The 70,533-nt window shown below is 52.9% G+C and overlaps 2 protein-coding genes across 8 annotated transcripts in view; both read right to left on the bottom strand.

Moving 5' to 3' along the window:
• Nucleotides 1-15,202: 15,202 nt before the first annotated feature.
• Nucleotides 15,203-53,978, bottom strand: RFTN2 (raftlin family member 2). Of its 2 annotated transcripts, none has more exons than XM_029069287.2 (9): nt 53,822-53,978; nt 49,078-49,261; nt 44,909-45,020; nt 37,650-37,950; nt 36,385-36,588; nt 31,615-31,736; nt 29,263-29,372; nt 17,229-17,307; nt 15,203-16,303 (listed from the first exon to the last, which is right to left on the bottom strand). In XM_029069287.2, the coding sequence occupies exons 1-9, from the start codon at nt 53,958-53,960 to the stop codon at nt 16,073-16,075; spliced, it is 1,482 nt and encodes a 493-aa protein (XP_028925120.1). In that variant the 5' UTR covers nt 53,961-53,978; the 3' UTR covers nt 15,203-16,072. The 2 variants fall into 2 exon arrangements, with proteins under 2 accessions (XP_028925120.1, XP_028925121.1); XM_029069288.2 differs by having other exon boundaries at nt 29,263-29,366.
• Nucleotides 53,979-61,953: 7,975 nt separating this feature from the next.
• BOLL (boule homolog, RNA binding protein) overlaps nt 61,954-70,533 on the bottom strand; it is a 60,821-nt gene continuing 52,241 nt past the window's right edge. For 2 of the 6 annotated variants that reach the window (XM_029069292.1, XM_029069291.1), the window contains 2 exons: nt 66,075-66,122; nt 61,954-63,294 (listed from right to left, as the gene is read on the bottom strand). In XM_029069292.1, coding sequence (XP_028925125.1) covers nt 63,260-63,294; nt 66,075-66,122 — 83 coding nt within the window. In that variant the 3' untranslated portion in view covers nt 61,954-63,259. Of the gene's footprint in view, nt 63,295-65,432; nt 66,123-70,533 lie in introns of those variants that run through there. The other 4 variants (XM_029069289.1, XM_029069290.1, XM_029069293.2 and 1 more) reach the window with 3 other exon arrangements.

The raw sequence follows: 70,533 nt of genomic DNA, 5'->3' as shown, positions 1-70,533 counted from the left end.
GTGAATGCAAGGTGATCGGGTTATCCCACGTGGGGCTCACGGTCTTCGTCGCCATTTTACGGACGACGTCGCTGAGGGTCAGAGAAGTGAAGTGACCGGCCCAGGGTCACACGGCTGATAGTGGAGGATTAGAACCCACGGCCTCCGACTCCCAAGCCCAGGCTCTTTCCATCAGGCCGCACCGCCTTCTCCTCTGAAAAGCCCCTCTGCGGATTTGGCTTTTTTGGCACGTTGCTCTTCCCGACCGGACTGAGGCCCGGCCCAGTAGCGTTGGTTTTGCACTGGTTCCGCGCTGGTTCCGAGCAACACTTCCAGCAGCTTTCCAGTGCGTTGCTGAAGAGTCTCCCGTGCGAAAAGAGCAGCGGGGTGGTGGTGGGTTTTTTTTTAAATGGTATTTGTTAAACACTTACTGTGTGCCAAGCACTGTGATAATGATGGCATTTCTTAAGTGCTTACTGTGTGCCAAGCACTGTTCTAAGCACTGGGGGGGCGGTACAAGGTAATGAGGTGGTCCCACGTGGGGCTCACAGTCTTCATCCCCATTTTCCAGATGAGGGAACTGAGGCACAGAGTAGCGAAGTGACCCGCCCGAAGTCACCCAGCCGATGAGTGGCAGAGCCGGGATTACTAAGTGAAAGGGTTTTTGGGTTTTTTTTGGTATTGTTAAGCGGTGATTATGTGCAGAGCACCGATCTAAGCGCTGGGGGAGATACAGGGTCATCAGGTGGTCCCACGTGAGGCTCACGGTCTTCATCCCCATTTGACAGGTGAGGGAACGGAGGCCCAGGGAAGTGAAGTGACTCGCCCACAGTCACACAGCCGACAAGGGGCGGAGCCGGGATTCGAACGCGTGACCTCCGACTCCCAAACCTGGGCTCGTTCCACTGAGCCTTAGCAGCGCCACGGACGCCCCCTCTTCTTGAAGGCCCCATCTTCCGTCACCGGCCCGTTCCGGTGTGCGAATGGGTAGCGCTTTCTGGGGGTCTCGGGCGGACGTTTTGATCGCTCGATCATCCGCCTCTGACTCCCCCGCCGCCGCCCGGCCTAGACGTTTTCATTCACTCGTTCAGTCGTGCTTACCGGGTGCAGAGCACTGTACTGAGCGCCGGATCCCGGGTCGCCCCGCGCGGCGGAGCTCGGAGCTTCGTCGGCGGACTCGAACTCTCCTGCCCCCGTAAGGCGTCTATTCGAAGAAGAGACGCGCTGGGGTAGGTTTGGATACGGTCCCTCGCCCACGTGGGGCTCCCGGTCTCCGTCCCCATTTTACAGAGGAGGGGGCCGAGGCCCAGAGAAGTGAAGCGACTCGTCCAGGGTCACCCGGCAGACAGGCGCAGGAGCCGGGATTAGAACCCAGGCCCTTCTGACTCCCGGAGCGGTTCTCTGCCACGCCTTCGGGGTCACGATGGCCTTCGTCTCCGCGCTCTACTAGGTGGGAACCCGAGGCGTTCATTGGGTCGTTCGATCCTATTTACTGAGCACTGACTGCGGGCAGTGCGCTTACCGAGCGCCCGGGAGAGGACGCCAGGACACGTTCCCTGCCCGCGACGCGCTCGCGGTCTAGAGCAGGGGAGCCGGGCGTTATTGGAAATCGATGAATGAGGGATGCGGACGTAAGTGGGGAGGGGGGATGAGGAAAGGGAGCGAGTCGGGGCGACGCAGGAGGGAGCGGGAGGAGAGGAACAGCGGGGCTCAATCCGGGAAGGCCTCCCGGAGGAGGCGGGCCTTCAGTAAGGCTTCGGAGGGAGGGAGAGTCATCGTCACTTGGCTAGGAAGAGGGAGGGTGTTCGGGCCAGAGGCGGGATGTTAACCTATCGGGAGTTTATCGGAATGGTCTCCCCTACTGGATTGTAATCATCATTAATGATGTCGGTATCTGTTAAGCGCTCACTCTGTGCAGAGCACCGTTCTAAGCGCCGGGGGAGATACGGGGTCATCGGGTCGGCCCACGCGAGGCTCCCGGTCTTCATCCCCATTTGACACATGAGGGAACTGAGGCCCAGAGAAGTGAAGTGACCCGCCCCCGCTCACACAGCTGACGAGTGGCGGAGCTGGGATTTGGTATGGGTTAAGCGCTTACTCTATTCCAGGCACCGTACTAAGCGCTGGGATGGACACCAGCAGATCGGGTTGGACGCGGTCCCCGTCCCCCGTGGGGCTCCCGGTCTCCATCCCCATTTCCCAGAGGAGGGAACTGAGGCACGGAGTAGTGAAGTGACTTGCCCAAGGTCACACAGCAGACATGTGGCGGAGCCGGGATTAGAACCCGCGACCTTCTGACTCCCAGGCCCGGGCTCTATCAATTAAGCCACACTGGTACTCCTATTTTATTTCCAGTCCGGTACGGAGCCTTCAGTTGGCAGAAAGGGCCAGGTCTTTTGGGTGAGTACGGGTTTTACCGCCTTGAGAGTGACTGTTTTCAACAATCCATCAGTGGCATTTAATAATAATGATAATTATAATAATAACTGTGGCATTTACTAAGCGCTCACCCTGTGCCAGGCCCCGTACTAAGCTCTGGGGCGAATACGAGCAAATCGGGTTGGACGCGGTCCCTGTCCCACGTGGGGCTCAGTCTCCACCCCCATTTTAGAGCTGAGGTCACCGAGGCCCAGAGAAGTGAAGTGACTTCCCCAAGGTCACACAGCAGACATGAGGCGGAGCTGGAATTCGAACCCACGACCTCTGACCCGGGCTCTTTCCACTAGACCGTGCATTTAATGTGTGCAGAGCACCGTACTGAGCGCTCGGGAGAGGACAACAGAACAATAAACGGACCCGTTGCCTGCCTGCAACGAGCTTCCAGGCTAGAGCAGGGGAGACGGACGTTCGCATAAAGAAATGAATTACGGGTATCATCTTCAATGGTATTTACTGAACGCTTACGGTGTGCGGGGCACTGTAGTAAGCATCTGGGAGAGGGCAGTGCAGCGGAGTCGGTAGACACGTTCCCTGCCAACATTTCTTTCCAGCAGCGGGACTTAATGGCAAGAACCCGGGCTTAGGAGTCAGAGGATGTGGGTTCTAATCCTGGCTCCGCCACTTGTCTGCTGAGGGACCCTGGACGAGCCACATAATAATAATAATGATAATTATGGTATTTGTTAAGCGCTTACTATGTACCAAGCACTGTTCTAAGCGCCGGGGGGTTACAAGGTAATCAAGTTGACCCATACGGAGCTCCCAGTCAGTTCTTGGCCCTCTTCTGTTCTCCATTTACACTCACTCCCTCGGTGAACTCATCCGCTCTCACGGCTTCGACTACCATCTCTACGCAGATGACACGCAGATCTACATCTCCGCCCCTGTCCTCTCCCCCTCCCTTCGGGCTCGCATCTCCTCCCGCCTCCGGGACGTCTCCACCTGGATGTCGGCCCGCCACCTAAAACTCAACATGAGCGAGACTGAGCTCCTCATCTTCCCTCCCGAGCCCGGTCCGCTCCCAGACTTCTCCGTCACCGTGGATGGCACGACCATCCTTCCCGTCCCGCAGGCCCGCAATCTCGGTGTCATCCTTGACTCGTCCCTCTCGTTCACCCCACACGTCCTATCCGTTACCTAGACCTGCCGGTTTCACCTCTACGATATCGCCAAGATCCGCCCTCTCCTCTCCACCCAAACGGCTACCTTACTATTACGGGCTCTCGTTATATCCCGGCTAGACTACCGTGTCGGCCTTCTCTCCGACCTCCCTTCCTCCTCTCTCGCCCCGCTCCGGTCTATTCTTCACTCCGCCGCCCGGCTCATCTTCCCGCAGAGACGATCTGGGCATGTCACTCCCCTTCTTAAACAACTCCAGTGGTTGCCTATCGACCTCCGCTCCAAACAAAAACTCCTCACTCTAGGCTTCAAGGCTCTCCATCACCTCGCCCCTTCCTACCTCTCCTCCCTTCTCTCTACCGCCCACCCCGCACGCTCCGCTCCTCCGCCGCCCACCTCCTCGCCGTCCCTCGGTCTCGCCTATCCCGCCGTCGACCCCCGGGTCACGTCCTCCCGCGGTCCCGGAACGCCCTCCCTCCTCACCTCCGCCAAACCGATTCTCTTTCCCTCTTCAAAACCTTACTTAAAAATCACCTCCTCCAAGAGGCGTTCCCAGACCGAGCTCCTCTTCCCCCTCTACTCCCTCTGCCATCCCCCCTTTACCTCTCCGCAGCTAAAGCCTCATTTTCCCCTTTTCCCTCTGCTCCTCCACCTCTCCCTTCCCATCCCCACGGCACCGTACCCGTCCGCTCAACTGTATATATTTTCGTTACCCTATTTATTTTGTTAATGAATTGTACATCGCCTCGATTCTATTTAGTTGCCATCGGTTTTTATGAGATGTTCTTCCCCTTGACGCTGTTTAGTGCCATCGTTCTCGTCTGTCCGTCTCCCCCGTTTAGACCGTGAGCCCGGCACTGGGCAGAGATTGTCTCTACCTGTTGCCCAACTGTCCATTCCAAGCGCTTAGTACAGTGCTCTGCACATAGTAAGCGCTCAATAAATACTATTGAATGAATGAATGAATGAATGAATCCCCATTTTCCAGTTGAGGCCACTGAGGCCCAGAGAAGCAAAGCGACTCGCCCGGGGCCACCCAGCAGTCAAGTGGCAGAGGCGGGATTAGACTCCCAGGCCCGGGCTCCAGCCACTATGTGTCTCGATGCCAGAATTTTTTTTTTTTTTACAGTATTTGTTAGGCACTTACTATGTGGCAGGCACTGTAAAATAAAATGAATGTTGGCATTTAAGCGCTTACTATGTGCAGAGCACCGTTCTAAGCGCTGGGGGAGATACAGGGTCATCGGGTTGTCCCACTTGAGGCTCACAGTCTTCATCCCCATTTGACAGATGAGGGAACGGAGGCCCGGAGAAGTGAAGTGACTCGCCCCCGGTCACGCAGCTGCCAAGTGGCGGAGCCGGGATTCGAACCCACGACCTCTGACTCCCAAGTCCGGGCTCTTGCCACTGAGCCACGCTGCTTCTCGAGCACTGTACTAAGCGCTGGGGTGGATGCGAGCAGATGGGGTCGGCCCCAGGCCCCGTCCCCCACGCGGGGCTCCCAGCCTCCGTCCCCCTTTTACGGGGATTGAAAAAGCAAACGGAGCAGCCTCGGAGGCAGCGGCAGAATGGGCGTCCACCACAGGGGGCCCATCCTCACCAGAGGTTTGATTCTATTATTATTATTAATAATAATAATCACAATGTATTAAGCACTTACTATGTGCCCGGCTCTGTACTAAGCGCTGGGTTGGATCCAAAGCATATGGGGTTGGAACAGTCCCTTGTCCCATGTGGGGCTCACAGTCTCTCTCCCCATTTGACAGATTCATTCAATCGTATTTATTGAGCGCTTACCGTGCGCAGAGCACTGTACTGAGCGCTTTCAGATGAGGTACCAGGCCCAGAGAAGTGAGGTGACTTGCCTAAGATCCCACAGCGGACGAGTGGAAAAGGCGGGATTAGAACCCAGCACCTTCTGATTCCCAGGTTTGAGCTCTAGCCGCTGTGCCAGGCTTATTCTGGAATCCAACCCCCCTCCCCCAGTCCCCCATTCCCCCTTGCTGGTCACCAATCAATCCATCAATCAATCATATTTACTGAGCCCTCACTATGTGCTAAGCGCTCGGGAGAGTGCACGGTAACAGAGTCGGTAGACGTGTTCCCAGCCCACAAGGAGCTTCCAGTCTAGAGGGAGAGACGGACATGAATAGAACTAATTCATCAATCAGATATATTTATTGAGGTCATACTATAGTAATAATAACGTCGGTATCTGTCAAGCGCTTACTATGTGCCGAGCACCGTTCTAAGCGCTGAGGGGGTTACAAGGCTCACAGTCTTCATCCCCATTTTCCAGATGAGGGAACTGAGGCCCAGAGAAGTGAAGCCACTTGACCCAAGTCACACAGCTGGCAGGCGGCGGAGCCGGGATTCGAACCCATGACCTCTGACTCCCAAGCCCGGGCTCTTTCCGCTGAGCCCCGCTGCTCCTCTATGTGCAGAGCGCCGAACTAAGCAGTTAGGAGAGTACGCTATAACAAATTTACGAGCGTAGTATTCCTTAGGTGCTTACTATGTGCCCGGCATTGTACTGAGCGCCGGGTTGGATACAAGAAAATCGGGTCGCTGTCATTCATTCATTCATTCAACAGTATTTATCGAGCGCTTACTACGTGCGGAGCACTGTACTGAGCGCTTGAAATGGACAATTCGGCAACAGATAGAGACCATCCCTGCCCGACGACGGGCTCACGCTCTCCATCCTCATTTTACAGATGAGGAAACTGAGGCCCGGGGAAGTCAAGTGACTTGTCCGAGGTCGTATGGCAGACCAGCGGAGACAGGATTAGAACCCATGACCTTCTGACTCCCAGGACAGTGCTCTTAGACGTCTTCCCCGCCTAGAAGGAACTTCCAGTCTAGAGGGGAGACCGACGTTAATAGAAATAATCCACCAATCGCTCGTATTTATCGAGCCCTCACTGTGTGCGGAGCGCTGTACTAAACACTTGGGAGAATGCATTAAAACAGATTTGGTGGCCTTGTTCCCTGCCCACAGACATTAATAGAAATCTTCTACCAATCAATCATATGTATTGAGCCCTTTTTGTAATAATAATAATAATAATGTGGGTATTTGTTAAGCGCTTACTATGTGCAGAGCACTGTTCTAAGCGCTGGGGTAGGTACAGGGTCATCAGGTCGTCCCACGTGAGGCTCACAGTTCATCCCCGTTTGACAGATGAGGGAACTGAGGCCCAGAGAAGTGAAGTGACTCGCCCACGGTCACACGGCTGACAAGTGGCAGAGCCGGGAGTCGAACCCATGACCCCTGACTCCGAAGCCCAGGCCCTTTCCACTGAGCCACGCTGCTTTTATGTGTAGAGCGCTGTACTAAGCGCTCGGGAGTGTACACTTGGACCGATTTGGAAGACATATTCTCCGCCCACAAGGGGCTTCCAGTCGCGACGGGGAGACGGACATTCATCTTAATGATTCATCAAGCAATCAGTCCTATTTATTGAGCGCTTACCGTGTGCAGAGCTCTAGTACTGAGCGCTCGGGAGAGTACACTGCAACAGATTTGGTAGACGTGTCCCCGGCCCACGGGAGCTTCCAGTCTAGAGAAGCTAGAAGCAGAGAAGCAGCGTGGCTCAGTAGCCCGGGCTTGGGAGGCAGAGGTCATGGGTTCGAATTCTGACTCCGCTGCTTGTCGGCTGTGCGACTTCGGGCAGATCACTTCTCTGTTCCTCAGTGACCTCATCTGCAAAATGGGGATGAAGACCGTGAGCCCCACGGGGGACGACGTGATCACCTTGGGCTTAGAACGGTGCTTGGCACATAGTAAGCGCTTAACAGATGCCATCATTATTATTATTATTATTATTATTATTATTAGAGGGGGGAGACCAGCCACCCCATCAGCATGGCTCACTTCTAGCAGAACATCCGGGTGTTTTCCACATGATGAAAAGGAAACTTTTTTTTTTTCCATTTCTGAGTCTGAGACCGTGAGCCCGTCACCGGGCAGGGATCGTCTCTACCCGTTGCCGAGTTGTCCATGCCAAGCGCTTAGTACAGCGCTCTGCACACAGTAAGCGCTCGATAAATACGATCGAATGAAAAACGCAAGATCGGCGCGGTGAGCTGTGGCTCCAGTGGAAGCACTTTTATGAGGGGCTAAATTTCAAGATGCGGAATAAAAACGTCACTACGGTAAACCCCCTTTCTGGCTTCGGGAGCCCACTCTCGAACATCCGATTGAAAAAGCAGCGTGGCCTTGTGGAAAAAGTCCGGGTCCGGGAGTCAGAAAGACCTGGGTTCTATTCCCGGCTCCGCCACTCGTCTGCTGGGTGACCTCGGGTCAGTCGCTTCACTTCTCCGGGCCTCAGTTTCCTCAATCTAGAAAATGGGAGTGGAGACCGTAAGCCCCACGTGGGACAGGGACTGCGGCCATTCATTTCCCTCCCCCCGCCCCCGAGACCGAAAACCGGACGCGGGCAGGGATCGTCTCTCTTTATTGCTGAATTATACTTTCCAAGCGCTAAGGTGCTTACTGTGTACCGGGCACTGTACTGAGCGCTGGGTTGGATCCAAGTAAATTGGGTTGGACCGGGTCCCTGTCCCACGTGGGGCTCACGGTCTCCATCCCCGTTGAATACAGGTGAGGTCACTGAGGCCCAGAGAAGGGAAGTGACTTGTTCAAGGTCATACAGCAGACAGGGGCCGTTGTCGGGCAGGGACGGTCTCTATCCGTTGCCGAATTGTCCATTCCAAGCGCTTAGGACAGCGCTCTGCACACAGTAAGCGCTCGATAAATACGATCGAATGAAAAGTGGAGCCAGGATTAATAATGTTGGTATCTGTTAAGCGCTTACTACGTGCAGAGCACTGTTCTAAGCGCTGGGGTAGACACAGGGGAATCAGATTGTCCCACGTGGGGCTCACGGTCTTCATCCCCATTTGACAGGTGAGGTCACCGAGGCCCAGAGAAGAGAAGTGACTCGCCCACAGTCACACAGCAGACAAGTGGCCGAGTCGGAATTCGAACCCATGACCTCCGACTCCAAAGCCCGGGCTCCTTCCACCGAGCCACGCTGCGTCTCAGGATTAGATTCTCGGGATTCTCAGGATTAGGATTAGTGTGCAGGATTAGAACCTGCACACAGTAAACTCTTAATAAAAGCGATCGAATGAAGGAATGAATTCAATTAAATCGTATTTATCGAGTGCTTGTGTGTGCAGAGCCCTGTACTAAGCGCTGGGGAGAGGACAGTAGAACAATAGACACATTCCCTGCCCACAACGAGCTGACAGTCTAGAGGAGGAGACAGACATGAAAAGAAAGAAAGAAATGAGGGATGCGGACGTACGCGGTGCGGGGCCGGGAAGGGGGATGAAGAGAGGGAGCCGGTCGGGGCGACGCGGAAGGGAGCGGGAGGAGAGGAGAGGAGGGCGCAGGCAGGGAAGGCCTGATTACCTTGCATCTATCCCAGCGCTCAGTACAGAGCCTGGCACACAGTCAGCACTTAACACATGCTATTTGATAAAAAGAAAAGAATCCTCCTTGACCTTTCTGCCGCTTTCAACAGGACGGAGCCGGAAAGTCTCCCTGGCCTCGGTTTCCCCGCCTCCAGCTCCTTCCCGGTTCCCTTTCCTCCCCTCTTCACGGCCGTATTCCACAAGCCCCCGGCCTGGAAGCTCCACTCTTCTCACTCCAAATGATAAAACCCCCGCTCTAATCGTCGGCTCGTCGCGGGCAGGGAACCCACTCTGTCGCGTTGTTCTTTCCCAAGCGCTTAGTCCAGTGCTCCGCACAGAGTTAGCGCTCAGTAAATGCCACTGATCGACCAGTCGATCTTCTCCGGGATGTCAGCGGCTCCCTCGGTTACACCGCCACCTCTGAGTGAATAACCCTCAGAGCTACATCTCCTGGCCAGTCGTCGCGATAGTAATAATAATAATGATATTTGTTAGGCATTTTCTACGTGCCAGGCACTGTACTAAGCACTGGGGTGGATACGAGGAAATCAGGTCGGTCACCGTCCCTGTCCCACGTGGGGCTCACGGTCTCAACCCCCATTCTACACATGAGGAAACTGAGGCACCGAGGAGCAAAGTGGCTTGTCCGAGGTCACGCAGCAGACGAGCGGCGGAGCCGGGGTTAGAACCCACATCCTCTGACTCCCAAGCCCGACCTCTATCCATTGAGCCGGTCTGCTCTTCTCAGCGTGGTAATAATGAAGGCATCTGTTAAGTGCTTACTATGTGCCAAGCGCCGTTCTAAGCGCTGGGGAGGATACAGGGTGATCGTATTGTCCCACGTGGGGCTCCCAGTCTGCATCCCCATTTTCCAGATGAGGGAACTGAGGCCCCGAGAAGTGAAGTGACTTGCCCCAAGTCACCCAGCTGATGTGCAGCGGAGTCGGGATTAGAACTCCCCACCTGTGACGCCCAAGCCCGGCCTCTACCCGTTGAGCCCCACTGCTCTTCTCAGCCTGATAATAATAATGATGATGACATTTGTTAAGCGCTTACTATGTGCCAAGCACTGTTCTAAGCGCTGGGGGGGATACAAGGTTGATGAGGTTGTCCCCCGTGGGGCTCCCGGTCTTCATCCCCGTTTGACAGATGAGGTCACGAGGCCCAGAGAAGTGAAGTCCAAAGTCACACAGCCAACGAGTGGTGGATGGTAAATAAATAAATAAATAAATAAATTGTGGTATTTGTTAAGCGCTTCCTAAGTGCAAAGCACCGTTCTAAGCGCTGGGGGATACAGGGTGATCAGGTGGTCCCACGTGGGGCTCACAGTTTTTTAATCCCCGTTTGACAGATGAGGGAACTGAGGCGCAGAGAAGTGAAGTGACTTGCCCAAGGTCACACAGCTGACTAGCGGCGGAGCCGGGATTAGAACCCGTGACCTCTGACTCCCAAGCCCGCGCTCTTTCTACTGAGCCGCGCTGGTACTTCCTGAGCGTCCAGCACAGTGCCTCTCATCGTGCCGTGCTCGATAAAGCCCACTCCCCCAGCTCACGCTCCTCCCCCCCGCCAATCTCACCTCGCCCCCGACTCTCCGGCTTGGGTCAGAAGGCTTTCCCTCGGGCTGGGTCTCCCCCGGACCCCCAGACCTCAAGCCCCCAAATCTTAATCCGCTTCTAAACCACCTAAAACGCCGCCTCCTCCTGGAGCCTTTCCCCGATTGACTCTCCACCTTCCGCCTCCTTGGGCCTCCGCCATCTACCTTAGCGCCTCTGGGCCGGGAGCCCGTCGGAGGGCGGGGATCGTCTCTGTCTGTTGCCGAATTGACAATTCCAAGCGCTTAGCACAGTGCTGTGCACATAGTAATAATAATAATGTTGGTATTTGTTGAGCGCTCACTATGTGCAGAGCACCGTTCTAAGCGCTGGGGTAAACACAGGGGAATCGGGTTGTCCCACGTGGGGCTCACAGTCCTCATCCCCATTTTCCAGATGAGGGAACCGAGGCCCAGAGAAGTGAAGTGACTCGCCCACGGTCACCCAGCTGACAAGTGGCAGAGCCGGGATTCGAACTCATGAGCCCTGACTCCAAGCGCTCAATACATACCATTGAATGAACGAATGGGCGCGTGGTCATTGGTTTAGTCTGCGTTTGAGCAGAGGTACTCAGTCAATCGCATTGATTGAGCGCTTACTGTGGGCAAAGCATTGTGCCCCCTATGTAATATCTCCGCTCTTTTCTCTTTCCCCTAGTAATAGTAATGATAGTGATGGCATTTGTTAATAACAATGTTGGTATCTGTTAAGCGCTTACTCTGTGCAGAGCACCGTTCTAAGCGCTGGGGGAGACCCAGGGGAATCAGGTCGTCCCACGTGGGGCTCACGGTCTTCATCCCCATTTTACAGATGAGATCACTGAGGGACAGAGAAGTGAAGTGACCTGTCCAAAGCCACACAGCTGACAATTGGCAGAGCTGGGATTCGAACCCATGATCTCTGACTCCGAAGCCCAGGCTCTTCCCACTGGGCCACGCTGCTTCTCTAAGCGCTGACTGTGTGCGAGGCACCGTCGTACTATTAAGGGCGATAATGATGGTTTCCGTGGTATTCGTTAAGCGCCTCTTCTGTGCCAAGCACCGTCCGAAGCCCTGGATACTCAGGTCGGACACAGGGCCGCTCATTCATTCGTTCTATGGTGTTTATTGAGCGCTTACTGGGCTCGGAGCACTGTACCAAACGCCTGGGGGGGGTCCGATATAACAGGAAGACAGCCGCGTGTCCTGCCCTGGAGTTCACAGCCCAGAGAGTTTTTGCTGGTCGCATCTCTCTCATCCAACCCACGTATTCCATCCATCGCTAAATCCTGTCGATTCTACGTTCGCCACGTGGCTGATAATAACGTCGGTATTTGTTAAGCTCTCACTATGTGCCGAGAGCTGTTCTAAGCGCTGGGAGAGATACCGAGTCATCAGGTCGTCCCCCGTGGGGCTCCCAGGCTTCATCCCCCTTTGACCGATGGGGTCACCGAGGCCCAGAGAAGCGAAGAGACTTGCCGCACGTCACCCAGCTGACAGGCGGTGGAGCCGGGACCCGAACCCACGGCCTCGGACCCCCAAGCCCGGGCTCTTGCCGCTAAGCCTCGCAGCTTCTCTAGGGAGGAGCAGATCGACTGATAGGTGCCGCCCCTCTATTCCGCCCTTCCCTCTCCATCCACTCGGCCGCCGCGTTAATCCAAGCGCTCGTCCCCCCCCCCCCGCCTGGATGACGGCATCGGCCTCCTCGCCGACCTCCCCGCCTCCCGTCTCTCCCCGCTCCGGACTTCACTCCCCTGCCCGCGTCATCTTTCTACAGGAAGGCTGTGGGCCTGTCGCCCCTCTCCTCAAAAACCTCCCGCGGTGGCCCATCCACCTCCGTATCAAACGCAAACCGGTCACCGGTGGCTTCCGAGCCGTCCGCCAACTTGCCCCGTCCGACCTCCTTTCTGTCCTCCTCCCTCCCGGCCCGCGCGCTCCGCTCCTCTGCCGCCGCTCGCCTCCTCCCTGGGCCTCCGTCTCGCCCGTCCCGCCGCCGCCCCCTTTCCCTCTTCCTCTTTCTGTCCCGGATCTCCGTCCCCGTCCGTAGACACCACGCCACCGCTCTCCTCACTTCCGAAGCCTTACTGTTAAGTCCACGCCTCCTCCAAGAGGCCTTCCTTGATTAAGCCCTCAGTTCCCCTTCTCTCTCTCCCTTCTGCATCGCCCTTGCGCTTTCGTGCGCGGCTCAGTGGCAAGAGCCCGGGCCTGGGAGTCCGAGGTCGCGGGTTCTACTCCTGGCCCCTCCACTTATCAGCCGTGTGACCTTGGGCAAGGTACTTCACTTCTCTGAGCCTCAGTTCCCTCATCTGTCAAATGGGGATTAAGTCTGCGAGTCCCACGGGGGACAACCTGATGACCTCGTATCTCCCCCGGCGCTTAGAACGGTGCACGGCGCACAGGAAGCGCTTCGCCAATACCGACATCATTGTTATTATTTGCACCTTTTTATCATAAATCATAATGACGGTACTTGTCAAGCCCTTACTATGGGCCAAGCCCTGAGGTAGATACAGGGCAATCACGTTGCCCTACGGGGGGCTCCCAGTCTTCATCCCCATTTGACAGATGAGGGAACCGAGGCCCAGAGAAGCGAAGCGGCTTGCCCAAGGTCACCCAGCAGACGGGGGGGCGGAGCCGGGATTAGAACCCACGACCTCTGACTCCCAAGCCCGGGCTCTTTCCGCTAAGCCCCGCCGCTTCTCTTTTATTCCCCGCCCCCCCTCAGGCCCATAGCACTAATGTCCAGATCCCTGATTTATTTTAACGCCCGTCTCCCCCTCTAGACCGGAAGCTCCCTGTGGCCGGGGAACGTGTCTATCAACTCTTGTTATTTAGTACTCTCCCCGGCGCTTAGTACAGCGTTCTGCCGAAAGTAAGCGCTCGGTAAATATGATCGACTGAAAACGATCCTTTCGATCCTCACTTTACAGGCAGACTGAAACACGGAGAAGGGAAGCGACTCGGCCGAGCTCACCCAGCAGGCGAGCGTCAGAGCGGAATTAGAACCCAGGTCCTTCTGACTCCCGGGCCCGGGCTCTACCCGCTGGGTGTTGCTGCTCGAGAGCAGGGACCCCAGTCGAACCCCAGATCCTGCTCTTATTAAATCTTTAATATTGACGTAGAGAAGCAGCGGGGGCCTAGCGGAAAGAGCCGGACCTCGGAGTCAGATGATCTGGGTTCTAATCCTGGCTCTTCCAGTGCTGAGTGACCTGGGGCAGGTCACTTGCTTCCTCTGGGCCTCAGTTCCCTCATCCGCGAAAATGGGCACTCACCATCCCTTCTCCTTCCCACTTGGACTCCGAGCATCATGTGAGACCTGATGATCTCGTATCCGCCCCAGTGCTTAGTACAGGGCTTGGTACCCAGCGAGCAGTTAACAGATACCAAAATTATTATTATAATCTCCCCCTTCCGGCTAAGAGAACGGGTAGAATTCCCTGAGGCTGCAGCCGGACAGAAGTTTCTGTAGCCTCCCAATATAAATATTGGGAACCGAGGCCCAGGCCTAGTGGCTGCGGCCCGGGTCTGGGAGTCAGAAGGTCACGGGTTCTAATCTTGCCTCCGCCACTCGTCTGCTCTGCGGCCTTGGGCGAGCCACTTGGCTTCTCTGGCTCAGTTACCTCACCTGGAAAATGGGGATGGAGCCCGTGTGCCCCAGGAGGGACAAGGGACTGTGTCCGACCCGATTTCTTGAAGCCCTTAACAGATACCGCAAATATCGTTATTATTAACTTCTCTGGGACTCAGTGTCCTCATCTGGAAAATGGGGATGAAGCCTGTTGAGCCCCACGTGGGACCGCCTGATGACCTTGTATCTCCCCCAGCGCTTAGAACAGTGCTCGGCACATAGTAGGCACTTACCAAATATCGTCATTATTAGTAGCATTATTATCTACTATTATTATTACTGTTACTATTCCTCCCCCTATTACTATTACGGTAAACAACTACTGCTTACTTCTCCTACTCCTATTCCTAGTCCTCCCGAGAATTCAGTCCCTCCCCCGGCTGGAGGCGGATTCCCCGGAACCCCCCGGGGGACCCGGGAATAATAATAATAATAATAATGTTGGTATTTGTTAAGCGCTTACTATGTGCAGAGCACTGTTCAGGCAGGGGGAAGGAGAGGACTGGGGGAGCCGTTGTACCCTGCTCCACCCTCCAGACCGGAAGGTCGTCCTCGACACTGGAAGCTCATGATGGGCAGGGAACGGCGGGTCCGCCAAGTCCTGTCATATTGTTAATAATAATAATAATAATAATAATAATAATGTTGGTATTTGTTAAGCGCTTACTATGTGCCGAGCACTGTTCTAAGCGCTGGGGTAGACACAGGGGAATCAGGTTGTCCCACGTGGGGCTCATAGTTTTAATCCCCATTTTCCAGATGAGGTAACTGAGGCCCAGAGAAGGGAAGTGACTTGCCCACAGTCACACAGCCGACAAGTAGCAGAGCAGGGATTCGAACCCATGACCTCTGACTCCAAAGCCCGGGCCTTTTCCACCGAGCCGCGCTGCTTCTCCTATTCTCCCTTTGTTCCGTCCCGGGCGCTTAGTACGGTGCTCTGTACATAGTAAGCGCTCGATGAACGCCGTGCGTCCGTCATTCCGGGCGAGGATGAGGTCTACGTTTAGACTGCGGGAATAAAGAGCGTATCTTAGTCACACCGACACGGCTAACGGTAAGAGACTTTATTTCTCGTCTTGACGTTTAGTTTTTCACTCTCCACTGTCTGCTAATTTTTGGCCAGTTTTATTTTTTTATTTCGAAAAATAAGATTCGCCCCTCTCTCAGCTCGCTCTCTTACTTCGGGCCCTCCGAAGATGGGCTAAATCCCACTCTCCCAGTCTCCGAGGATAAGGATCTCGTCTACCCGCTCTGTCGTATCGTCCTGTCCCGAGCGCTTAATCCAGCGCTCTGCACACAGTAAGAGCTCAACGAATACCGCCGATGGACTGATCCATCGGCTCGGTAGTCCGTAAGTTCTCTGTGGGCAGGGAATGCGTCTCTCACGTTGTTGCGCTGTCCTCTCCCAAGCGCTCAGGCCAACGCTCTGCACGCCGTCGGCGCTCGGCGAATACCACCGATCGCCGGATCGATCGGATCCGTAGACTGTAAGTTCTCTGGGGGCGGGAAGCGTGTCGGCCCGCTCCGTCGGATCGTCCTCTCCCGCGCGCTCAGTCCAGTGCTCTGCACGGAGTCCGCCCTCGATAAATACCGGGGATCGATCGATTGGATCGTTAGGAGCGTAAGCCAGTTAGGGGTTTCGGGGCCTCCTCTTTTCCAAACCAAGACGCGACCCCCCCCAGATGGACGTCGGCAAGACGATGGTTACGACGAGTCCGGTTTGCGGGGAGCGAATGTGTACAGATTCCGGGGGGTGGGGGGGTGTTGGGGACGGGGGGTGCCGAGGCTGGGCTAGCCCCCCCCACCCCGTCTCCCATCCGGGCCGCCCCGGCCGGGAAGACCCAGGCGACGTCCAGTGACTCCTCCCCGCCCCGTCTCCTTCCGGGCCGCGCTCTCTCCCACGAGTTGGGCCGTTACATACACGTGACCTGCACGGCCCCGTCCTCCTGCTCGAGGGTCCCGTCGTCCAGGTCCCTTAAGACACCGTCGCTGCCGCCGAACCCCGGAAACATCCGGCCCCCGTCCCGGGCCCAGGGCCGGTCGGCGGGGGCCGGGGGGCCGGAGGGGGCGGGGGTGGACTCGCCGCTCCGGCTCGGGGCCCCGCTCCTCGGATCGCCGCCTCGGGCCGGCCTCGCCCACGGTTTCTGCCGGGGGAAGAGACGGGGTGGGGGGGGGGGGTTAGCTTTTGTGCTGTCTCGTCTCGTGCCGTCGAGTCGGATCCGACCCGGAGCGACGCCACGGACGCATCTCTCCGTGTGCGGGCCGGGAGGGACAAGGAGAGAAGGGAGGCGAGGTAGGAGGGGGTACGCAGGTGACGGCTTTAAAGCCAACGGTGAGGAGTTTCCGTTTTATGCGGAAGTGGATGGCAACCCTTGGAGTTTTTCGAGGAGGAGGGTGACGTGTCCTGAACGTTTCTGTAGAGAAATCATCCGGACAACAGGGGGGGAGAGACGGGAGGCCGGGAGGTCAGCGAGGAGGCTGAGACGGTCATCCGGGTGTGAGAGGATCAGTGATTCTATTAATGCGGGAGCAGATTGGATGGAGAGGGAAGGGCGGATTTTAGCCGTGTTGTGAAGGTGGGACCAACGGGATTTAGTGATGGATTAAGATGCATCTCCTTTCGCTGTACTTCCCAAGAGCTTAGCGCAACACTCTGCACGCAGTGAGCGCTCAATAAATGCGACTGAATGCATGAATTCACCTATGAATTCATGCTACGGCAACCAAGATCATCACCTCCCTCACCAACGATGACCATGACCATCACCACCATAACCACCGCTATGACCAACGCCTCCACCACCATCACACAACCACCGTCATCACCACCCTCCCCGTCACCACCCCATCCCATCCCTAGAGCTCCGGAGTGAGAACAGCCCATGGATCCCCAGGCTCTGGATCTGCCCACGACGCCCTGCTCCGGGCTAGATCCCTCCCGGTTTTAGCCAGTGACGTGGGAGACTCCTCCCCCGGAAAGGCCGGGCCACCTTTCGGAAGGCTCGGGCGGCATCGGGTCAGTCGCCCCTCGGAGTCCCGCGGGGTCAGCGGAGACCCCGAGCTGTTTACCTCGGGCCCCCGGGCAGTTGAATTCGGCATGGCCGACCTCTGAAGGAAGACAATCTGCTTGGTGGCCAGGTTTCCTTCGCTGTAAAGGAAAAAGATGGCGTTAGCGCGTTGGGGACGACGAGCCGCCGACATGGCACTCGGTCGAGACGAATCAGCTCCGTGAACCCGACCGAAGCCTTCCCCAGGACTGAAGCCCTGCTGCTCCTGGCGTCCCTTCGGCCATAAGCGAGAAGCAGCGTGGCCTAGTGGATGGAACCCGGGCCTGGGAGTCAGGCGCCCTGGATTCTCATCCCGGCTCCGCCACTTCCCTGCCGTGTGACCTCGGGCCGGTCACTTCACTTCTCTGGGCTTCAGTTCCCTCATCTGCAAAATGGGGATTCAATCCCCATTCTCCCTTAGACTTCTCAGAGTGGGAGTTCCGGGTCAGTCGGTCAGTCAGTCAATGGTATTTGTTGAGTGCTTCCTGTGGGCAGAGCACTGTACTAAGCCCTTGGGAGAGTGCATTACAACAATAAACAGACACATTGCCTGCCCATAACAAGCTTACAGTCTAGAGGGGGAGGCAGACATGAATGCTCCAACCCAGCCTGCACACTCCTCCTTCTCCTCCTCCTCTTTCTTCTTCTTCTTCTTTTTCTTCTCCTTCTTCTTCTTCTTCTTCTCCTCCTCCTCCTCCTCCTCTATTTTCTTCTTATCCTCCTCCTCCTTATCCTCCTCCTCCTTCCCCTGCTCCTCCTCCTTTTTCTCCTCCTCCTCCTTCTTCTTCTTCCTCTTCTTCTCCTCCTCCTTCTTCTCTTCCTCCTCCTCCTCTTCCTCCTCCTCCTCCTCCTTTTTCTTCTTCTCCTCCTCCTTCCCCTGCTCCTCCTCCTTTTTCTCCTCCTCCTCCTCCTCCTTCATCTTCTTGTTCTCCTCTTTCTCCTCCTTCTTCCTCTTTCTCTTCTTCTTGGTATTTAAATGCTTATTATGTGCCAAACACTGTTCCAAGGGCCAGGATATAAACAAGTTAATCAGGTTGGACACAGTCCCTGTCCCCCATGGGGCTCACACTCTGAAAATAATAATAATAATAATAATAATAATTATGGTACTTGTTAAGCACTTACTATATGCCAAGCACTGTTTTAAGCACTGGGGTAGATACAAGTTAATCAGTTGGACATAGTTCCTGTCCCACATGGGGCTCACAGTCTTAATCCCCATTGAGAAGCAGCCTGGCATAGTGGATAGAGCACAGGGCTGCGAGTCAGAGGGTCCTGGGTTCTAATTCCGGCTCCACCACTCGTCTGCTGTGTGACCTTGGGCAAGTCACTTCACTTCTCCGGGCCTCAGTCCCCTCATCTGTAAAATGGGGATTGAGACCGTGAGCTCCACATGGGACCGTGTCCAACCCGATTTGCTTGTATTCACTCCAGCGCTTAGTACCGTGCCTGGCACATAGTAAGCGCTTAACAAATACCACAGTTGTTATTATTATTTTACATTTCACAGAGGAGGAAACTGAGGCCCCAGAGAAGTGAAGTGAGCTGACCGAAGTCACACAGCAAGCAAGTGGTGGAGCTGGGATTATAACTCGGATCTAGAACTCAGAGAGAAGCAGCGCGACTCAGTGGAAAGAGCACGGGCTTGGGAGTCAGAGGTCATGGGTTCGAATCCCGGCTCTGCCACTCGTCGGCTGTGTGACTGTGGGCAAGTCACTTCGCTTCTCTGTGCCTCAGTTTCCTCATCTGTAAAATGGGGATTAACTGTGATCCTCACGTGGGACGACCCGATTCCCCTGTATCTGCTCCAGCGCTTAGAAACGGTGCTCCGCACAGAGTAAGCGCTTAGCAAATACCGACATTATTATCTCCTGACTCTGCTAACCGGCCGCTACTCGGTTGGGCTGCTCCTCTTCGGTAGCCCGGGCAGACGGTGGACGTGCAGGGAGGGCAGGCTACAGCTAACGGGTCTCTTAGCGGCAGCGCTGTGGAAACCCGAGGTCCAGCCCTCCGGGCCCAGCCCCCGAAGCCCAGCCCTCCCCCTCAGCCCTCCAGCCTTTCCTCGCTCGCCTCGACGACCGCATCGGCCTCCTCACCGATCTCCCCGTCTCCTGTCTCTCCCCATTCCAGGCCCTACTTCAATCTGTTGCCCGGATCTTTTTTCTACAGACACCATCAGGCCGTGATTCCCCCCTCCTCAAGACCCTCCAGGGGTTGACCATCCACCTCCGCATCAAACAAAAACTCCTCGCCTTCAGCTTTAAAGCCGTCCATCCCCCGGCCCCCTCCTCCCTCACCTCCCTCCTCTCCTTCTCCATCCCAGCCCGCACGCTCCGCTCCTCTGCCGCCTCTTCACATCCAATAGACAATGACTCTCCCTCCCTCAAAGCCTTATTGAAGGCCCATCTCCTCCCAGAGGCCTTCCCTGATTAAGTCCTCCTTTTCTCTTTTCCCACTCCCTTCTGCGTCACCCCGACTGGCTCCCTTTCTTCATTCCCCCCCTCCCAGCCCCTCACCACTTATGTCCATATCCATCGTTTATTTATTTATACGACCATCTGCCTCCCCCTCTAGACTGTCAGCTCGCTGTGGGCGGGGAATGTGTCTATTGTTCTACTGTCCTCTCCCCAGCGCTTAGTCCGGTGCTCTGCACACAGTAAGTGCTTAATAAATATGATTGGCCGACTGACTGATTGACTCCAGTCCAGCCCTCTGGGCCAGTCCTGTCCCTCGGCCCCTTGGGATGCCTCCGGCCCCGAGGGGTGAATACCCACCGCCGTACCCCCATTCAGTCCCCACCGGGGCTGGCTTGGTTATTAATAATAATGATGATGATGATGATGGTCTTTGTTAAAAGCTTACTATGTGCTAAGCTCCGTTCTAAGCGCTGGGGTAGCCGCAAGCAAATCGGGTTGGACCCAGTCCCTGTCTCACATAGTAATAAATAATAATAATTATGATATTTGTTAAGCGCTTTCGATGTGCCAGGCACTGGTACTAAGCACTAGGGTGGTTATAAGTTAATCAGGTTGGACACGGTCCCTGACCCACATGGGGCTCACAGTCTCAATCTCCACTCTACAGATGAGGACGCTGAGGCAAAGAGAAGTTTACTGACTTGCCCAAGGCTATACAGCAGACTAGTGGTGGAGTCAGGATTAGAACCCACAACCTTCTTACTCCCAGGCCCGTGCTCTATTCACTACACCAGGGCTCACAGTCCTAATCCCCATTTTCCAGATGAGGTAATTGAGGCATAGATAAGTGACATAATAATAATGACGGTATTTATTAAGCACTTACTATGTGCCGAGCACTGTTCTGAGTGCTGAGGTAGATGCGAGATTGCCCCACGTGGGGCTCACTGTCTCGATCCCCACTTTACAGAGGAGGTCACTGAGGCCCAGAGAAGTGAAGTGGCTTGCCCAAGGTCACGCAGCAGACAAGTGGCGGAGCCGGGATTAGAACCCATGACCTGTGGCTCCCGGGCCCGGGCTCTACCCACGCGACCGCTCTGCTTCTCATGGTTTCTGGAGGCTGGGCCGTTCTCCGGCTGACCCGGGCGGTCCGGGTCGGCAGAAGTGGAGATGCTCTCTGCAGCCCCTCCCTCCTGCCCCCCACCCCAAATTGGGCCCCCAGTCACCGTGCCCACCCCTCCCTAGAAAGGGCTCCCCAAAGTCCCTGCGGGTCAGGGGGCTCCGCCGTTAAATCCTAATCCAGCTCCGGCTGCTCCAGGGCCAACCGCGACCTCTGACCTCGGACTTCCAACCCGCCCATCGGGACGGAGACCTCCTCGGTGCCACCCCGGTCCCCGCTTGCCCAGCGGGGCCTTCGCGCCCACCCGCTCCCCAGCTCGGCCGCGGCGCCCCCGAGTACGATCGGTTGGTCGATCGATGGATCGATGGATCGATCGATGGCTGGATGGGCGGGTGGGTGGGTCGTGGGGCTGGAGGGGCTGAAGAGGTGAGGGGGGGGGCGGCGGGGAGGAAGCGCATGAGGTGGGAAGAGGTCGCCGCTGCCGGGAAGCGGGGGACGACGGCCGGTTTTCCCGGTCTTCCCGTCGGACGGGGCAGCTGGGCGGCAGCTGGGCGGGTGGATTCTGGTTTCCGAGGGGCCGGGGGTGGGAGGCCGGGGAGGCCGGGCCGGGGGGCAGAGGAGAGGCTGCAGATCCTTCTCTGTGCCTCACTTACCTCATCTGTAAAATGGGGATTAACTGTGAGCCTCACGTGGGACAATCTGTTGACCCTGTATCTAACCCAGCGCTCAGAACAGTGCTCTGCACATAGTAAGCGCTTAACAGATACCAACATTATTATTATTATCCCCGAGCACGGGTGCTTCCCGTCCCCCCAGTTAAAACCCTGGGACCCGAAGGCCCCGTTTCCCCGAGCTCCAAGTGGGACAGGGAGCGGGGACACAGAAGCAGGAAAAGAACTCACGTATACACATACACACACGCACACGCAGAGCCAGGCAGTCCCACAGACAGGGACACACACACATCACACACACACACAGAGCCTTTTTACGAGATGTTCTTCCCCTTGACTCTATTTATTGCCATCATTCTCGTCCGTCCGTCTCCCCCGATTAGACCGTGAGCCCGTCAATGGGCAGGGACCGTCTCTATCTGTTGCCGACTTGTTCATTCCAAGCGCTTAGTCCAGTGCTCTGCACATAGTAAGCGCTCAATAAATACTATTGAATGAATGAATGAATGAAAGACCCACAGATGGGGGACACATGCACGTCCACACACACACACGGAGCTGGACAGACCGCCCCGCCCAGGAACACACACAAAGCCAGACCCACGGAGAGCTACCCACGGTCTCACACACACAGCCCGGCGGACCCACGGGCAGGAAAACACCTCCAAGCTCACACCCGGACACAATCACACCCAAGCAGAGTCAGCCACAGACAGTGACACAGACACACCCACACCCACACAGAGCCAGCCACAGACAGTGACACAGATACACATATACACACACACATAGAGAGCCAACCAGACCCCAGACAGGGACACCCCCCCCACACCCACGACCAGACCCCTACGTCCCCCCCTCCAACAAAGCCAGATAGTCTCTCACACACATACACACACACTCACACACCCCCCCAAAGAGGCAGGACGGCTCCCCCAGACCTGGTCCGCCCCCTCCCCGCTTCACAGCTGCACTGGGGAACGAAGCCACGGGGCCACTTGCCCTCGCCCGTCACCCAGTCCCCACCCCCACTCATGTCCACACCTGGGCCTTCCACTCCGCCGCTTCCCCTGTCAGTCATTTATTTCGGTGTCCGTCCTCTCCCCCCGTCCCGACCAATCCTCCTCCTCCTTCTCGTATCGATAGTATTTTTAAGCACTTACTAAGCGCTGAGGTAGATACAAGTCAATCGGGTTGGATCCAGTCCCTCTCCCACCTGGGGCTCACAGTCACCACCCCCATTTTCCAGATGAGGGAACTGAGGCCCAGAGAAGTCAAGTGACTTGCCCAAGGTCACCCAGCGGACAAGCGGCGCCGCCGGGATTAGAACCCATGACCCTCTGGCTCCCAGGCCCGGGGTCTTTCTACCCGCCGCTTCTCGGTGGGCGCTATTCATCCCCCCACGGGGCTAAAGGAAAGGGCATTTTCCAACCCGGATTCCAAGTCTTCCTTTGAAGTCTCCCGGACCCCTTCCACCCCGCAGCCTTCGAGCGGGCCACAGGCGGACCCGGTGGGGAATTTTTCCCGGAAGGGGCCGAAGGGCACGGCCGTTCTCGGAAGCTTTTCCCAAGCCTGTTTCATTCAAAGCCCGAGTTTCGGTGCCACCGGATTTCTTTGCCCCCTCGCGGCCTTGGAGACGTTTGTTTAAGGCCCGGCGTTTGTGCCGTCCTTGGGATTTCCCGGATTTCATTCTGGGCACGTGAGAGAAAGAAACAGAAGAGGGTTTCTCTGAGGAAGGTGGGGGATGGGAGTAGTTGGTCTACCCGGCCAGATGGCCTGGAGCCCCTCTTCACAATGAAATGGCACAAGGGTGGTTTTCTCTAGCATCTCAATTAGAAAGGAAGAAAGAAAACAGCGGAAAGATCAAGGGCCTGCTCTTTCACCCAGTCTTCCCCCGTCCTCTCTTCCCAGAATCTTCCTCAGAAGCTGCTCCCTGAGAATAAATTCGATTTCTTTTTAAAATGGTTCTTCTTAAGCACCTACTATGTGCCAGGCACTGCTCTAAACGGTTCTAAGAGAAGCAGCGGGGCTCAGCGGCGAGAGGCCGGGCCTGGGAGTCGGAGGTCGTGGGTTCTCATCCCGGCTCCGCCGCCTGTCAGCTGGGTGACCTCGGGCAAGTCACTGCACTCCTCTGGGCCTCAGCGACCTCATCTGGAAAATGGGGACGAAGACCGTGAGCCCACCTGGGACAACTCGATGACGTATCTAGAACAGTGCTTGGCACAAAGTAAGTGCTTAACAAATACCATCATCATCATCGTCATTATTAAATGCCGGGGTGGATTCAAGGAGAGCAGGTTGGACCCAATCCCTGTCCCACATGGGGCTCCCGGTCTCAACCCCCCTTTTCCAGATGAGGACACCGAAGCCCACAGAAGCGAAGCGACTTGCCCAAGGTCACGCAGCAGACGTGGGGTGGAGTCGGGATTAGAATCCTTGACCTTCTGACTCCCAGACCCGGGCTCTACCCCCTAGGCCACAGTGCTAGTAGTAGAAGCCATAGTAATAGCCTAGTAGAAGCAGCAGGAACAGTATTGGTCGTTGTCTTATTCGTAATAATAATAATAACGGTGGTATTTGTTAAGTGCTTACTATGTGCCAAGCACTGTTCTAAGCGCTGGGGGGGATACAAGGAAAGCAGGTTGTCCCCCATGGGGCTCACCGTCTTCCTCCCCATTTTCCAGATGAGGTCCCTGAGGCCCAGAGAAGTGAAGTGACTTGTCCAAAGTCACACAGTGGGCAAGCGGCAGAGCCGGGATTAGAATCCGTGACCTCTGACTGCCAAGCCCGGCCTCTTTCCACTGAGCCCCGCTGCTTCTCTCGGTAGCAGTAGAAATACGACTAGAAGTAGTCTTCGCTTCTTCAAAGCCCTACTGAGAGCTCCCCTCCTCCAGGATGCCTTCCCAGACTCAGCCCTCCCTTCCCCTCCGCCCCTCCTCCCCTCCCCGTCTCCCCGACTCCCTCCCTCTGCTCTCCCCCATTCCCCTCCCCGCACCACTTGTCTATATTTGTACATATTCATCGCCCCATTTATTTTATTAATGATGTGCATTTCTCTATGGTTCTATTTATCTATTTTGATGGTAGTGATGCCCGCCTACTTGTTTTGTTTTCTTTTGTTGTCTGTCTCCCCCCTCCAGACCGTGACCCCGTCGTTGGGGAGGGATGGTCTATCTGTGGCCCAGTTGGACTTTCCAAGCGCTTAGTACAGTGCTCTGCACGCAGGAAGCGCACAATAAATATGATTGAATGAATAGTAGCAATTCTCAAATCCCACAGACAATGACTCCCCCCGCCTTCAAAGCCTTACCGAAGGCCCGTCTCCTCCAAGAAGCCTTCCCTGACTAAGCCCCACTTTTCCCCTCCTCCCGCTCCCTTCCGCGTCGCCCCGACTGGCTCCCTTTCTTCATCCCCCCCTCCCGGCCCGCACCGCTTCCGTCCACATCCCTCATTTATTGATCTCTATTCCTGTCCGTCTCCCCCTCTAGACTGTCAGCTCGCTGTGGGCGGGGAATGTGTCCGCTTATTGCCCTATCGTCCTCTCCCAAGCGCTTAGCCCAGTGCTCTGCACAAAGTAAGCGCTCAGTACTGATGATTGACTGACTGGCATCAGCACAGTGTTGTTTCACCAAGGCCGGCTGCCAGGGCCGGACGGGGGTGGGGAGGGGGATTCCCAGATGGGTCTCAGGCGGCGGGCCGGCCCGCTGAGGGACAGCAGCTGTCGGCCTTCAGGAGTTTCCAGGCCCTCCCTGGCCGAGGGGGCCTCGACACCCCCCCAGTCATTCATTTATTCATTCATTCATTCGATCGTATTTATTAAGCGCTTACCGTGCGCAGAGCACTGGACTAGGCGCTTGGGAGAGGACGTTGCAACAACAAAGAGTGACCTTCCCTGCCCACAACGAGCTCGCAGTTGAGAGCGGGGAGGCAGACGTCAATAGGAATAAATACAACGACAGACCGGGACCTAAGCCGTGCGGGGCCGTGAGGGGGGATGAAGAAAGGGAACGAGTCAGGGCGACGCAGAACGGGGTGGGAGATGAGGAGAAATGGGGGTTAGTCGGGGAAGGGCTTCAGTAAGGTTTTGAAGGAAGGGAGAGCCCTGCCCGGGGGACATCGTCGTTGTCGTCCTCGCTACTGGGCGGCCCCATGTTTCCTGAGCCTGGGGAAGAGCCCAGGATCCCCGCTTGGCTCCGGGAATCCGCCCCCGCCCCTCTCTGTGGGGCACGGCCACAGGCCTCGGGGTCTGGTGCCCATCCACCTCCGCATCAAACGGAAACTGCTCACCGCTGGCTTTAGAGCCCTCGGTCCCCTGGCCCCCTCCTACCTCCCCTCGCTACTCTCCTACTCCAACCCGGCCCACTCACTTTGCTCTTTTAATGTCAACCTTCTCACTCTACCCTGCTCTCGTCTATCTCTCCGCCGACCCCTGGTCCACGTCCCGCCTCTGTCCCGGAAGGCTCTCCCTCCTCAAATCCCACAGACGATGACCCTCCCCGCCCTTCAGAACCTTCTCGAAGGCCCATCGCCTCCAAGAGGCCTTCCCAGACTAAGCCCCTACTTTCCTCTCTTCTCACACCCTTCCGCTTCGCCCTGACTTACTCCCTTTCTTCATCTCCCCTCCCAGCCCCCCACCGCTTAGGTCTCTATCTCTCATTTCTTTCTTTCTTTCAGAGAAGCAGCGTGGCTCAGTGGAAAGAGCACGGGCTTCGGAGTCAGGGCTCATGAGTTCAAATCCCAGCTCTGCCACTTGTCGGCTGTGTGACCGTGGGCGAGTCGCTTCACTTCTCTGTGCCTCAGTTCCCTCATCTGTAAAAGGGGGATTAAGACTGTGAGCCCCACGTGGGACAACCTGATTCCCCTATGTCTACCCCAGCGCTTAGAACAGTGCTCGGCACATAGTAAGCGCTTAACAAATACCAACATTATTATTATTATTATTTCTTTCTATTAATGTCTCTCTCCCTACCTCTAGACTGTCAGCTTATTATGAGTAGGAAATGTGTCTGTTTATTGTTCTATTGTCCTCTCCCAGTGCTTAGTCTAGTGCTCTGCACACATTAATAATAATAATAATGTTGGTATCTGTTAAGCACTTACTACGTGCAGAGCACTGTTCTAAGCGCTGGGGGAGATACAGGGTCATCAGGTTATCCCACGTGAGGCTCAGAGTCTTAATCCCCATTTTCCAGATGAGGTCACTGAGGCCCAGAGAAGTGAAGCGACTTGCCCCCAGTCACCCGGCTGACAAGTGGCAGAGCCGGGATTCGAACCCATGACCTCGGACTCCCAAGCCCGGGCTTTTTCCACTAAGCACGAAGTGCTCAGTTAATACAATTGAATGAATGAATGAACGAATCTTCTAGAGAGACTCCGGCCCAGCCCCCTGGCCCAGCCCCCAGGCCTAGCCCCTGGCCCGCTCCGCTCCATCCCCCCCAGGACCCGCCGGGACCAGCTGTTCCCCAGGATTTCCAAAAGATGCGGACAATGCAGGTCCCTTAGGCTTCTGGTCAGCTCCCCGGGGGGTGGGGGGTGGGATCTGCCCCCTGCAGCTGCCCTCCCCGCAGTCTCCACACTAGAAAGGAGACTCGACAGACCCCCAACTCTCCCCTTACTGAAGGCCCATCTCCTCCCAGAGGCCTTTCCCGACTCAGTCCTCCTTTCTTCTTCTCCCAATCCCTTCTGCATCGCCCCGACTCGCTCCCTTTCTTCATCCCCTGCCCCACACCACTTAATGACCCTATCTGTCATTCATTTATTTCTATTAGTTCATTCATTCATTCATTCATCATGATACCTGCCCACAGGGATCTTACAGTCTACTGTAAGTTCTTAATAAATATCGTCATCATACTGATTTAAATACTCTACTAATTAAGCCTGTACTCACCTATGTATCCATTTTTCCGTTCTCTTTATCCTCCTGCCTGTAAATCATTGCCGTGTCCATCCCCCACCCCCGGTTAGATTATAATAATAATGATTATGGTATTTATTAAGCGCTTACTATGCGGAGGGCACTGTACTAAAACTGGGATGGGTACAAGCAAATCGGGTTGGACCCAGTCCCCGTCGCATGTGGGGCTCACAGTCTTAATCCCCATTTTACAGATGAGGTCACCGAGGCCCAGGGAAGTGACGTGACTTGCCCGAGGTGACGCAGCAGACAATTGGCAGAGCCGGGATTAGAGCCCACGACCTTCTGACTCCCAGGCCGAAGGTCTGGCCACTCTACCAACGCTGCTTCTCAAGCAGCATGGCTCGGTGGAAAGAGCACGGGCTTTGGAGTCAGAGGTCATGGGTTCGAATCCCGGCCCTGCCACTTGTCGGCTGTGTGACCGTGGGCGAGTCGCTTCACTTCTCTGGGCCTCGGTGACCTCATCTGGAAAATGGGGATGAAGACCGTGAGCCCCACGTGGGACGACCCGATTCCCCTGTGTCTACCCCGGCGCTTAGAACAGTGCTCTGCACATAGTAAGTGCTTAACAAATACCAACATTATTATTATAAGCACCTTGAAGGCAGGGATCATTTCTAGTAACTCTATTTTACTCTCTCAAGTGGCTAACAAAAGCTACAGTAATAATGATAATGCTATTAATGATAATAATAATCGTGGTATTTGTTATGTGCTATGTGTCAAACTCTGTACTGGGCCCTACGGTAGGTATTCATTCATTTGATCGAATTTATTGAGCACTTACTGTATGCAGAGCACCGTACTAAGCGCTTGGGAAAGTACAATCTCTCCCTATTAGACTGTAAGCCAGTGAAAGGGCAGGGACTGTCTCTATCTGTTACCGATTTGTACATTCCGAGCGCTTAGTACAGTGCTCTGCACATAATAAGCGCTCAATAAATACTATTGAGTGAATGAATGAATGCACTATAGCAATAAAGAGAGACAAGCCCTGCCCACAACGGGCTCACAGCCTGGAGGATATAATAATAATGTTGGTATTTGTTAAGCGCTTACTATGTGCAGAGCACTGTTCTAAGCACTGGGGGAGATACAGGGTCATCAGGTTGTCCCACGTGAGGCTCACAGTCTTAATCCCCATTTTACAGATGAGAGATATGATACAGATACAGATATGATACAGATATGATAAAATCCATGTGGACACATTCCCTGTCCTAAATGGGGCTTAAAGTTTAAGTAGGAGAGAGGACGGGTAATAATAATAATAATAATGTTGGTATTTGTTAAGCGCTTACTATGTGCAGAGCACTGTTCTAAGCGCTGGGGTATACAGGGTAATCAGGTTGTGCCACATGAGGCTCACAGTCTTAATCTCCATTTTACAGATGAGATAACTGAGGCACAGAAAAGTTAATTATTATTACGTTGGTATTTGTTAAGCGCTTACCATGTGCAGAGCACCGTTCTAAGCACTGGGGTAGATACAGGGTAATCAGGCTGTCCCACGTGAGGCTCACAGTCTTAATTCCCATTTTACAGATGAGGGAACTGAGGCACAGAGAAGTGAAGTGACTCTCCCACAGTCACACAGCTGCCAAGTGGCAGAGCCGGGATTCGAACCTATGACTTCTGACTCCCAAGCCCGGGCTCTTTCCACTGAGCCACGCTGTACTGAATCCCCATTTTGCAGAGGAGGGACCTGAGGCCCAGAGAAGGGAAGTGACTTTCCCAAGGTCACCAGCGGATCAGTGGCGGAGCCGGGATGGGATCCCAGATCCTCTGACTCCTCGGCCGGAGCCCAATCCTCCTTTCGGCTCTGCGGTCCCAGCCGTCCCCCAGGAGGCTGGGGGCGAAGGGTGGGGTGACCAGCCGGGGTCCGGGCCTCCTTCCCCTCGCTCCCTCGCTCCCTCGCCGCCCGTTACCTGTCGTGCCGTAGGATCGGCGTGGGCAGGACGCAGGTCAGCAGCCACCCAAACTCGGCTAGCGTGTGCAGCAGGGGCCCGTAGTCCGTCTTGACCTCACAACCCTGCAGCTCGGGAGAGAGAGCGAGCCAGACTCACACGCGGAACGCTTTCAACCCTTTCCTCGCCCCCGCGATCTTCAGCCCATCCTCACGATGCATCCTCTAGACTCGAATAATAATGTTGGTATTGGTTAAGCGCTTATTCTGTGCCGAGCACCGTTCTAAGCGCTGGGGGAGATACAGGGCCATCAGGTGGTCCCACGTGGGGCTCCCAGGCTTCACCTCCGTTTTACAGATGAGGTCACTGAGGCCCAGAAAAGTGAAGTGACTTGCCCACGGAGCTGACAAGCGGCAGAGCCGGGATTCGAACCCATGACCTCCGACTCCCAAGCCCGGGCTCTTTTCCAATGAGCCCCGCTACTTCTCTAAGCTCCTGGGGGACGGAATGTGTCCGTCGTTCTAGCGTCCTCTCCCCAGCGCTCAGTACAGTGCTTTGCACAGGGCAAGCGCTCGGTAAAACCGATCGAGTGAGTGAGTGTTCTCCGCCAACAGGCCCGTTTATTCATGATTCATTCATTCATACCATCGGATTCATTGAGCGCTTACTAAGTGCAGAGCACTATACTAAGCGCTTGGAAGAGGACACTAATAACAATAATAATTTTGGTATCTGTTAAGCGCTTACTATAGGCCAGGCACTGTACTATGTGGCTCAGTGAAAAGAGCACGGGCTTTGGAGTCAGAGGTCATGAGTTCGAATCCCACCTCTGCCACTTGTCAGCTGTGTGACTGTGGGCCAGTCACTTCACTTCTCTGGGCCTCAGTTACCTCATCTGTAAAATGGGGATTAAGACTGTGAGTCCCACGTGGGACAACCTGATTCCCCTCTGTGTACCCCAGCGCTTAGAACAGTGCTCTGCACATAGTAAGCGCTTAACAAATACCAACATTATTATTATTATTATTACTAAGCGCTGGGGTGGATACCAGCAGATCGGGTTGGACACAGTCCCTGTCTCCGAAGGGGCTCACGGTCCCCATCCCCATCTGACCCCGGCTCCGCCACCTGTCTGCTTGTGTGACCTTGGGCAAGTCACTTTACTTCTCTGTGCCTCAGTTCCCTCATCTGTAAAATGGGGATGGAGACTGGGAACCCCCCGTGGAACAGGAACTGCGTCCAACCCCATTTGCTTTTCCACCCCGGTGCTTAGTACAGTGTCTGGCACATCTGGCCCTTAACAGATACTGTAATTATTATTATTATTTTGCAGATAGGGAACTGAGGCCCCAGAGAAGTGAAGTGACTTGCCCGAGGTCACACAGCAGACGAGTGACGGAGCCGGGATTAGAACCCATGACCTTCTGACTCCCAGGCCTGGGCTCTACCCCCTACGCCACGCACTGTACCAGTAGACGGACACATTCCCTTTCCACAGCGAGCTTACAGTTTAGAGGGAGAGACAGACATTAATAGAAATAAATAAATAAATTACAGGTGTGGACATAAGTGCTATTTGTTAAGCGCTTATTGTGTGTCAGGCTCTGTACTAAGCGCTAGGGTAGATAGGAGCGAATCAGGTTGGACTCAGTCCATTTCCACCTGGGGCTCACGGTCTTCATCCCCACTTAGATGACAGATTGAAGCAGCGAGGCTTAGTGGAAAGAGCCCAGGTTTGCGAATCAGGGGTCGTGGGTTCTAATCCCGGCTCTGCCACTGTATCAGCTGTCCGACTTTGGGCAAGTCACTTCACTTCTCTGTGCCTCAGTGACCTCATGTGTCAAATGGGGATGAAGACCATGAGTCCCACGTGGGACAACCCGATTACCTTCTATCTACCCCAGCGCTTAGAACAGTGCTCTGCACATAGTAAGCGCTTAACAAATTCCAACATTATTATTATTATTATTATAGTAAGCACTTAAATACCATCATCATTATTATTATTATTATTATGAGGGAACAGGAAACAGCATTCATTCATTCATTCAATCGTATTTATTGAGCGCTTATCATGCGCAGAGCACCAGGCTAAGCGCTTGGGAGAGTCCAGCACAACAACCAACGGGCCCATTCCCCGCCCACAAGGAGCTCACAGTGCAGAAGGCAGGAAAGGAAAGACCGTGAGCCTGTGTTTCGATTGTGAGCCCGTGTTTAGGCTGTGAGCCCATCACTGGGCAGGGATTGTCTCTATCTGTCGCCGAGTTGTCCATTCCAAGCGCTTAGTCCAGTGCTCCGTACATAGTAAGCACTCAATAAATACTATTGAATGAAAGAAGGAAGGGATTTTTTCCGAGCCACGGGGCTACTTACCTCAATGACGGTCCACTGCTCGACTACGATCACGTCGGATCCTTTCCTGTTGGAGCCGGGGACTCCGGCCCCCTCTTCCTCGTAGATGAATAACCCTTCCAAAGATTTGGGCATGTGGTCTCCTGGGAGAGAGGAACAAAATCACAACCGGGAAGGGAGTTTAGAAGATCAAATTTCACACATCCTCTAGACGGTACGCTCGCTGTCGGCAGGGAATGTGTCCACCCGCTCTGTGTTGTGCCTTTTGTTTTTTAACGGTATTTGTTATGCGCTTACTATGTCCCGGGCACTGTACGAAGTGTCAGTCGGTTGCCTCTCTAGAGTGCTCGTGGCTCACTGGAAAGAGCACGGGCTTTGCAGTCAGAGGTCATGGGTTCGAATCCAGGCTCTGCCACCTGTCAGCTGTGCGACTGTGGGCAAGTCACTTCACTTCTCTGCGCCTCAGTGACCTCATCTGTAAAATGGGGATGAAGCCTGTGAGCCCCACGTGGGACAACCTGAATCCCCTGTGTCGACCCCAGCGCTTAGAACAGTGCTCTGCACATAGTAAGTGCTTAACAAATACCAACATTATTATTATTATTACATCTCCCCCCTCCTCTTTAAAGCCCCACTGAAGGCCCATCTCCTCCAAGAGGTCTTCCCTGAATAAGCCCCACTTTTCCGCGGCCCCCACACTTGCTCCCTTCGCTCTTCCCCGCCCTTCCCAGCTCCACGCCACTTATAGCCCGGGCTTGGGAGTCAGAGTTCGCGGGTTCTAATTCCAGCTCTGCCACTTATCAGCTGTGTGACTTTGGGCAAGTCACTTCACTTCTCTGGACCTCAGTGACCTCATCTGGAAAATGGGGATTAAGACTGTGAGTCCCACGTGAGACATCCTAATTACCTTGTATCTACCCAGCGCTTAGAACAGTGCTTGGCACGTAGTAAGCGCTTAACAAACACCCAAATTATTATTATCTACATTCTTCATTTATTTTACTTTAATGTCTGTCCTCCCCTCTAGACTGTCAGCCCGTGGAGAAGGAATGGGTCTGTTTGACCACAGACCAGGACAAAAGAGCTAGACTGTAAGCTCGCTGTGGGCAGGGAATGTGTCCGTGTATTGTTCTTGTGTCCTCTCCCAAGCGCTCAGCACAGTGCTCTGCATTGAGTAAAGCGCTCAGTAAAGACCACTGACCAATGGACTGACTGACCGCAGAGGGGGACAGAAGAATGGCTGGATTGTAAGTGCGTCCCTCTAGACTATAAGCTCGTTGTAGGCAGGGGATGTGTCCGCGCATTGTCGTATTGTTCTCCCCCCAGCGCTCAGCGGAGTGCTCTGTGCACATTAAACGCTGATAAATAAGACTGGATGAACGAAAGGCTCAAATGTGCGTTTCTATACCTTGGCCTCGCTTCCCTCCCCCTCCACCGCCTTCCACGGCCCGGGGCCTAGTGAGAAGCCGAAGCCCCCTACGTGGATTCTGCGGGGCGTCCACGACCCCCACAGACGGGACTCCGGCCTAGGACCCACCGGCACCCACTGCCCGGCCGCGCTCGCCGGCGTTTCCCCCTCAAAAAGGTCAAAATAGCTCCAGGAAAGGGCCCGAGAAGAAGTCATTGTCCGGAGGGTTCCTGTGAGGAAGGAAGCTTCCGGTAACGTCCGCGGTCGCGTCTCTGGAAGCGGCTGATTGTGCGAGGCGGGAGGCTCGGGCCGCGCTCCCGCTTCCTCCGGGGGCTCGGCCCTCCGGCGTCGCCGGAAAGAGGGGGTCGAGAGGGCGGGAGAAGAGACGGGAACGGTCGGGATCAGATGTCACTTGGAACTCGTCCTTGTCGAGGAGCGGACGGCTCCCATCTTGGCTGGGCCTCAGCGGCCCGCCTGGTCCGCTCTGGACTTCTCCCAGATGGACCCCGGCTCTCTGAAGGACGGGCCATCTCTATCGCTTAGAACGGCGCTTTCAACTGTGTTTGACGCATAGCAAGCGCAAACTAACTCTCTTCCCCTCTTCGAAGCCCTACTGAGAGCTCACCTCCTCCAAGGGGCCTTCCCAGACCGACCTTCCGCTTTTCCCTCTGCTCCCTCTGCTCCCCCTTCACCTCTCCTCAGCTAATCCCCCTTTCCCCACTTTCCCTCTGCTCCTCCCCATCTCCCTTCTCCTCCCCTCAGCACTGTGCTCATTTGGATAGATTTTTATTACTCTATTTATTTTGTGAATGAGGCGTCCATCCCTTTGATTCTATTTATCGTGATTAAGCTGTCTTGTTTTTTGTCCGTCCGTCTCCCCCGATTAGACTGCGAGCCCGTCAATGGGCAGGGATGGTCTCTATCTGTTGCCGAATTGTCCATTCCGAGCGCTCAGTACAGTGCTCTGCACCTAGTAAGCGCTCAATAAATACTACTGAATGAATGAATAAATACCATCGTCATTACCGCTGGGCCGGGCGGCCTCTACCGCTTAGAGCGGCGTTTAGAACGGTGCTCGACACAGTAAGCGCCGAACCGATATCATCCTTCGCACTGCCGGGCCTGGCCGATTCTACGGCTTGTCGCGGGCAGGGAATGGGTCTGTGATTTTGTGTTGTGCCGTCCCAAGCGCTTAGTACAGTGCTCTGCACACAGTAAGTGCTCAATTAATACGATTGATAGTGACTTTGGGCAAGTCACTTCACTTCTCTGGGCCTCAGTGACCTCATCTGTAAAATAGGGATGGAGACTGTGAGTCTCACGTGGGACAGACACTGTGTCCAAATCAATCTGCTTGTATCCACCCCAGTGCTTAGTAATAATAATGTTGGTATTGGTTAAGCGCTTACTATGTGCAGAGCACTGTTCTAAGCGCTGGGGGAGATACAGGGTCATCAGGTTGTCCCACATGGGGCTCACAGTCTTAATCCCCATATTACAGATGAGGGAACTGAGACACAGAGAAGTTAAGTGACTTGCCCACAATAGTACAGTACCTGGCACATAGTAAACACTTAACAATTACCATTATTATTATTATTATTATTACTGCTTACAACAGAACTTTCCGAAGTGCCTGACACAAAGTAAGCGCTGAACGAGTACCATCCTTATTTCCGCCCGGCCGGGCGGCCTCTACCGCTTTGAACGGTGTTTAGAGCAGTGCTCGACATATAGTAAGCGCCAAATCAATATCATCCTTCTCACTGCTGGGCCTGGCGGATTCTACGGCTCGCTGTGGGCAGGGAATGTGTCTGTGATTTTGTCGGGCTGTACGCTCTCGAGCGCTCAGTACAGTGCTCAAAAAATCTAACTGATAGTTAGATTACTTAGAACGGTGCTTACAACAGTGTTTGCCACATAGTCAGCACTGAACATGGGCCCTCTCATGTAGAACAACAGATAGATACGTTCCCGCCCACGGCGAGCTCTCAGTCTGGAGGGGGAGACAGGTATTAATCGAAATAAATAAATAGCTAAATAAATAAATGACAGATATATGCATATGTGCTGTGGGGATGGGAGGGAGGATGAACGAAGGGAGCAAGTCAGGGTGAAGCAGAAGGGAGTGGGAGAAGAGGAGAGGAGGGCGCAGTCAGGGAAGGCTCCTTGGAGGAGACGGGCCTTCGATAAGGTTTTGAAGTGGGGGAGAGTCACCGTCTGTGGGATTTGAGGAGGGAGGGCGTCCGGGCCAGAGGCGGGACGCGGGCCGGGGGTCGACTGCGAGATAGACGAGACGGAGGTCCAGGGAGAAGGTTGGCATTAGAGGAGCGGAGTGTGTGGGCCGGGTTGGAGTAGGAGGGTAAATGCCTATTCATTCATTCATTCATTCAATCGTATTTACTGAGCGCTTACTATGTGCAGAGCACTGGACTAAGCGATTGGAATGTACAACTCGGTAACAGATAGAGACCATCCCTGCTCATTGACGGGCTCACGGTCTAATCGGGGGAGACAGACAAGAACAATGGCAATAAATAGAATCAAGGGGATGGACATCTCATTAACAAAATAAATAGGGTGATAAAAATATATACAAACGAGTGGACGAGCACAGTGCTGAGGGGAGGGGAAGGGAAGGCCTCTCCTCTCTCCCATTAGACTGTGAGCCCCCCTGTGTGGGACAGGGCCCGGACCCGACCTGATCAATCGATCCATCGATCAGTGGTATTTACCGAGCGCTCACTCTGCGCAGGGCACCCTCCCGAGCGTTTGGGAGGGTCCGATGCAACCAGATCGGCGAGAAGCAGCGCGGCTAGAGCACAGGCCTGGGAGTCAGAAGGTCATGGGTTCTGATCCCTGCTCCATCTTTCTGCCGTGTGACCTTGGGCAAGGCACTTCACTTCTCTGGGCCTCAGTTCCCTCATCTGTGAAATGGGGATTGAGACTGCGAGCCCCTCGTAGGACGGTATCCGACTCGATGGGCTTCTACCCACCCCGGCGCTTAGTACGGGGCCTGGCACATAATGAGCGCTTAACTAAAACAGCAGCGTGCTGCTGTTAGAGAAGCAGCGTGGCTTAGTGGCAAGAGCCCGGGCTTGGGACTCAGAGGTCGTGGGTTCTAATCCCGGCTCCGCCATTGTCTGCTGGTGACCTTGGGCGAGTCACTTCACTTCTCTGGGCCTCAGTGACCTCATCTGTAAAAATGGGGATTAAAAAGTGTGAGCCCCGCGTGGGACAATCTGATTACCCCGTATCTCCCCCAACGCTTAGTAACGGTGCTCAGCACAGAGTAGGCGCTTAACAGATGCCGACATTATTATTATTAAAACCGTCATTACCAGTCTTATCAGCGGACAGCGGCGGAGGGATCTGTCACTCACCTTTGGTGGCTTCCCAGGGCACGAAGGAGTCGATCAGGGCCAGTCCCTGTTTGTAATAAAACGTGGTTAGCTCCAGCCAGTCGGCGTCGAGCGTGGTGACCACGGGCCCCTTCCTGGTGACCTTGACGGTCAGCGGGCCTTCGTGGTAGGACCAGCTGTTCGATTCGTCGTCGGAAACGTTGAAGACCGTGAAGAGCTGGTGATCTAAGATGGAAAAGCGGGTCAGCGAGAACGGTCGGCCTGACTCCTGTCTGGTCTCCGACCCAGAGCGACGCCAAGGACGCATCTCTCCCAGAAGACCCTCCACCTGCCATCGTTCCCGTAGTGGATCCACAGAGTTTTCTCGGGAAAAATCCGCAAGCGGTTGACCGTCGCCTCCTTCCGCTCGGTAAACTCGGGTCTCCGCCCTCGACTCTCTCCCGGGCCGCCGCTGCCCGGCACGGGGGAGTTTCGCCTCGTAGCCGACGGCCTGCCCCTCGTAGCCGGCCGCCGCCCAAGCTGGGAATGGAACGGACGGGCCCCCGCTTCCCTCTCCCTCCCGTAGCCGACACTGGTAGAGGACTGGAAACTCTCCGGGTGCCACTCTCAGAGGGAGTCACCTCACTCGATCCGTGGTTATAATAACAATGACGGTATTTCTTAAGCGCTTACTATGTGCCAGGCACTGTACTGAGCGCTAAGGTGGATATAAGCAAATCGAGTTGGACACAGTCCCTGCCCCACGTCACGGTCTCAATCCCCCCATTCCAGAGGAGGGAACCGAGGCCCAGAGAGGTGAAGTGACTTGCCCGAGGTCACACGGCAGACAAGTGGTGGAGCTGAGATTAGAACCCACGACCTTCTGACTCCCGGGCCCGGGCTCTGCCACTCTGCTTCTCATTTGAGATTGCGATTCTGAGCCTCACATGGGACAGGGACTGTGTCCAACCTATCTTGCATCTCCCCCAGCGCTGAGTACAGTGCCCGGCACATAGTGAAGACTTTCATAAACAAGAGAGAGAGGGATCAGCAAGCAACACCGACCTCGCAGTTCCGCTTCCGTGAGCCTCGGTTCCCTCATCTGTCAAAAGCGGATCGAGTCCGTCAGCCCCATGTGGGACAGGGACTGTGTCCAACCTGATCAGGTCGTGTCTCCCCGAGCGGTTAGTACGGTGGCCGGCACGTAGCGAGCGCTTAAGAGATACCGTCCAAGCAAAGCTAGCGTTGAGGGGCAGGGGTCGAAAGGAGAGCGTTTTAGGGGGGGGCCTCCCGGCCGCATCCGTTACCTGGCCCCGTCCTCGGCTTTGGGGGTCCGGGGCCTCCCGGACCGTCCGGGCTGGCATCGGGATGGAGTCGCCGAGCGGCCCGCTCCTGCTCCCGCTCCATCCCTGCGTCCTCCGGCCGGGTGGCCGGCGGCCCCCGGGTCCAGCTTCCGCAGTTTCTGTCCGGGCTGGGGGTCCTGCCGCCCGGGGGAGGGGCGGGGGTGGTCTCCCGAGGGGCGTCCGCACCGTTGCAGAAGTTGGGGGGCGGGCCCGGCTGAGGCAGAAACCCCACGAACCTCATTCCTCTTTTAGCCGCCTCGTTGACCTGCAGCATCGGGAGAGAATCGATCCATCACTCGGAAGAATCTCTTGAGCGCTCGGTGCGTGCGGGGCCCCGTACTGAGCGCTTGGGAGAGTCCAATATCACGTAGTTGGAGAAGTAGCGTGGCCTAGTGGAGGGCCACTTGAGCTCGGGAGTCAGAAGGACCTGGGTTCTAATCCTGACTTCGCCACTTGTCTGCTGTGGGAAACTTAGGCAAGTCACTTCACTTCTCTGGGCCTCAGTGACTTCATCTGTAAAATGGGGATGAAGACTGAGAGCCCCACGTGGGACAGGAAATTTGTCCCACCCCACTAGCTTGTATCCACGCCAGTGCTTAGAACAGTGTCCGGCACATAATAATAATACTAATAATGATGGTATTTGTTAAGCGCTTACTATGTGCCAAGCACCGTTCTAAGCGCTGGCGTAGATACCGGGTCATTAGGTTTGTCCCATGTGGGGCTCACGGTCTTCACCCCCATTTTACAGATAAGGGAACTGAGGTCCAGAGAAGTGAAGGGACTTGCCCAAAGTCACACAGCTGACAAGCGGCAGCGACAGGATTAGAACCCACGACCTCTGACTCCCAAGCTCGTGCTCTTTCCACTAAGCCTCGCTGCTTCTCCATAGTAAGTGCTAAATAAATACCACAGTTATGATGATTATTATTAGAGGAGCCCGGGCCTGGGAGTCAGAAGGACCAGGGTTCTAATCCAGACTCTGCCAATTACTTGCTGTGTGACCTTGGGCAACTCGCTTAGCTTCTCTGAGCCTCCTCAGTTTCCTCAACAGTAAAATGGGGATTCCAAACCTGTTCCTACTTAGACAGGGACTGTGTCCCACCTAATTCATTTCTACTTACCCTAATGCTTAGAATAGTGTTTTAAAAAAAATGGTGCTATTTGTTAAGCGCTTACTATGTGCAAAGCACTGTTCTAAGCGCTGGGGGGGCTACAAGTTGATCAGGTCGTCCCACGTGGGGCTCACAGTCTTCATCCCCATTTTCCAGCTGAGGTCACTGAGGCCCAGAGAAGTGAAATGACTTGTCCAAAGTCACACAGCTGGCAAGCGGCGGAGCCTGGATTCGAACCCATGACCTCTGACTCCCAAGCCCGGGCTCTTTCCGCTGAGCATCGCCGCTTCTCTAATACGGAGGTTAATATGGAGTAAGCGCTTAACAGATACCATAAAAAAGGAACTTACAGTCTAGGGGGGCATAAGTGCTGGGGGGCAAAGAGGGGGTGACTCTCAAGCGTTTATGGGGGTACAGAGCCAAGTGCATAAATAACGCAGAAGGGAAACTGAGGTGGGGAAATGAGGATTTAGTTTGGGAAGGCTTCCCGGAGGAGATGTGATTTTAGGAGGGTTTCGAAGATGTCCCTCCGGCGGGGTTCCGCCAGATAAGTGGGAGGGAGTTCCAGGCCAGGGTGAGAAGGTGGGCCAAGTGGTTAGTACTTAGTGAGCGCTTAGTTTTAAAAATATGAATAGTGTTGGTTAAACGCTTACTATGTACCAAGCACTTTTCTAAGCACTGAGGTCGATACAAGGTTATCAGGTCGGGCACTGTCCCGGTCCCACATGGGGCTCTCAGTCTACGTGAGAGGAAGAACAGGTATCCCCATCTTATAGTTGAGGAAACTGAGGCACAGGGAAATTAAGCCACTCGCCCAAGGTCAGCAAGCAATCGGCAGAACCGGGATTAGAACCCAGATCCTTACCGTGTGCAGAGCACTGTACTAACCACTTGGGAGAGTACAATATAACCAAGCTGGAGGATGTGATTGAGAGATTCTAATTGTTGTTGGGAAAAACCTTGAATTTTCATCACAGGCGATACATTTTTTTTCCAGGAAGCCTAGCAACAAGAACCACAAAAAAGTCACCTATCTCCCTCAGTAAGCAGCAGCAGCAGCAGCTAATTACTGTGGCCTGTGGAGCAGTGGACAAAGTGGAAGTTTTAATACATTTGTGGTGGACGGAGAGAAGATTGAAGTAGTTGACAATTTTCATCTCCTGGGATCACTAATCAATGGTACAGGAACCAGTCGTCGAGAAATACCCCGAAGATTAGCGTTAGGAAGATCTGCTACGACGAGCCTGGAAAAAGTCACGAAACGTGCTGATGTAACAAGTGCCAAAAAAATACAAATCGTAAACTCGATGGTGTTTCCGGTGACAGCGTATGGATCCGAGAGCTGGACGGTGAAAAACCCGGACGGAAAGAGCATCGATTCTTTGGAAATGTGGTGTCGGAGAAGGCTCTTGCCCGAAAAACAAACACATGGATTTTGGAGCAAATGAAGCCAAAGTGGTCTTTGGAAGGCCAAATGACTCCTCTTAGATGAGTGTATTTTGCACACATCATCGGGAGGACCGGACAACCCGACTACCCTGAATCTCCCCCAGTGCTTAGAACAGTGCTCCGCACGTAGTAAGCGCTTAACAAATACCAACATCATTATTACTATTCTCTGGAAAAGACACCGCTGCTAGGAAAAGTCCAGGGAAAACGTGGCGGAGGCAGATCGGCGGCTAGATGGGGAGAGACCCTGACGAGGATGAGGGAAGAACCGTTAGAAAGGTTGCGGATCGCGGCCGAGGACGGGACGTTCCGGAGAAAGTAGACCCACGGAGCCGCGATGGATCGGAAACGACTCGACGGCACTTGAAATAATAGAGCAGTGAGCTGCGGACACAGCGCTTTCTTAAGTGATCCGGCACTTGTACAGACACTTCTTCAATTATTTATTCTGATTTTTCTATTTGCAAATAATTCTATGCCTGTCTTCCCCATTAGAGTGTAAGTTCCTTGTGGGCAGGGAATGTGACTGATCAGTCAATCAATGGTATTTATTGAGCGCTTATCGTGTGCAGAGCACTGTACTATGCTCTTGGGAGAGGACAATATAAAAGAGTTGGTAGACAAATTTCCCCGACCGCAAAGATCTTCCAGTCTAATATACAGTTGTAAATACATTCAGTTGTATTTATCGAGCACTTCTTGAGAACTGTACTAAGCACTTGGGAGAGTACAATGTAATAATAGACACGTTCCCTGCCCACAAGGAGCTTAAAGTTTAGGGGTGAGCTTACACTTCCCCAAACGTTTAGTATACCGCCTAACATCCAGTGGATACTTCTAGAGAAGCAGCGTGGCTCAGTGGAAAGGGGCCGGGCTTGGGAGTCAGAGGTCATGGGTTCGAATCCCGGATCTGCCACTTGGCAGCTGGGTGACCTTAGGGAAGTCACTTCACTTCTCTGTGCCTCAGTTACCTCATCTGTAAAATGGGGATTAACTGTGACCCTCACGGGGGACAACCTGATTACCCTGCATCTCCCCCAGCGCTTAGAACAGTGCTCTGCACATAGTAAGGGCTTAACAAATATCAATTGTTATTATTATTATAGCCGGGGATTGTGTGTATCGCATGCACTGACTTTTCTTTACTCTCCCAAATGCTCACCTCAGTGCTATGGACACAGTAATAATAATAATGTTGATATTTGTTAAGCGGTTATTATGTGCAGAGCACCGTTCTAAGCACTGGGGGAGATGCAGGGTCATCGGGTCGTCCCACATGAGGCTCACAGTCTTCACCCCCATTTTACAGATGAGGGAACTGAGGCACCGAGAAGTGAAGTGACTGGCCCACAGTCACACAGCAAGTGGCAGGGCCGGGATTCGAACCCATGACCTCCTCTGACTCCCAAGCCCGGGCTCTTTCCACCGAGCCCCGCTGCTTCTCGTGGAGTAGACTGTAAGCTTCTTGAAGACAGGATTCATATCTGCTAATTCTATGCTTTTCTTCCCAAGCGTTCAGTATCGTGCTCTCCACTACGCTGTTTGAGGGCAGGGCATCACGTTACAAAAACCAGAGTTGGTCGACGTGTTCCTTTCCCGCAAGGAGCTTGCGGTCTAGAGGAAAGATGATTGGTTTCAACACGGGGCTCACAGTCTCAATAGGAGGGAGAACAGGTATTGAATCCCTATTTTGCCCAGGAGGGAATTGAGGCCCAGAGAATACTATGTGCCGAGCACTGTCCTAAGCGCTGGGGGAGATACAGGGTCATCGGGTCGTCCCACGTGAGGCTCACAGTTGATCCCCATTTGACAGATGCGGCAACTGAGGCACAGAGAAGTGAAGTGACTTGCCCACAGTCACACAGCTGACGAGTGGCAGCGCTGGGATTCGAACTCATGACCTCTGACGCCCAAGCCCAGGCTCTTTCCACTGAGCCACGCTGCTTCCCAAGTGAAATGACTTTCCCAAGGTCACACAGCAGGTAAGTGGTGGAGCCAGGAATAGGACCCAGGCCCTCTGACTCCCAGGCCTGGGATCTTTCCACTAGGCCAAGCTGCTTTCATGCTATTATTATTGATTTTTCATATAAATCATTAATTTCCCGAATAGACTGTAAGCCCGTCAAAGGGCAGGGACCGTCTCTATCTGTTACCGATTTGTCCATTCCAAGCGCTTAGTACGGTGCTCTGCACGTAGTAAGCGCTCAATAAATACTATTGAATGAATGAATATAATAATAAGAATAATTACGATATTTTGTAAGTGCTTACTATGTGCCGAGCACTGTTCTAAGTGCTGGGGTAGATACAAGGTCATCAGGTTGTAATAATAATAATAATGATAATGTTGGTATTTGTTAAGCGCTTACTATGTGGCAGAGCACTGTTCTAAGCACTGGGGGAGATACAGGCTCATCGGGTCGTCCCACGTGAGGCTCACAGTCTTAATCCCCATTTTCCAGATGAGGTCAATGAGGCCCAGAGAAGTGAAGCGACTCGCCCACGGTCACGCAGCTGACAAGCGGCAGATCCGGGATTCGAACCCATGACCTCCGACTCCCAAGCCCGGGCTCTTTCCACTGAGCCCCGCTGCTTCTCTGCTTGGCCCACGTGGGGCTCACAGTCTTCATCCCCATTTTACGGATGAGGCAACTGAGGCATGAAGAAGTTAAATGACTCGCCCAAGGTCACACAGGAGACAAGAGGCGGAGCTGGGATTAGAACCCACGACCTCTGACTCGAACCCGCGCTCTTTCATTCATTCAATCGTATTCATTGAGCGCTTACTGTGTGCAGAGCACTGTACTAAGCGCTTGGAGCGGACAATTCAAGCTCTTTCCACTAAGCCAAGCTGCAGGATTATTACGGTTTTTGTCGATTGTATTTATGTAGAAAAAGGATCGATGGATTCTACCACATGCGTCGGCTTCCCTGCGGAATCAGCCCTTTCCAGGTGGGCTAAGGGCTCCCAGTGTCTTCGAAAGCTCAGGATTTCTCGCATGTCCAATTCATTCGGCCAGTGGTACTTATTGAGCGCTTACTGTGTGCAAAGCACTGTACTAAGCGCTTGGGAGAGTCCGATGCGACAACAAACAGACGCATTCCCTGCCCAACTCAACGACATTGGCCGGAACACTCTAGACTGGATGCTCGTCGTGGGCAGGGAACGTGTCCACCTACTCACTCGTTCAGTTGTATTTATTGAGCGCTTACTGTGTGCGGAGCGCTGTACTAAGCACTTGGAACGTACAGTTCAGCAACAGAGAGAGACGATCCCTGCCCACGACGGGCTCACAGTCTAGAAGCGGAGAGACGGACAACAGAACAAGTAATCAGGCGTCAGTAGCATCGATATAAAAAATAGAAATATCGGTATATACACATTATTAATATAAACAAATAGAATTATAGATGTGTACATAGAAACACAAGAGGGAGGAGGGTAGAGGAAAGGGTGGGAATCAGGGCGATGGGGACGGGAGGAGGAGCAGAGGAAAAAGGCGGCTTAGCTTGGGACTTCACTCCCAGAAACGGCATAGTGGCAAGAGCCTGGGCTTGGGAGTCACAGGTCGTGGGTTCTAATTCTGGCTCTTGTCACTCGTCTGCTGTGTGACTTTGGGCAAATCACTTCACTTCTCTGGGCCTCGGTTCCCTCATCTGGAAAATGGGGATTGAGGCTGTGAGCCCCATGTGGGACAACCTGATTACCTTGTATCCACCCCAGTGCTTAGAACAGTGCTTGGCACCTAGTAAGCGCTTAATAATAATAATATTGGTATTTGTTAAGCACTTACTATGTGTAGAGCACCGTTCTAAGCGCTGGGGGAGATACAGGGTCATCAGGTTGTCCCACGTGAGGCTCACAATCTTCACCCCCATTTTTACAGATGAGGTAACTGGGGGCCAGAGAAGTGAAGTGACTCGCCCACAGTCACACAGCTGATCAGTTGGCAGAGTCAGGATTCGAACCCATGACCTCTGACACCCAAGCCTGAGCTCTTTCCACTGGGCCACACTGCTCCTTAGAGCAGAAGAGTGCTCTGCACATAGTAAGCGCTTAACAAATACCATTACTATTATTATTTTTATTATTATTATTATTATTGTTATCTTACTCCCTTGGATTGCCCGCTCCCAACCGCTTAGTCCAGTGCTCTGCAGTTAGGAAGTGCTCAGTAATCATCACTGATTGAAGCTCTCTGTGGACAGGGAATGCGTCTGTTTATTGTTCTATTGTCCTCTCCCAACCGCTTAATACAGTGTTCTGGTTACAGGAAGCGCTCAATCAATACGATCGATTGACTACCGACTCCGTTATAGCGGACTCTCCAGCGCGTGTAGAACAGTGCTCTGCCCACGGGAAGCGCTCAGGAAATGCGACTGATCGACTGACGAGAAGAGGACCTGCGTTCTAATCCTGGTCCCCCCGCTTGTCAGCCGTGTGATCTCGGGCAGGTCACTTTACCTTTCTGGCCCTCCGTTCCCTCACCTGGAAAATGGGGATGAAGACCGTGAGCCCCACGTGGGACAACCTGATTCCCTTGTGTCTACCCCAGCGCTTAGTACGGGGCCATAGTAAGCGCTTAACGAAAGCAAGAACAACAAAAGAGCCGACCAAAAAAAGTCCCCAGAGCCTCCAGGACGGTGTGGGGTCAGTACCTTCTCCAAGAGGCCGACCATCACTTGGTTCGTTGGTGCTTCCTGCAGGAAGGGACACTCCTCGATGACGAGCCGGGGGTACGTCTCCCTTGGGAAGACCCCCAGCTTGGGGCTGGAACAGAAAAAGACGGTTTCCGTCAGCAGCCTGGGGCCTCCCCCTCGCCCCCGCCACCCTTCTCTCGGGTCCTACTCCCGGCTCCGTCGCCTTCTCGCTGTGCGCAAGTCCCCTAACTTCTCGGTGCCTCGGTTTCCTCAGCTGTAGAATGGCGATTCAATCCCTGTTCACTCAGTTGTATTTATCGAGCGCTTACGGTGTGCAGAGCACTGGACTGAGCACTTGGGAGAGTCCAATACAACAATAAACCGACACGTTCCCTGCCTACGACGAGTTTCTTAGACTGGGAGTCCCAGGAAGGACAGGGACTGATTTACTTGTATCCCTCTCAGTGCTGAGAAGGGTGCTTGGCACAAAGTAAGCGCTCAAGACGTAGCACAATAATTATTACTGTTTGTGATGCGTCCATTCCTAAGGGCACGGACAAGGTTTTTCTTATGTGGGTGGCCTTCTTTCCACATTAAAAAAAAAAAAATCGGGAAAGGCTGGATATAGCTTCCAGGTCCTTAAAGGATTTCCTTAAATGATTTTGGAAAAATCATTTTAGATCCAAATATATTCTCCACATGTTTAATCCATTCCTATTTATTGAGCGCCGAGTGGGTGCGGAGCACTGTAGTAAGCACTTGGGAGAGTACACTATAACAAGAAACAGCGTGGCTCAGTGGAAAGAGCCCGGGCTTGGGAGCCGGAGGTCATGGGTTCGAATCTGCCACTTGTCAGCAGTGTGACTTTGGGCAAATCACTTCACTTCTCTGTGCCTCAATTCCCTCATCTGTAAAATGGGGGTTAAGATTGTGAGCCTCACGGGGCACAACCTGATGACCTGTATCTACCCCAGCGCTTAGAACAGTGCTCTGCACATAGTAAGCCCTTAACAAATACCAACATTATTATTATTATTATTATTATTATTAGTGGCAAGAGCCCCCTTGTGGGATCAGAGGACGTGGGTTCTAATCCCGTCTCCTCCACTTGTCTGCTGTGTGACCCTGGACATGTCACTTCACTTCTCTGGGCCTCAGTGACCTCATCTATAAAATGGGGATTAAGATGTGGGACAATCTGATGAGCTAGTAAGTACCCAGTGCTCAGAACAGTGCTTGGCACATAGTTAGTGCTTAACAAATACCATCATCGTTGTTATTATTATTTTTAGTAAACCGATAGGCAAAGATTCTATGGAAATTGAGTAGGCAGTTGGATAACGACGTACCTGGTGAATCAGGCCTAGATTAGGATGTTTCAAAATGTTTCCTACCCACCATCCTTTCGCTTGTTTAGTGAATTGATTACATAAACGCTCAGTGCAGGGTTCTGCACATAGTAAGCGCTCAATAAATCCCACTGATGGTTACAGACTAATGGTTATAACTAGACCTCTCAGTCACGCGCAAGGTCACGTGAGAGAAAAGCAGCGTGGCTCAGTGGAAAGAGCACGGGCTTTGGAGTCAGGGCTCATGAGTTCGAATCCCAGCTCTGCCACTTGTCGGCTGTGTGACTGTGGGCGAGTCACTTAACTTCTCTGGGCCTCAGTTCCCTCATCTGTAAAATGGGGATTAAGACTGTGAGCCCCACGAGGGACAACCTGATTCCCCTATGTCTACCCCAGCGCTTAGAACAGTGCTCGGCACATAGTAAGCGCTTAACAAATACCAACATTATTAGAAAAGCAGACGACTGGCTTAGTGGCTAAAGCCCGGGCCTGAGAGTCCAAAGGTCCTGGATTCTAATCCTGGCTCTGCCACTTGTCTGCTCTCTGACCTTGGGCAAGTCACTTCACTGCTCTGGGCTTCGGTTAACTCATCCGTAAAATGGGATTGAGACTGGTGAGCCTCATGTGGGACGTGGACTGTGACCAACCCGATTGGCTTGTATCCACCGCAGCGCTTAATACAGTTCCCGGCTCTTAGTAAGTGCTCAACAAATACCATGATTATGGTTGTTATCGATCATATTCATTCATTCATTCATTCATTCAATGGTATTTGTTGAGTGCTTACTGTGTGTAGAACGCGGTACTAAGTAATAATAATGATGTTGGAATTTGTTAAGCGCTTACTATATGCAGAGCACTGTTCTAAGCACTGGGGGAGATACAGGGTCATCAGGTTGTCCCACATGAGGCTCACAGTCTTCATCCCCATTTTACAGATGAGGGAACCGAGGCACAGAGAAGTAAAGCGACTCGCCCACGGTCACACAGCTGACAGGGGGCAGAGCCGGGATTCGAACCCATGACCTCTGGCTCCCAAGCCCGGGCTCTTTCCACTGAGCCACGCTGCTTCTCTACTTGGGACATATTCCTTCCCCACAAATAGTTTGCAATCTAGAGGCGGGGAGACAGATATTAGTATAAATAAATAAATGAGGGATGGGGACATAAGCGGTGTGGAGCCGGGAAGGGGGATTGAATAAAGGGAGCAAGTCAGGGTGAGGCAGAAGGGAGTGGGAGAAGACGAAACGGGGGCGCAGTCAGGGAAGGCTTCTAGGAGGAGATGGGCCCTCCATAAAGATTTGAAGAGGGGAGGAGGCATCATCTGTTGGATTTGAGGAAGGAGGGTGTTCCAGGCCAGAGGCGGGACGTGGGCCAGGGGTCAGCGCTGAGACAGGCGAGATCAGGCCTCGGTGAGGTTTGGCGTTAGAGGAGCAAAGTGTGCGGGATGGGTTGTAGGAGGAGAGAAGCGAGGTGAGATAAGAGGCAGAAAGGTGACGGACGGCTTTAAAGCCATTGGTGAGGAGTTTCTGCCTGATGCGCAGGTGGATGGGCAACCACTGGAGTTTCTTAAGGAGTGGGGAAACACGTCCGAAACGTTTTTGTAGAATAATGATCCGGGCAGCAGACTGAAGTATGGACTGGAGTGGGGAGAGACAGGAGGCTGGGAGGTCTGCAGGGAGGCTGATGCGATATTGGAGGCGGGATAGAGTCAGTGCTTGGATTAACGTGGGAGCAGTGGGGATCGAGAGGAAAGGGTGGATTTTCGCCACGTTGTGAACGTAGGATCGACAGGATTTAGTGATGGATGGAATAGGTGGATTGAATGAGAGAGAGGAGTCAAGGATTAATGCCAAGGTTACAGATTTGTGAGACGGGAAGGATGGAGGTGCCGTCTACAGTGATGGGCAAGTCAGGGGGAGGATGGGGTTCGGGTGAGAAGATGAGGAGTTCTGTTTTGGACATGTTAAGCTTGAAGTGGGCAGAACATCCAAGTGGAGATGTCTTGAAGGCAGGGGGAGAGGCGAGACTGCAGAGAGGGAGGGAGAGAGAGATGAGGGCCGGAGAGGGAGATTTGGGGATCATCCACACCGAGGTGGGAGTCGAAGCCACGGGAGAGAATGAATTCTCCGAAGGAGGGGGTGTAGAAGGAGAATAGAACGGGATTCAGAAAGGAGCCCTCGGGGCACCCCACAGTTAGGGGGTGGGAGGCAGAGGAGGAGCCCACATAGGAGACTGAGCGGCCAGAGAGGTAAGAGGAGAACCAGGAGAGGAAAGAGCCGGCGAAGGCGAGGTTGGAAACGTTTCCAGGAGAAGAGGGTGGGCCACAGCGTCTGAGGCAGCTGAGAGGTGGAGGAGGATGAGGAGGGAATAGAGGCCGTTGGATTTGGCGAGAAGGAGGTCGTCGGCGACCTTTGAGTGGGCCGTTTCCGTGGAGTGAAGGGGACGGAAGCCAGATTGGAGGACATCAAGGAGAGGATTGGAGGAGAGGAATTTGAGACAGCAGGTGTAGAACGTTTATCCCTGTGCAGAGCACTGTCCTAAGCGCTTGGGAGAGTAATCTTGTACTTAACCCCGACCTGATGGTCTCGTATCGACCCCTGCGCTTAGCACAGAACTTGGTTTAACACCATCTCGATGATTGATTATTAATATGACGAAGCAGTCGATTTGCCCAATGTGTTCCCATCAGCCAGCGGTATCTATCGAGCGCTTACCATGCGCAGAGCACTGTACCGAACCCATGAAAACCGTCTTAAAAATGAAGGGGAAGTTAAGCGAAAATCGGTAAGGCCCCCAAACACCGCCTTGTCTCGGGCACCGAGTCCACACATTTACCTGGGTTTCAGCCGCGAGAGGACCACTCTGTATCGTCCGCTGGCCGGCGAAGGTCTCCCCCTCCCCACTGACAACGTCACGGGGTGAACCGCGCTGACCACGTAGCCCATGGTGTAATAATCCTCCACCTTGGCCGCTATCTCCGTCACCGAGCCGATCTGGGTGACCTCAGGATTCGAGGAAGCTAGAATGTGAACGGAGGGAGGATGTTATTGATAAGAATAACAGTGATAATAACGATGATGGTAACTGTTAAGTGCTTACTATGTGCCAAGCACTGTTCTAAGCACTGGAATAATAATAATCATAATGTTGGTATTTGTTAAGCACTGACTATGTGCAGAGCACCGTTCTAAGCGCTGGGGGAGATACAGGGTCATCGGGTTGTCCCCCGTGAGGCTCACAGTCTTCATCCCCATTTTACAGATGAAGACACTGAGGCACAGAGAAGTGAAGTGACTTGCCTACAGTCACACGGCTGACACTTGGCGGAGCCGGGATTAGAACCCATGCCCTCTGACTCCCGAGCCCGGGCTTTATAAACCACACTGCTTATTGCCTCAGATGCCACAGAAAGGTCTCTCCATTCATACCCCGGAACTGAACATGGAAATCTCGGTCGAATTCTCAGGAAAAAAAGAATCCAGTGTCACTTGGAATTTCGGGTACAGCGAGCAGAACCGCGATGAATCGACCCTTTATTGTGGCAGGGGAGTTTACTTCTGCTGATGAAGCTTAGAGCTCTGCCACAGAGGGTTACCCAGAATGGAAAGGTCTAGGCCGAAGTGGAAAAGAGTCAAAGTGGCCAAAGTGGCCACCGGCCATGTGGGAGAGTCAAAGGCGGATGATGGAGCGATCGACACATCGACAACGGCAGAGACTCGAGTTTTTACCGCGTGGAAGAAGGCGGTGGTAAACTACTTCCGGATCTTTATGAACCAAGAAAACTCTCCGGATCCACAGGCCGGAATGACTTTATGACAGAAGATGGGATGTTCAGAAGAGGGTGTGTCCACGGAGTCGCCATGGGGCGGAAACGACTCGACGGCATTTGAAGAAGTTGAAGAGCAAAACCGGACCACGTTTTCCAAGGAATATGGAGAAAAGGAATTAGAGGAGCCTGTCAGTCGTATTTTTTGACGCTTACTGGGCCTGAGCACCGTACTAAGTTCTAGGTCTCCTTAGCTATTGTACCATCCCAAGCGTTTAGTTCAGTAAGCACAAAGTAAGCGCTCAATAAATACGATTGAATGAATGAATATCTTAATAACAATAATAATAATAATAATAATAATGTTGGTATCTGTTGAGTGCTTACTATGGGCAGAGCACTGTTCTAAGCGCTGGGGTAGATACAGGGTCATCGGGTTGTCCCACATGAGGCTCACAGTCTTCATCCCCATTTTACAGATGAGGGAACTGAGGCACAGAGAAGTGAAGTGACTCGCCCACAGTCACCCAGCTGACGAGTGGCAGAGCCGGGATTCGAACCCGTGACCTCTGACTCCCAAGCCCTTGCTCGTTCCACTGAGCCACGCTGACATAATATATATCAATAATATAATATAAAGTACGCTATAGTAGAGTTGGTAGACACATCCTCTGCCCACAGTGAGCCTACAGTAGCGGGGGGGGGATGACGACGGATATTAAAATGAACAAATAAATTACAGAAACGTACATGGTAATAACGATGGTATTTGTAAAGTGCTTACTATGTGCCAAGCACTGTTCTAAGCACTGGGGGAGGTACAGGGTTCTCAGGTTGTCCCAGGTGGGGCTCAGACTCTTAATCCCCCTTTTACAGGTGAGATAACTGAAGTACAGAGAAGTTAAGTCACACAGCTGCCAAGGGGTGGAGACAGAATTAGAACCCACGACTTCTCACTCCCAAGCCCGGGCTCTTTCCACTGGGCCACGCTGCTTCTCGTGAGTACCGTGGGGCTGAGGGAGGGGTGAAAAAATCCAAGTGCAAGGGGGAGGCGGAAGAGAAAATGAGGGTTTAGGAGGGGGAGGCTTCTTGGAGGAGATGGGCTTTGACTGAAGCTTTGAAGGTGGGAAGAGTGGGTGGTCTGTAAGGGAACGTTGTCTGCTAATTCTGTCGCCTCGTACTTTCCCAAGTGCTCAGGACAGTGCTCTGCACAGACTGAGCTCTCACTAAATACGATCGATCGATCCATCAGCGTTAGGACTGAGGCGAGATCTCAGAGGAGCAGCGTGGCCTCCCGGAAAGAGCCCGGGCCCGGGATTTGGGGGACCTGGGTCCTCACTCAGGCTCTGTCCGGGACCTCCTGTGTGACCTGGGGCAAGACACTTCACTTCTCTGTGCCTCAGTTCCCTCATCTGCAAAATGAGGATTCAGTACTTGTTCTCCCTTCCTATTTAGACGGCGAGGCCCGTATGGGACCTGATTAGCTTGTAACTAGTATTAGTACAAAGCGAGCACTTACAAAATCACTATTCGTATCCTTCTTATTGTTATCATTATCATGTATTTACCCTTCCAGCTCTCACATTGAACTGAAAAGCTATCTTCCTGGTAAAAGGTAAAGCTTCCTTGGAAAAACATGATCTTCCTCTAGACTGCAATCTCCTTGTGGGCCGGGAACGTATCTACCAACTCTGTTGTATTGGACTCTCCCAAGCGCTTAGTACAGTGCTCTGCACCCAGTAAGTGCTCCGTCAATACGATTGTCTTTTGAAGGTATTTGTTCATTCATTCATTCGATCGTCTTTATTGAGCGCTTACTGTGTGCTTGCTGAACTAAGCGCTTGGGATGGTACAACATTACAATAAACAGACACGTTCCCTGCCCATAATGAGCTTGCAATCTAGAGGTCGGGGCGGAGGGGGAGGCAAACATTAATATAAATAAATAGATAACATATTTATTGAGTACTTAAGTGCAGAGCACTGTACTAAGCACTTGGGAGAGTACAACAGAATTAGCAGACACGTTCCCCGCCCATGAATTAAGCACTTACTAAGTGCCAGGCACCGGACTAAGCAGTGGAGTAGATGCGAGCTGATCAGGTTGGACACGATCCCCGTCCCACGAGGGGCTCACAGTTTTAATCCCCGTTTTACAGTGGAGGTAACGAAGGCCCAGAGAAGTGAATTGACTTGCCCAAGGTCACACAGCAGACAAGCGGCGGAGCCGGGATTAGAACCCAGGTCCTCCGGCGCCCGGGGTCCATCCCCTAAGCCACGCTGCTTCCTGATCTTCAATTAATGCTAACCTTGAGTTTAACATCCAAATCCCTCTAGACCGTGAGCTCGCTGTGGGCAGGGAATGTGTCCGTTTGTTGTTGTACTGTACTCTCCCGAGCGCTCAGTACGGTATTTTGCCCACAGGACTCAATCGATGCGAATGAATAAATGAATGAATGAATTTATAGTGGCTCCCATTACCACCATCTTGAATACATTTTAACTTTCTTAAGCGCAAACGAAGCAAAGTGAGTTTCGGTAAAAGAATTATGGACTCTTAGGTGCCGGTAATTCAACATAATGACATAAATGCCCTCCTAATTATTATTCATTTCATCGCCCCACTCTCTTTTGTAAGACAACCTAGTTTCTGACAAAGACCACGTCACAGAGCTAGATTGTTTCCCGAGGCGACAAACAACTAAGTGGAGCACGGACATCACCCTTCCAACGGGGTGGGTTTTATAAGTTTTATGATTTAGCTCAGTTTTCCCATCGACCGGCTGCAGAGCCAGAATGGATAAGCAAAACTCTCAGATGATGGGAAGAAGAAAATAAAAACGGAGTCCCTGGAAAAATCTACAGGGCCCAACCTGCGAATCTTATCCTCAGAGGCGGACTTTGGATTTTTGGAAGTTCCGCTGGATCCGGCGCGTTATTTTCGGGTCTCACCTCTCACTCAGAAACAGTTAATGGTAAAACGTGAGGCCACCCCCGGCCCTGGCCTGCCTCTGTTGTCGGAGGATTGCCATCTGGAGTTGTTTATTTGTATTTTCAATTCTCTGGAACAGGGAGTTTTGGTTTAGAGGCAGGACAGCCCAGCAAACAGGAGGGAGACACACAAACACACACTCCCACCCCCTCCCGGCCCCCGCCACAAACACACATTTCAAGATTTAGTTCACTTTAAAACCGACAAAAGTGACTCAGATGCCAGCGGACACACGCACAAAACAAATTCCGTCCCGTTACCGTTGTTATAGCTGTCGTCTCGGGCATACACACATCCGCAACACACATCCGCACTCTCACACAAATCCATACACACACACACACAATGCATTCCGTTTTCCTGTTTCTAACAGCCTGCTCTTTTAGACTGTCACGGACGGTTCTGGCGAATTTCGTGCCTTGGAAATGAACATTTTCCACGTATCATTTCCTCAAGTTCTTTGACTCACGAGTCAAGGAAAATTTTCCGATCGGTTTTCCTCCAGTTTACCTAGGCTACCGCGGACGGTTCTGGCTATTTTTGGGGGTCCGGGCGTGAACATTTTCCACGTATCATTTCCTAAAGTTATTCGATACACGAGTCATGGAAAATTTTCGGAGCTCTTCCCCTCAGAGTTTCACACGTTACAAGTGAGCTTTGTTCGAAGGAAACTGGAAAAAGTACGAAAAGCATTCGGGGGGAAGAAAAGTGTCCACTGGCTCGAACGGCGCTTTTAAAATGCATAAACTTGACCGTTCCAAAGCGGGGCCCTTTCCTCTCTTGGGAACATTTTGCAATTTACAATAGAAGACAACAAATACCTTCCAGGGAGAAGTCCAGCAATACATATTCATAAGCGAAGTCGGTCTTTGTTTCGACTTGCGGTCTCTTCAGAGTAGAAAAGATTTTTCCGGGGCTGCTATCGTCGAGGTCTTCTAGTTTCCTCAGACCGCAACCCATGGCCGGAGTTTTAGGGGAGTCAAATCCAGGGGAAGGGGAGAGGGGCGAATCGCCTCCGCTGCAACGAGAAAGCGAGCAAAATTAACCATCCCACCGTCCTTTCTTGTCAACCGCACATCCACGGAGAGACAACTCCAGGGTCCCAGACGGGGAGCCGGAGACATTTTCTCTCCACGCTCAAGTAGGAGGTGGGAAGTCGAGGTCTGGCTCTTCATCTCCCGGTGGGCAGGAGCTGACGGATCCCCTAAAGCTGCAACAAGTTAAGGGGAGTTTTCCGCGCCACGTCGATTTTCGGCTCTCCGTCCTGTCAGTGTCCTGTTACAAACGGGACACCGGGCCCGCTTTTGTCTGTCCCTGGCGGCTGGCTGATAAGGAGGCTGTTGTGGAAAACCGAAGGAGAAAGAAAGCCGGGCCGAAGCTCGGATGTAATTACCTGCGCCTCTACGAGCTGCTCGGGGACGGTAGCAGATATTTCTCCTCCTGCCTCTCCCCAGGCCCTCTCGCCCCCTCCCCTGTTTCCCACCATCAAGGAAGAAAGAAGCCAAGCAGGAGGAGGGGAGAGAGAGAGAGAGAGAGAGAGAGAGAGAGAAAGGAGGTCGTCAGAGTGAAGGAATGAGAAAACAGGCTCTCGACGGGGTTTGGAGATGAAAATCATTTCCAGAAAGGAAGTTGGCTTTGGGGGTAAACTACATCTGGCCTCGTAAACGAGACAGGAATGAAGAAAAGCACCGTGGCCTCTATTCGAGACTTTACGGTCGGGGTCGAGACTCCCTTTCCCCTGGGTGGCATGATTTCTGCTCAAGAAATTACCCCAGCCCTTGGAACAGGGTTTGACGCACAGTAAGCGCTTAACAAATACCGTAAAAAAATGACCGCAGTGATTTATATCTGATTTTACCGTTAGAAAAACCCAAACGGCCCTTATTTATCTTCATCGAGGCAATGGAAAAGGCAGCTATTGGGCATTTTCTTCCCAGCTGTCTAGATGGTAAGCTCGACTCTGCGCCGTAAGCTCATTTCTAGAAGAGACAACCCTTATTTATCTGCGTTGAGTCAATGGAAAAGGCAGCCATTTGGCATTTTTCTTCCCAGCTGTCTAGACGGTAAGCTCATTTCTAGACTGTAAACTCTTATGGGCAGGGAATGTGAAGGCTACTTCTGTCGTATTGTACTCTCCCAAGTACTTAGTGCAGTGCTCTGCACCTTGTAAGTGCTCAATAAATAAGAATAATAATAATAGTAATTGGGATATTTAATATATGCGAGGCACCGTACTAAACACTGGGGTGGACACAGTCCCTGTCCCATACAGAGCTCACGGTCTTAATCCCCATTTATAGATTTCACAGATCCCCATTTTACAGTCACTGAGGCCCAGAGAAGCGAAGGGACTTGTCTGAGGTCACACGGAAGACAAGTGGCAGAGCCAGGATTAGAACCCAGGTCCTTCTGACCCCCAGGCTCGTGCTTTATCTACGAGGCCACGCCGCTTTGGTTGATTGATTGATTGCTTGACTGTTAGGAGAATTGAAGAGGTCAAAAAAATTTATAGTATTTGTTAAGCGCTTACTATCTGCTAGGCACTGGACTAAACGCTGGGTTGGATCCAAGCAACGCGGATCGGACACTGTCCCACGTGGGGCTCCCAGCCTCGATCCCCATGTTACCGATGAGATACCTGAGGCTCAGAGAAGTGAAGTGACTGGCCCAAGGTCACACAGCAGACAAGTGGCAGAGCCGGGATTAGCACCCATGACCTTCTGACTCCCAGGCCTGGGCTCTACCCCCTGTGTCACGCTGCTCCTCCAAAAAACATGCTACAGCCGTGCAATAGATCTGCAAACTCACAATTTTCCTCAGCTAATTCCCTGTGTGAGACACATCTCTCAGCTTTTCCCAGCGCTTAGCACAGTGCTCTGCGCATAGTAAGCGCTTAACAAATACCAGCGTTATTGTTTTCCCTACCTCTAGACGGTAAGCTTGCTGCGGGAGGGAAGGTGTCAGTTTTTTTGCTGTATTCTCCCAAGCGCTTTGTACGGCGCTCTGCACACGGTAAGCGCTCAGTAAATAGGAATGAAAGAATGAATGAATGAAAGTTAGCCACTGGCCTGAAATTCCTGGCCATCTAGGGAAAAGAGGCAGCCGGTTTTGACGTTCCTTAACACACTGTCCCCCAGAAACCGTCACCTAGGAAATTCAAAGGGATGGGGTTTAGTCCCTTTTTTGAGGTGGGAGGGGGCCCTTAAACATGGCGTAGTTTAAAGAGCACCGCCCTAGGAGTCAGAAGGTCATGGGTTCTAATCCTGGCACCGCCACTTGTATGCTCCGTGACCTTGGGCTTCACTTCTCTGGGCCTCAGTTCCCTCATCTCTAAAATGGGGATCGAGACTGTGGACCTCACACGGACGTGTCCAACCCGATTCGCTTGTTTCCCCCCTACCCTCCACAGCGTTTACTACAGTTCCCGGCCCCGCAGTAAGCATTTAACAAATACCACTGATTTTTTTTTTAAGCTAAAAGGTGGACTTGATTATTCCTAATTCGATCAGATTTGAGTTACGTGTTAGAGTAATGAGAGGTGCCATCTTTTCAATGGGAATTGGGTGATGGAAGGGGGTGGTGATTTTTGAGGGGGGAGAGGGATTTGGGGCGGGATCCCCTCCCCACCCCCCACCCGGGCTCAGAATTTGGCGGTGGTCGCTGGGTACCCCGAGATGGAATACCCCGGAGTCGGTTTACAAACCGGGATTCTGTAACACTCAGCGTGATCTAGTGGATGCTCATTGATTCAGTCGTATTTCTTGAGCGCTTACTGTGCGCAGAACACTGCACTAAAAGCTTGGGAGAGGACGATACAGAGACACATTCCCTGCCCACGGTGAGCTTCCAGTCTAGAGGATAGAGCTCAGGTCTTGGAGTTGCGGGACCCAAGATCTCTGCCAATTGGTTGCTGTGTGATCTTGGGCGAGTCATTTCACTTCACTGAGCCTCGGTCTCCTCCACTGTAAAATAGGGATTCAATCCCTGTTCTCCCTCCTACTTCAACCGTGAGGCTCGTGCGGGACGGGGACCGTGTCCAACCTAATAAACTTGTAGCTACCCCGGTGCTTAGAACGGTGTCTGATACAAAGTAAGAGCTTAACAAATGCCATAAAACGGACAAATGCACACTCAATCCAAAATGAGTGTGTTGAGTTTGATGAAGTCCGTTTCATCCTAGCAGTGTTGACAGTGATAGCTAAAATGAGCAACATATTCATGTTAAGAGCTGGGGAAATTGGATAAATAATTGAAATTGGTGCTAGTTTTTTGTCAGGTTAGTAAGGTTATTTCGGATAAAAGGGATGAGCCTTGTAGAACTTTGGGTATCCAGGAGTGGAACGGTGCTAAGCTTAGTTTTATCGCGGAGCGAATGTTGTGAATAGCCAAAATGGACAGTGTCAAGATTTTAGACTGTAAACTCTAAACTGTGAGCTCGGTATGGGCAGGAAATGTGTCCACTTATTCTGTGGTATTGGACTCCCCCAGTCGCTTATTACAGTTAATGATAATAACGTTGGTATTTGTTAAGCGCTTCCTATGTGCAGAGCACTGTTCTAAGCGCTGGGGGAGATACGGGGTCATCTGGTTGTCCCCCCTGAGGCTCCCAGTCTTCATCCCCATTTTACAGATGAGGTCACTGAGGCACAGAGAAGTTGAGTGACTTGCCCACAGTCACACAGCTGACAAGCGGCAGAGCCGGGATTGGTCGAGCCCAAGACCTCTGACTCCCAAGCCCGGGCTCTTTCCACTGAGCTACGCTGCTTCTCAATATAATGATGACGATGGCATTTGTTAAGCACTTACTACGTGCCAAGCACCGTTTTAAGCGCTGGGGAGGATACAAGGTGATAAGGTTGCCCCCCCAGGGGGCTCACAGTCTTCCTCCCCATTTTACAGATGAGGGAACTGAGGCACCGAGAAGCGACTTGCCCCAAGTCACCCGGCTGACAAGCGGCTGAGCTGGGACTTGAACCCATGACCCCTGACTCCCAAGCCCGGGCTCTTGCCACTGAGCCACGCTGTTCCTGATGTGCAGTTCTCTGCACACAGCAAGCGCTCAATAAATGCCGCCGATTGGTTTCTGCCCAACGAGGGGCAGCGGGGCTCTGGACTGGAAACACCTCCTCTAGACTGTAAGCCCGCAGTGGGCAGGGAACGTGTCTATTAACTCTGACATATTCATTCATTCAATAGCATTTATTGAGCGCTTACTATGTGCAGAGCACTGTACTAAGCGCTTGGAATGGACAAATCGGTAACAGAGATGGTCCCTGCCCTTTGACGGGCGCACGGTCTAATGGGGGGAGATGGACAGACAAGAACAGTAGCAATAAAATATACTGTGCTCTCCCAAGCCCTTACAGTGCTCTGCAGACAGCAAGCGCTCAATAAACACCATCGATCGATGGATGGACTGTGTCCAGCCATATTCATTCATTCAATCGTATTTATCGAGCGCTTACTGCCTGCACGGCACTGTACTAAGCGATTGGAAAGTACAATTCGGCAACAAACGGAGACAATCCCCAGCTATCCCACTACGACGCTATCCCGCTGTATCCGAGATGCCACGAGGGAAGTCAACTTGGGGATGTTTCCTTCTTCGGTTTCCCTTCCTCTGCGGTAATGCTACCGCAGGCCCCAGCGCTTAACGCAGTGCTTGGCACCCAGTGGGTGCTTCACCACTACTGCAATGGAAACTCTATATTATTACTGTTATCGGTTCAAACGCTTCCCTTTGATGGGTTTTGACTGACCGATGGAGGGATTATAGGCGGCTTCAGGGCCTCCTCTTTCTCTTCCTCCTCCTCCTCTTTCTCGAGCTCTCCGCGCCGTTGCCGTTTCAGCTGCCCGCGCCCGTGGGGAGGCGGCGTGGCTCAGTGGAAAGAGCCCGGGCTTCGGAGTCAGGGGTCATGGGTTCGAATCCCGGCTCTGCCACTCGTCAGCCGTGTGACCGTGGGCAAGTCACTTCACTTCTCTGGGCCTCGGTTCACCCATCTGTACAATGGGGATTAACTGTGAGCCTCATGTGGGACCACCTGATGACCCTGTATCTACCCCAGCACTTAGAATAGTGCTCGGCACGTAGTAAGCGCTTAACGAATACCAACATTATTATTATTATTTGGCCTTGCCCCTTCCCTGGCCCTTGCTGTCCCCCCACCACTCCTCGTCCTGGTTTCTTCTCCGAGCTCCTCCTGCTCGGCTCTGCTCTAGCCTGGAAGCTCACTGCGGGCAGGGAATGTGTCCCTTTATTGTTATTTTTGTCCTCTCGTTCATTCGTTCAACGCTATTTATTGAGCACTCACTGTGTGCAGAGCACTGGATTAAGCGCTCGGAAAGTACAGTTCAGCAATAAAGAGAGACGATCCCTGCCCACACAACGGCCCGGCCTAGTGGAAAGGGCTTGGGCTTTGGAGTCGGACGACATGGGTTTTAATCCCGGCTCCGCCACTTGTCCGCTGTGTGACCTTGGACAAGTCACTTCACTTCTCTGGGCCTCAGTGACCTCATCTGGAAAATGGGGATTAATAATAATCATGATGATGTTGGCATTTGTTAAGCGCTTACTATGTGCAGAGCACTGTTCTAAGTGCTGGGAACAATCAGGTTGTCCCACATGAGGCTCACAGTCTTCATTCCCATTTTCCAGATGAGGGAACTGAGGCCCAGAGAAGTGAAGTGACTTGCCCGCAGTCACACAGCTGACAAGTGGCAGAGCCGAAATTCGAACCCATGACCTCTGACTCCCAAGTCTGGGCTCTCTCCACTGAGCCCCACAGGGGACAACTAGATGACCTTGTATCTACCCCAGTGCTTAGAACAGTGCTTGGCATAGAGCGGATAGAGCACGGGCCTGGTTGTCAGAGGGTTGTGGCTTCTAATCCCGGCTCTGCCACTTGCCTGCTGTGTGACCTTGGGCAAATCCCTTCGCTTCTCTGGGCCTCAGTTCCCTCATCTGGAAAACGGGGATTGGAACTGTGAGCCCCACTTGGGACAGGAACTGTGTCCAGCCCGATTTACTCGTATCTCCCGCCCCCAGTGCATCGTACACTGCCCGGCATATAGTAAGCGCTTAACAAATGCCAAAGCTGTAATTATTATGCGCTTCACAAATATTAAGAAGCCCATCGTGGGCAGGGATTGTCTCTCTTTACTGCTGAATTGTATTTTCCAAGTGCTTAGTACAGGGCTCTGCCCACAGCGTGGCTCAGTAGAAAGAGCCCGGGCTTGGGAGTCAGAGGTCATGGGTTCGAATCCCAGCTCTGCCACTCGTCAGCTGGGTGACTGTGGGCGAGTCACTTCACTTCTCGGTGCCTCAGTTCCCTCATCTGTAAAATGGGGATTAAGACCGTGAGCCTCACGTGGGACGACCTGATGACCCTGTATCTACCCCAGCGCTTAGAACAGTGCCCCGCACATAGTGAGCGCTTAACAAATAGCAACATTATTAATACGATTGAATGAATGAAGGCATATTATAATCATTATTATTATCACTCTGCACAGAGTGAGCGCTCAATAAATGCCCTTGAGTGACTGAACGCTATTCCTTCCCTCGACAGTGACCCCGGTTCTCTCCGCTTCAGCTTCTTCCTCCGCCGCTGCTGCTACTAACCCCCTTGATTCCCCCCTCCCACAGATCGGGGTCGGCCGCCCATTTATTTAATCGACGTCTGCCTCCCCTTCTAGCCTGTGAGCTCGTCGCGGGCGGGGCACTCTGTCGTACTGTCCTCTCCCAAGCGCTTAGTCCAGTGCACCCCGGAAGCGCTCAGTAAATCTGAGTGACCGATCGAAAGTGAACTCTTGCTCTACGGAAGAGTCGACCCCCGCTTGTAACGGCGGGGTGGCGAAGGGGTGCCAAGTGAGGGGCGGGAGCGCGAGTGGGTTGCCTTCGGCCGAACTCTGGCCTACCTTCCAGTCCAGTGCTCTTCCTCCCGGAGAAGCTCAGGAGATATGAAATAGTCACAGTGACGATGATGATAATGGTGATCGGAATAGCAGGCCTGAGGTTGTCAATAATAATGATGATGATGATGAGAGTGGGATTTGTTAAGTGTTATGTGCCAGGGACTGTCTGAAGCCCTGGGGTGGGTAATAATAATAATTATGGTACTTGTTAAGCGCTTACTACATGCCAACACTATTCCAAGCGCTGGGGTAGATACCAGGTCATCGGGGTGTCCCGGGGGGGCTCCCAGACTTCATCCCCATTTTCCAGATGAGGTCACTGAGGCCCAGAGAAGCGAGGTGACTCGCCCACGGTCACCCAGCTGACAAGTGGCGGAGCCGGGATTCGAACCCATGACCTCTGACTCCCAAGTCCGGGCTCTTTCCACTGAGTCACGCTGCTTCTCTGTACTAAGCGCTGGGGTGGCTACAAGCAAATTGGGTTGAACCCAGTCCCCGTTCCGCGCGGGGCTCCCAGTCTCCATCCCCATTTTCCAGTTGAGGTAACTGAGGCCCAGAGAAGTGAAGTGACTTGGCCAAGGCCACAGAGCAGACAAGTAGCGGAGCCGGGATTCGAACCCATGACCTCCTGACCACTCCCAGACCCTTGCTCTAATCACTGCACCGCGCTGCTTCTTTGACCCTCCTTTTTCCCTCTTCCTTCCCTGATTGCTCCACCCAACTCTTACATAAGACCAGCGTTAACAGTTCCAACCCCGTTTTAACGTTCCGGAGATTATGCAAAAGGGAGGGATTCTTAATTGAATCAATATGGTATTCCTAGAAATGAGCAGGAGGCCAGTGTTGTGAAAGTGTACTAATTCATCCCATACTGTGCTCGTTGTGGGCAGGGAATGTGTCTGTTAATTGTTCTATTGTCCTCTCCCAAGCATTTATTACACTGCTTTGCCCACAGTAAGCGCTCAATAAGTACGAGCGAATGAATGAATGAACAACCCAAGAGCTTCCTTTACCTCATTTCACAAGAAATATCACCCGATCGATATTCATATCTTTTATTTGAATTGACCTTTTCATTACAACGAAGCCACGACTTTATTATTCGTGACCGACGGCAGAAACTTCGGTTTTCCGTTGCCGTAGCCCGTATATTTTTGACTACGGATGCACTGTGTTTTATAATCTCGGAGCTGCCTATTTCCTAACACCTTAAATCCTTCGAACCCGTGGAAGGTATATCGCTGGTCTCAAAGTATTAGGGGGCTGGAATCGGATTGAACGGGGCTCGGATGGAAGCGACCTTCCAACCCATCCAGACGCTCGCTTGGACCCTTGGAAAAAAATAATCGACCCCCCCCGCCAATCCGCACGTCCTGCTCTCTGCTCCCAAAAGGAAATGCTGAGGAACTTCAGTGTGAATGATTTGAAACATATTGTTCTGCTTAAAGACAGCTATGTATGTGTGGGTGGAAGGCGCTTTGACTTTTCTTCCAAAATGGCTCGTTCGAGGTCTGTTTCTTTCCTTAGGAGTTGTCGCCAAGCGAGGAGGGCTTTGACCCAGGGATTTGAAATTACGGTGCTTAATTTACTCAAATTATTCACGTTTCTACTAAGGTACTTGGCAACACATCCTAAAACCCTCGATTCCTTTAAATCTTTCGAAATCCCAGGGAAAAATGTTTCCCAGTTTATGAACTCCGCTTGATTTTCCTAAGATATTACTGGAACCCAATTTACCAACTCAAAATGAGGACGAGAAAACGTGAAAATGTATAGTCGTTTCCATAAGTCTATCAGAATCAATAAAATGTCCCCAAATGAAGATGTTATAAATTCTAGAATTTTTAGATGAATACTGGGGCGAGTGACTGCATGCTAATATTTGGGGCTTTTTACCAAAAAAAAAAAATGGAAAGTAGGTCGTTTTAACCAGCACCATGGCATCACGATGTCGTGTATAAAACAGTTGGCTACTAACGATCAAGATGTATTTACCACCCTAAAACTATTTCGTAAATATTCTTTCCCAGAGTTCTCAAAAGCTCTTTTCTCCAGCACATTTCCCTCTTGTTTTGTCTCTGTCCCAGGTTTGAGTGAGAACTAGGATTGGCTTCTCTTGACCCCGGAGCATTAAACATGTTAGATTTAAGTCCCGAAGGCTAGATGAGAAACGAGAGATGGATTCTGGCTGGCAGAGATCGGAACAGGAGCATGAAAAAGGTATTTTTGGAGCTGCGAGAGGGAGGTTGGTTTAAGTCCAAGACATAAATGCTGGCATTAGGAGTCTCTAGAGGTATACTTGAATCCTGAAAATAGAGGTAGGCGGTTGAGTTTGAATCCAGTCATCAGAAGCAAGGACGTAGCTCGTAGTAATTTCTCCCTGATGGGCAAAAAAGCATAAAATAGATACATATCTATACAGAATGGTTTCATGCCTTTTTGCATTTTTCCTTTTATATAAATGCGTATATAGATATAACTATACAAAGAAGGAAGATGCTCCACTTCAACACCAAGATGCCTTTTGAATGAACCTAACTGCAGACATAATAATGGGGTATTTTTCAAGGTTTGGGAAGACGACTGGCTTCTCTCAGACTAAGAAAACAGTAAGAAGTTCCTCTTTTGAAATGAAATCATCAAGTGATTTATCTTTCCTTTTAATAGCAGTGTATTTTCTTTTTAACCCAGTCTTTAAACAAGGAATTTAAAGTGTCCTTGATTTTCTGCACTGCAAAATCTTTACTTTGAACCCCTCAAATAGTAGATCAGGATGCAATCTCCATTAAATCACATATTTTAACACGTTCCTTTTTACCTGCTGTTGCATTTTTTAATTCACTTCTTTCCTGTAGAACCGGAGTGGGACTATCTATCAAGCCAAGTAAATGTTAAGTTCAGGTGTTGACTTCTTTTAGAATTTCAAAAATACCCTGCAGGTTCTCGTAATATTGTATTTCTATCGTTCTGGAGGGGTTTAGCGGAAACGCAAAGGCTGAACGGTTTTTTGCCAAGCGGCACGTAGCTTAGAAATATTTTACATTCAAATTTCACTTCTTCCCTGCCTCCATAGATAATGGGCATTTGAGTCCTTGGAACTTGGATTCCTTCCATAAAGGGGCATTTATCATGACTTGCAATTAAAAATAACCACCCACAGTGAGAGCTGAACCCACGATCCTTTTAAACAATTCCCGAAACTTCTCGTCATTAAGGGATGTGCGTAGAATACCGGCACATCTATTGCTGTATCCCTTTCAAACTGACTTTTTTTTTAAACGTGAAACCATTTTAAGCTGCATCCCTCATTTGGTACCTTCCTATCAAACAACCGAATAAAAGGAAAAAAAAATACACTTATAGTGAAATGACGTCGGCACCGAATGGAAGGGTAAAAAAAAAAAAAAAAGGGAAAAGGAGAGTATTTGGCTTTTTCCAGATACCACGTTCCCCTAGTAACCCTACTGTCATTAGAGATGAGATCAAAATGCTTCCGATTTAAATTGCTTTGGAATATCATCTTCCGGGATCTCTAAAACTCGTGACATCCGTGACGTTCAGCACAAGGACTGAACGCATTTGAATGGTGGAGCATATCAAGTAGGATTAAAGAACTCATCTGAAAAAAGACAACAGGCCAAGTCAATGCCCTGTTTTCCGACAGGCTGACTAAGCTTTGTATAACGGATTTTTGGTTTGGAAACGGTCGTGACGATAGAAACGCCCAAACAGAGATGGATTGCCCTTAGGATCTGCTTGGCTACCTCGTAACGTACCGAAATGCGGACATTCTACCGGTTAATGTAAGAAGGGTCCATGCCGAGGTCGGGGGTCATTACCCCAAATGACTCAAAGGAAAAAAAATCCATCCGACACTTGGGATGAGAAACAGACCCATTCGGCCCCAATTTCCCTCACTGGAGGCGTCTTCTCGCCTGCTGAAGATTTTTACCAGAGCGGCCGATATTTTTTCTACGTCTCATTTATCACTTCCCTACCAGGGCGCCAAACAGCTTCGGTTCTTGCCGTGAGCACGTCATAATTACGGGAAAGGCAACCCGATAATCTTCTAGCAGAGCGACAGAAAACTCCACCCCCGTTGTTAGAGGGGATTTTAAAAACCATTTCAATGCTGCGTCCCGTTAGACGCCCGTAAGCCCCCGACCGTAAGAAGCGGAGCAAGCGACGGATAAGAAGCGAAGGAGCTTCCCTGGACCGTCGGAGTTCCGCTGAATGGATCTCCGAGGGGCAGAGTTTGAAATTTTGGTGACTTTTAAACGGTCTCCGAGATTCCCCGATCGGGTCTTGGACACATTTGCGGGGTTGGACGGAATGGTCCGCATATGTTCTAGCCGGTGGTCTTGCGGATGGAGACTGGGGAAGGACTAGGGAAAAGGATAAACGTCCGAATCGTTTCAGTTCCAGGGAGAACTGTCTGGGCTCTTTCCAGGCGAGAGGGAGGTAGCGTACGTTTCAACCCGCGGAGACTCTAAAAATGCTTCACCTCGTACACAAGAGTCGCCAGAGGGTCCGCTCTGTTCACGGTATTTAATAAGAACGTCAGCGTCATCGAAGGGATCCGATACGAACGAAAGACGTGTTTACGTTGCTACACGTAAGTCACTAAAAGGTACACGGGGCAAACATCTGTGAGATAAGGGATAGAAAATCTACGAGGAAACTAGACATGGCACGGGGGAGATACTAGGCACAGCGGTTTACGATCCAGGCACAGAGTGCGAAGGAAGAACGCCTCGACGCGGCTCTCAAAGGCAGATAGAGAAGCTCCGGTTCTAGATCGGCTCGGGGTGTCCTGAAGGGCTCCTTAACCTTAAACACGCGCGGCTGTTTGTCGTGGGCGGCGGGTCTCCCTCCGCGCGTGGACAGGGAGAGGAGAGCGCGACTTTATCCCACGTGGCCGCCGTTCCGCTGGACGCGCTTCCAGGATCCCTCAATTCCCGTCTCAGAGAGCAAAGGCATTTGGATTTAAGGACACTTAGGAGAGTCGCCGGTCACTCGGCGGGGAGGCGCCTCTCGGGGACGACGGTTATCCTACTTAAACACGGGAGTCGGAGGAGGAGCGGGAAGGGAGCCCTCCGTTCGGAAGCCCTTCTTCGGGCGCAAGTGGGGGCCGTGGGTGGACTGGGGTTTCAGACTCACGGGAGGAGGTAGCAGCAGGTTTCTTCTCACAGAATGTAACCTTGGTTCCTGGCAAGAGCAAAAACAGGGCTTAGGTTCCTCTGGCACACACCTGTTGGAACGACAACGTCGTCCTTTTCTTTTGAAATGGCACTGAGTGCTATTTTTGAATGGTATCTGTTAAGTACGCTGTCCTTAGTTTTAGGTACTTGGAGAAGCAGCATGGCGGAGTGGAGAGAGCACCGGGGGCCCGGGAGTCGGGAGGTCACGGGTTCTGATCCCGCTTCCGCCACTCGCCCGCTGTGTGACCTCGGTCAAGCCACTTCACCTCTCTGGGCCTCATTTCCCGCAGCTGGAAAATGGGGATTGAGACTGCGAGCTCCACGTGGGACAGGGACTGTGGCCAGCTCTGTTTGCCTGTATCCACCCCAGTGCTTAGGACAGTGCCTGGCACATAGAAAGCGCTTGACAGATACCATTATTATTATTATTATTATTATTACTTAATATTATGTACTATGTACTTAGCATGTACTATGAACTTAATACTATATGCTTAATGTGCTGTACTAAACGCTGGCATACATAAAGATAATCATTCATTCATTCACGAAGCAGCGGGGCTCAGTGGAAAGAGCCCGGGCTTGGGAGTCGGAGGTCTTGGGTTCGAATCCTGGCTCTGCCACTTGGCAGCCGTGTGACTGTGGGCGAGTCACTTCACTTCTCTGAGCCTCAGTTCCCTCATCTGGAAAATGGGGATGAAGACTGTGAGCCTCACGGGGGACGACCCGATGACCCTTTACCTACCCCAGTGCTTATTACGGTGCTCTGCACATAGTAAGCGCTTAACAGATACCAACATTATTATTATTCATTCAACTGTATTTATTGAGTGCTTACTTTGTGTAAAACACCGTACTAAGCGTTTGGGAGAGTACCATATATCAGTAAACGGATGCAATCCCTGCCCACAACAAGTTTACAGTCTAGTTGGGGAGACAGACACTAATAGAAATAAAGAAACAAATAAATAATTGGGTCGGACCCACTCCCTGCCCCACGAGGGACTCACAGCCCTAATCCCCATTTTGCAGACGAGGAAACTGAGGCTCAGAGAAGTGAAGCGACTTGCCGTAGGTCGCCCGGCAGACACAAGGTGGAGCCGGGATGAGAACCCGCATCCTCTGACTCCCGGCCCGGGCTCCTTCCGCTGGGCCACGCCGCTTCTCGGTATCTGAGTGCTTACTGTGTGCTGGGAGCTGCACTGAGCACGTGGGAAGAGCCCCAATACGATGGAGTTGGAAGACCCTGCTCACAGTCAGCTTCCGGGCTACTCTACTCAGCAGCTAAGCCTGGCTCGATGACCAACTAGACAACGTAGGGTGCTCTCCCTCCTCCAATCCGCCAGACGATGACTCTCCCTGCCCTCCTTCAAAGCCTTACTGAAGGCCCACCTCCTCCCAGAGGCCTTCCCAGACTAGGCCCCACTTTTCCTCATCTCCCCTTCCCTTCCGCGTCCCCCCGACTCGCTCCCTTTGCTCTTCCCCCCTCTCCCCGCCCCGCGCCACTTATGTAGACATCCGCAATTTTACTTATTTATATTGATGTCTGTTTACTCTTATCGACGTCCGTCTCCCCCGCTGTAGACTGTGAGCTCGTCGCGGGCAGAGATTTTCTCTCTTTATTGCTTGTATTATGCTTTCCCGAGCGCTCAGTACGGTGCTCTGCACACAGTGAGCGCTCAGTAAATACGACTGAATGAATGAAGTAGGAGGACGGGGGGACTCGGAAATCCCGTCGGAGCCGCAGACCCACACGTTGCCACGGTGACGGACAAAACCCAGCTGGTTCCGCAGTCGGTCAGTCAATCGGATTTACTGAGCACCTACTGTGTGCGGAGCGCCGGGAGAGGACAGAGGAACAATATAACGTTCAGTCGTATTTACTGAGCACTTACCGTGTCCAGAGCACTGTACCTCCCTGCCTGCAGTGAGCTGACAGTCTAGAGAGGGAGACGGACGTGAACAGAAAGAAAGAAATGAGGGATGTGGACGGGAGCGGTGCGGGGCCGGGAGGAGGGATGAAGAAAGGGAGCCAGTCGGGGCGACGCAAAGGGGAGCGGGAGAAGAGGGAAGGGGGGCTTAGTCAGGGAAGGCCTCCTGGAGGAGGTGGGCACCATCCTGGGGTCATTCTTGGCCCGGGGTCTCCTCGCCCAGGGATTTGGGAGCAAGCGTGTCTGCCGGGTGATACGGGATTCTGTAAGCTCCCAAGGAGGGGTGGAATGAGCTGCCCATCCCATGCCCGCAGGGCATGACGAAGGCATCTTTGGACCCAACCGTCCTGCCGCTGGGGTCAGCTTCGGCCTTCCTGCCTCTTGGGGAGATGATAATCGTAATAATAATAATAAGGGTATTTGTTAAGTCCTTACTATGTGCCAGGCACCGTACCGGGGCCGGGAGTGAAATAGGCAAATCGGGTTGGACGCAGTCCCTGTCCCACATGGGGCTCACAGTCTCCATCCCCATTTTACCGAGGAGGGAACTGACGCTCAGAGAAGTGAAGCGACCTGCTCAAGGTCACGCGGCAGACGAATGGCGGAGGCGGGATTAGAACCCGTGATCTTCCGTCCGCCAGGCCCGGGCTTTATCCGCTACGCCATGCTGCTTCCCATATTAATAATAATAATGGCATCTGTTAAGTGATTACTGCGTGCCAGGCTCTGTACTAAGCCCTGGATAATAACAACTGTGATACTCGTTAAGCGCTTACCATGTGCCAAGCACCGTTCTAAGTGCCGGGATAATTGCAAGTTCACCCGATTGGACACATTCCCTGTCCCATGTGGGTCTCCCATCCTTAATCCCCCTTTTACAGTTGAGATGACTGAGGCTCAGAGAAGTGAAATGATTTGCCCCTGGTCACCGGCAGACGAGCGGCAGAGGCAGGATTAGAACCCACGACCTTCCGACTCCCAGGCCCCGGCTCTATCCACGAGGCCGTCCTGCTTCCGATGCAGGGGTCCGTTCTCCTGACTCCCCGGGGTCAACTCTCTGGACTCACTATGCCCAGCAGATTCTGCAGCCCCAATATTTTCCCTCGAGAGCTGCGGTATTTGTTAAGCGCCCACTCTGGGCCGGGCACTGTACCAAGCGCTGGGGCGGAGCCAAGCAAATGGGGGTTGGACACGTCCCTGTCGCACGCGGAGCCCCCGGTGTGAATCCCCATTTGACAGACGAGGTCACCGGGGCCCAGAGAAGCGGAGCAACTTGCCCGGGGTCATCCAGCAGACGGGTGGCGGAGCCGGGATGAGAAGCCGGGGCCTCCTGACTTCCAGGCCCGGGCATTCCCGGCTAGGCCACGTCGCTTTCTCTTGCCTCGGAGCTCCGCCGCGGCTGGATCGGGAGACCTCCCTCATCCCTCCTGTTTCGCGTGGAGAAACGGGGGCCCGCTGCCCTGGCTCTGCATCCGACAGTGCCGTTTCCCGCAATTTTCCCGCATCTGACCAGAGGGAGCGGACGTATCGCCGGGCAGTGATTGCACTCCCTGACGCGTGAATGATCAAACCCGCTTCCCGTCGTCCCATAAACGCATTCCTGTGACTTTTGGGGCACTGGCGGTTTCACGGCCCCGACGTCTTATCGTCTCCCGCCGTCTCGGGCGAGGTGGAGCAGAACTGCACATTTGGGGATTAGCAGAAATAATTCCGGGAGGAGGAGGGTTTGTGGGGGGGGGGGTTTGTCTGACCCGCTTTAGGGTACCCAGCGACCGGGAAATAGAATTTAAAGAACGGTTCACTTGGATTTAGCCTATTTAGACGGCCAGGTTTAAGAGGTCCGCCAGGGACCCAGAAGCCTGAAAATCCCGCCTCTGGCCTGCAACTCCCTACCTCTTCGTATTCGACAGACGATCACACTCCCTGCCTGCAAAGCCTTATTAAAAGAACACCTCCTCCAAGAGGCCTTTCCCTACTAAGCCTCGATTTCCCCTAATCCCTCTCCCCTCCGCGACACCCCCCACGCCTGGATTTGCCCCCCTTATTCATCCAAGCCTCAGCCCCACAGCACTTGCGTCCGTATACGTAATTTATATTTAATAGAGTCCGCCTCATCCTCTAATCTTTAAGTTCTTTGAGGACGGGGAACGTATCTCCCGACTCCGTCATACCGTGCTCTCCCCAGCGCTTAGTACGACCCTCTGCGCACAGTAAGCGCTCAACGAATCCGACCGATCGCCCGACTGAGGAGCCGGCGCCGCGCTCTTGAGTGAAGCAAGGGTTATTTCCCCAGGTAGCGGTTTCTTTGCGATCTTTCTTCTGGAAAAGCTGTCTCTTTTGAGATGACACGTTTAAAAACGCTTCTTTTGTTCTGCAATAAAGCCATACGTCGACGCCGCCGAGGGGAAAAGGAAAGCCCGGAGTGCCGACCGGGGCCACCTCCCCATTTCGACGGGCAAACAGATCCTAGCTGGACACTCTCTGACC

Source organism: Ornithorhynchus anatinus, chromosome 7 (assembly GCF_004115215.2).
Source record: "Ornithorhynchus anatinus isolate Pmale09 chromosome 7, mOrnAna1.pri.v4, whole genome shotgun sequence".
Lineage (NCBI taxonomy): Eukaryota > Metazoa > Chordata > Mammalia > Monotremata > Ornithorhynchidae > Ornithorhynchus > Ornithorhynchus anatinus.
The sequence above is the reverse complement of the archived record's forward strand: the minus strand, read 5'-3'. Positions and strand labels throughout refer to the sequence as shown.

What these genes read in the sequence shown, in the direction of transcription:
- RFTN2 (XM_029069287.2), bottom strand. Translation starts at nt 53,960, where the DNA reads ATGGGTTGCGGTCTGAGGAAACTAGAAGACCTCGACGATAGCAGCCCC. An exon ending in AAAGCCGAGGACGGGGCCAG is followed by an intron (nt 36,589 to 37,649) that starts GTAACGGATGCG and finishes TTTCCATCTTAG; the next exon opens with ATCACCAGCTCTTCACGGTC. An exon ending in CCGATCCTACGGCACGACAG is followed by an intron (nt 17,308 to 29,262) that starts GTAACGGGCGGC and finishes TTTCCTTTACAG; the next exon opens with CGAAGGAAACCTGGCCACCA.